The 72,089-nt window shown below is 33.8% G+C and overlaps 3 protein-coding genes and 1 pseudogene across 6 annotated transcripts; 2 read left to right on the top strand and 2 right to left on the bottom strand.

The window, feature by feature from the left end:
- The first annotated feature begins 13,241 nt into the window (after positions 1–13,241).
- On the top strand, positions 13,242–26,464 carry LOC120082933 (Hydrolase-like protein family). Of its 2 annotated transcripts, none has more exons than XM_090316324.1 (11): positions 13,242–13,725; positions 14,966–15,113; positions 15,380–15,447; positions 22,973–23,043; positions 23,171–23,410; positions 24,678–24,841; positions 24,947–25,002; positions 25,108–25,160; positions 25,663–25,831; positions 25,930–26,027; positions 26,104–26,464. In XM_090316324.1, exons 1-11 carry the CDS (start codon positions 13,566–13,568, stop codon positions 26,209–26,211), a joined length of 1,335 nt encoding a protein of 444 aa, XP_090172450.1. In that variant the 5' UTR covers positions 13,242–13,565; the 3' UTR covers positions 26,212–26,464. The 2 variants fall into 2 exon arrangements, with proteins under 2 accessions (XP_090172450.1, XP_038894286.2); XM_039038358.2 differs by having other exon boundaries at positions 13,316–13,725; positions 14,947–15,113.
- A 2,128-nt stretch (positions 26,465–28,592) lies between these two features.
- Positions 28,593–31,624, top strand: LOC120083364 (olee1-like protein pseudogene; annotated as a pseudogene). Its single transcript, XR_016531547.1, has 2 exons — positions 28,593–28,752; positions 30,028–31,624. The product of XR_016531547.1 is annotated as an olee1-like protein pseudogene (transcript).
- LOC120083363 (Dof-type zinc finger DNA-binding family protein) lies at positions 30,830–31,778 on the bottom strand. The gene has a single exon (XM_039039094.2). The coding sequence runs from the start codon at positions 31,554–31,556 to the stop codon at positions 31,029–31,031; it is 528 nt and encodes a 175-aa protein (XP_038895022.1). The 5' UTR covers positions 31,557–31,778; the 3' UTR covers positions 30,830–31,028.
- Positions 31,779–56,194: 24,416 nt separating this feature from the next.
- Positions 56,195–63,825, bottom strand: WAVE2 (SCAR family protein). Of its 2 annotated transcripts, none has more exons than XM_039038103.2 (9): positions 63,353–63,825; positions 61,969–62,132; positions 61,258–61,381; positions 61,038–61,167; positions 60,732–60,799; positions 57,484–60,658; positions 57,279–57,383; positions 56,636–56,743; positions 56,195–56,553 (listed from the first exon to the last, which is right to left on the bottom strand). In XM_039038103.2, the coding sequence occupies exons 1-9, from the start codon at positions 63,505–63,507 to the stop codon at positions 56,503–56,505; spliced, it is 4,080 nt and encodes a 1,359-aa protein (XP_038894031.1). In that variant the 5' UTR covers positions 63,508–63,825; the 3' UTR covers positions 56,195–56,502. The 2 variants fall into 2 exon arrangements, with proteins under 2 accessions (XP_038894031.1, XP_038894032.1); XM_039038104.2 differs by having other exon boundaries at positions 61,258–61,392; positions 63,353–63,762.
- Positions 63,826–72,089: the final 8,264 nt, after the last annotated feature.

Raw genomic sequence — 72,089 nt, 5'->3', positions numbered from 1 at the left:
GTGCCTTTAATTTGTCGTGTTACCTTCTTACGATGGATGAACATCTTCAATTTTTCGTGTTGCCCCAAGTAGAGATGAACATCTTCAAATTTACGTGCGGCTCTCAACAGAGATGACCATCTTCAATTTGGAGCGTCATTCTATAATAGAGATGAACAACATCAATCTTAAAGTATCATACTTAGATGTTTGTGGTACCCTTGAAGAAAGGAATCAAGTCATGACGTAGTTCAAGAGAATGTTTTTTTTTTTCATGTGACTGAACTTAAATTTCTTTAAGTTTCCTACGTACTCTTTATAATGACCGGGATCAAGTCATAACGTAGTTCATACAAAAAAAATTTTTAAGGTCGTTCACCTTTTAAGCTCATGTAAGCCAGGAGCAACATGCAGTTTAGTCTCTTGCGATGAGGAGCTTTTACATTTAAACTTCAAAAGCTCTTATTTTATCATGACTTTGATCATCCTCTTCATTTGTAGGATTTGTCAATATGATGAGCTTTGATTTCACCATCAAGGAACCTTCTATATATATATATATCAACAGACAACTTTCTCTTCATGTGTGAGGGAACACAACTGTGAATCTCCTCGTCGTTTTTTTTTTCTTCATGAAATGGTATTACCTTCAAGGTTTTCATCTTTCTTTTATGTTGATCGCTTGTCATCTTAAGACAATAAAAAAACAAATGTTGAAGGTCGATCTTTCTTTGATGTGAAAATACTTAGCCTCTTGAAATCTGAAGTTCGAGTTGCAATAGACGTTGGACATTAGCTTTCTTCTTCTATCGTGGTCATACTCGATATTTGGAATACTAAAGATCGAGTAGTTGAAGCCTTGATACGATCGAAGATAGAAATTCTTTGCTCAATTTCTTTTGAATCATCGACTTCTTTAGTAATTATATGATTATTGTCGACTTTCGCTATGCTGACAGCGTGACATGCAATAACTTCTGGTACTTCATCTGGATGATTATCGAGGAAATTTCTTGAGAGAAATTCTGCCAAAGTTACCGATCGTCGAAGTTGAGGGAAGTCCTTGTCTTCTTCTTTAGCAGACTTAAGGTTCCATGCCATTTTTTTTTATCTTTCTTTTTATGAGTCTTGTTTTTTCTTCTATAGCTTCGATAAAAGCGCGACTCTTTTTAGGTGGAATTTGGTTGTCTTCTCTTTCGACGAGTCACGAGGATCCACTCTTTCTCATTATTTTCAACAGGCTTATCTTTCTTCTGGGAGTTTAACAATTAAATCTCTTGTTGGAACCAAACAACTATAGGCTTTAAGGTTCTAAACTGGTGTTGGGGTTGATGTCCTTAATCTCTTGTATTCTCCAGTTTGTAAATATTGTATGAACAAATTGTTATTAATAAAATAAATGTTATTTTGTGAGCATACACTCAATCCAATAATTTGGCGACATAATAAGCCTACCATCTTGGGGACAAGACCGAGTGAGGAGTTGGGAACATAATTACACAAGATGGAATTGACTCCTTCCTGACTTCAGGGTAAGTAGATAAGTGTTCCCTTAAGTGATGTTTCCAGATCTTGAGCAAAGGATCCTACCCTCTCACTGGCTCGATAGGGGTTTCTGTTTGATGGTTGGACCTCAAACAGGATGTTCATTAAAGGAACACTAATACTTAAGGATGTAGAGGTAACCTATGGGTAAAACAATAATTTGACCCAGTTGGTGTTACAAACACTCGTGAGGGATTAACTTACTGTTATTGGTCAATATCCGTGGACACAAAAATACATTTGCAGTGAGAATAGTGCAACTGTGGGTCTATAATGGATTGTATCAATAATTAACGTATATTGATTAAATTGGTTAATGACTTTAGTCAATTAATCTCATATTGTTGAAGCTTCTGATCTGTAGGTCCATTAGGTCCCATCGGTAGCTCATAAAGGGTATGAGGTAATTAAAGTAATTTGAGTCAAATTTACTAAGGGAAAGAATATAATGTATGGTGCTACATTATAATATAAAGTTTATATTTTAATTAAAACTTATAATATAAATTTATTTTAAACTTGATTTAGAATTAATTCACGGGAGAATTAAATATTTGAATGAGTTCAACTATAAATTTAATATGAATATAATTCATATTAAAACTATAGGTTAAAATTATTAGATGCACATTAAAACTAATTGAATGTGATTCAATGATAAGGTTAAATTAAATATGTGATATTTAATTTAATGATTAATTAATTGATTGATTTGATTTGATTTACTTAAATTTGATTTAAATTAATTAAATTAAAACTATAGGTTATGAGAGAGGAATGTATTAGAATATGATTATAATGCACATTTAATTAAATATGAGATATTTAATTATTATTAATTAATTTGATTAATTAATAATTATTTAATTAAATTTGATTTAATTTATTAATTAAATATATAATGAATTTAAATAAATAAAATATATTAATTATAACAAACTCCAACCGTGGGGAGTTATATGGGAGTGGGAGAGAGAACTTCTTAAAAACTTCATCCTCTCTCTTTAAGTAGTTACTCTCACCATCACAGAAGAAAAAAAATACGAAGAAATTTTTTTCCTCTCTTTTTCTGGTCTTTTGAGATTTTTCTAAAAATTCCCTCCAAGGATCCCACCTCCCTTCTACCTAACTAGCCCAAGGAGATTACTAGTGAAACCATTTTGGTGGTGTTCACATGTTCTACAGTAGAGGAATCAAGGTCGTAAATCTAAAAAGTTGGTGAAGTTCTCAAGAGTCATCAATGAGAGTAAGAGTTTCTAGATTTTTATTTCCTTGGTTAATTTGTTATTAAAATCTCATAATGGTCTGATTTTTTTCTGCTCCGCTTGAGATTTCAACCCAATAATATCAATAGCAACATTATACGCAAAAATGTTGTCAATAATTACATGAGTTCGATTCCGTATTTTTCCTATCATGACATAGTTTATTGAAATCTCATTATTTATCTTTAGGTATTTCACCTTACTCACTAGTCATATCAAGAATTTCTTTATAGGTATTTACATCCTCAATCAAGTCTTTTTTACCATCAATTATTTTTCTTTTTCAAGGATTTTTATCTTTGGAATCAACTGGTCTACCACATGCTTCTGGCATGTTTCAGACTCATTAATGACAACTTGCTCTGTTGAGATATCAATTGTTTCGACAGAACAATTGTAGTTGGTATTAGAGATGTCCACAGGGCAGGGTGGGGACGGAGAAGCCCTCCCCGTCCCCACTTCCATCCCCTATTTCATTCCTCGTCCCCGTGAATTTCCCCGCAAGGAACAGGGTGGGGATTCCCTCGGGGATCGGGTTCTCTGCAGGAAAATTTTTTCCACAATCATTTTTTTCTAATAATTTTTTTATTTAAATCAAATATATATTTTTAACAATTCTTTAAACATATCCAATACAACTTTTATTTAAATAAAATATTATCAATTTTGGTAATAAAAACAACAATACACATTCAATTTAAAAAGATATAATTAAAATGCTAAATTCTCATAATTTTTATAAATTAAAATTCAACAATTAGAACATCCTATCTTAAATATTACAACATCTAAAGAATTAAAATAATAAAATCTTAAACTTAAATAATTAAAACCTCCATAATTATCCTAACAAAGTCTACAATATATATATATATATATATATATATATATATATATTATAAACTTATAATTTATATATAAAAGTCGGGGCGGGGCGGGGTCAGAGTCGGGATCGGAGTCGGAGAATATATTCTCTGTCCCTGGCCCAAATTGCAAGCAGGAAAAAAAAAATTCCCCACTCCCTCCCCCATTTTCCATGTATTTAGGGATTCCCCGCCTCGTTCGGGATAAGTCCCCCAAGGCCCCGCCCCATGGGTTTTCTAGACATCTCTAGTTGGTATATGTAACTTAGTTACTTTATTTGCATCTATAAATGCATTGGATGACTAGTTTGCTATATTTTGCAAATGAATTATCTTTTAAACTTCAAGTTCACATTGATCTGTACGGGGATTTAAATGAGACAATAACGATGCATTCCATGTAATTTATTTTTCTAACTTCTTAATTCCTCCCCTAATGTTGGAAAATTTGTGTCATTAAAATGTTAATCAGCAAGTCGTGCAGTAAATACATCACCTGTCAGGGGTTCAAGATATTTAATAATTGATGAGGAATCGTATCCAATATATATTCTTAACTTTCTTTGAGGACCCATCTTAATACATTATAGTGGATCAATTGGAACATATACTGCACATCAAAAAATTTTCAGATGGGAATTGACTCATGACCATAAGCTAATTGTAATGGTGAGTAGATATGGTAAGATACTGGCCTAATGCGTACAAGTGATGTTGCATGCAAAATAGTATGTCCCCATACAGATATAGAAAGTTTAGCTCTCATAAGCAATGGCCCAACAATTAACTGCAAACGTTTTATGAATGATTTTAAACTATTTTGTATATGAACATGAGCTACAAGATGTTCAACATTTATCCCAATTGACATACAATAATTATCAAAAGCTTGGAATGTAAATTCACCAGCATTATCAAGATGGATGATCTTAATTGTATAATCAAGAAATTGTGATCTTAACTTAATTATTTGAGCAAGTAATCTTGTAAATGCAAGATTTTGACTTGATAATAAGCACACGTGTGACCATCTGCTGGATGCATTTATTAATACCATAAAATATCCAAGTGGTCCACATATTAAGCACTTGGTGGGTTAATAGGTTCACATATTAATTTGCCTTGAGAGCAAGTATCACATAATAATTTATTAGATTGAAGAATCTTCTGGATCTTCAATGGATGTCCATTTGAATTCGCAATAATTATTCTCATCATTATAGATCCTGGATGACCCAATCGGTCATGCCAAATTGTAAATATATCTGGATTCGTGAACTTCAAGTTCATTATTGCATATGTTTCAATTACTCGTATATGAGTACAATATAATTCAGAAGATAAAGCAAGTAACTCTTCCAATATACATTTTTCATATGAGACAGTGGTGATGGAAATTATGGAACACATATGTGTGATGCATGTCTTAGGTTAAGTGTTTGTTCTCATGCGTCGGAATGGAAAGTATACGTTAATCTCTTATGCAATGACCATGCGCTCCTATCACAAGTTTTCTTGCGCTCTCGCTAAGTATAACGAGATCGAAAGTTTCTCGAGTGATTAGAGGTCAAACTCAGGGACTTGTAGCTAAATGTTATGCGGTAGTGTGTTTGCGGCGAAGAATAAAAGAATTTGAGGTTGAAAGGCTACACACTACTCCTACTCCTAACTAATAGATTAAGCGGTGGAAGAATGATTGAGAGGTAGAGACACGACAACTGTTAACGTGTAGTAAAATGCATGGAAAAATAGATGAAAAGGCGAGGATGTCTTCACTATAACACTAAGCTTGATCGCAAGGGTAACCCCAGCCAACACAAGCTATGCGATCATGCTATACACATTTGACGTGGACACATGCAATGTATATGTGATAGTGTCGAGAAGCCTATTTCTAAACCTCTACATTCCCACTCACGTGGTCTCACACATAAGCAAGATGACTGCATACCACCATATCCTACTTAAAGGGTGCATACGCTGTGTAGTAGCAAATAGAGCTTATTCCTAAGTTCCCCATTCTTACTTATGTGATCTAATCCGCTCTCCCGAGTCTTAGATTTGGTTTTTAGACTACTCTCTCAAGTATGCCTAAATGATGAATGATGCGCTCATAAGACAAGGTAATCACATAAACCTGGTTGACGTAAGATTATTCCTATCTCTAGTGAACACTTGCTTACATTGCTTAATGTGATCAACTACTTACCCTCCCGGGCAGTTGGTTGCTGCTGATTCTACTCATAGACAAGCATTGCGTCCGCTTATAGGCAAGCATTGTTACAGCTTCACACTAAGAAAATAAGGTTTTCTCACAACACTCGCGCAACGCACACCTCCTGGTGGTTTGCTACATGCTTCATATTCCTATGTCGCATGATTAAGTATGCGATACTCTAGCAATCTTACTCAGTGATGCAATGAAAGTAAAAGATGCTAAGTAAATGAAGATGGAGATGGAATCGAAGGAAAATATAAAAATGCATTGATCCCAAAATGTATTAATCTCTTAAAGCATAATGTAACACAATATAGAGATAGAAGGAAATGGAGGGCCAGATGGAAGCAATGTCTTGCTTCCATCAGATGTGTATCAAGGCTGTCGGTGGTGCCATGAATGGGCGATGGAGTAGACTCTCTCGAGCTCTAACTCCGGCGAAGGATCTGGTCATCACTCGAAATGCTTGTGGGGATGAAAAACTCTCAAAACTATCTTCTCACGCTTTGGTCTGGATCATAAGGATCCACCCGAGGGTAGAAACTTGGATAATTTAAAGTTCTGCTCAACGACTTCTATTTATAGAGCTTGATCGCCGACAACATTTATGGACCTACTCAAATCTGGAGGTTTTGCGATGCCATCTTCATGCTCAAAGTCACAAAGTCAAGCCTACTGCCAAAGATTCATTGATGCTTCATCAAACTCAAATGCGGAAGATTCGCCGATATTTCAAACTTAAATGCGAAGGATTCGCCGATACTTCAAGCTCAAGTACAGAGGATTGGCCGATGCTTTGTCAAGCTCAGATGTCGATGATTTATCGATGCTTTATCAAACTCAAATGTGAAGCATTGGCTGATGTTTCATCAAACTCAAATGCAAAGAATTTTTCGATGCTTTGTCAAACTCAAGTGCGAAGGTCTCGTCGATGCTTCTCCATCTTTAAGTTCAAAGGCTCCGTCGATACTCCGCCATCTTTAAGTTCAGAGGCTTCGTTGATGCCTCTCCATCTTTAAGTTCAAGATTGGCATGCATGGCCCCACTTCCATCTTCAAGTTCAAGGTCGGTGTGCATGACTTCACTCCATCTTCAAGTTCAAGGTCGGTGTGCATGGCTCGGCTCCATCTTCAATGACTCGGTCTACAAAATCATGACGTAGCTTCGCTTCATCTCCAAAGTCTGGCGTGGTTCGCTTCATCTCCAAACTGATGACACGGCTTCACTTCATCTTCAAAGTCATGGCGTGACTTCATTTCATCTCCAAATTGATAGCGTGGCTTCGCTTCATCTCCAAAATATTGGCGTAGTTTCGCTTTATCTCCAAAGTCTGGTGTGGTTCGCTTAATCTCTAAAGTTGTGGCGTGGCTTCGCTTCATCTCCAAACTAATGGCGCGACTTCGCTTCATCTTCAAAGTCGTGGTGCAGTTTCGTTTCCTCCCAAAATGTTGGCGCGGCTTCGCTTCATCTCCAAAGTCGTGGTACGATTTCGTTTCCTCTCTAAAATGTTGGCGCGACTTCGCTTCATCTCCAAAGTCGTGGCGTGGCTTCGTTTCATCTCTGAACTGATGGCGCAATTTCACTTCATCTCCAAACTGATGACGCGACTTCACTTCATCTTCAAATTCGTGGTGTGGTTTCGTTTCCTCTCCAAAATATTGGTACAACTTCACCTCTTCTCCAAAATTGGTGTAGTTTCGCTTCTCTCCAAAAATGTGGGTGTGGTTCCACCTTATATGCGAGATCAAGTTTGGTTTGCCTAGCTCTACCTCATATACGAGGATGACTCTGGTCCATTCGGCTCCACCTCATATGCGAGGACAACTCTGGTCCATCCGGCTCTGCCTTGTACACGAGATCGACTCTGCCAACCTGACTTCGCTCAAAAGCTTGATGGCACATTCTTCTCATCTTCAAGGTTTGATGGCATATCCGCCTCATCTTCAATACTCAATGGCATAACATAACGAGGTAGACCTTATCGGGATCCTCCCTAGGATGAAGGGAGAGTTGTAAGCCTTGTAGGGCCCCTTCTATGACGATCAGGATATGCTAACGGTGCTACAAGGTAGACCTTATCGAGATCCTCCTTAGGGTGAAAGCATGAGAGAGTTGTAAACCTTGCAGACCCCTCCCATGATGATTAGGATATGTGAACGGTGCTACAAGGTAGACCTTATTGGGATACTCCTTAGGGTGAAAGCATGAGAGAGTTGTAAGCCTTGCAGGGCCTCTCCTATGAAGATCAGGATACACAAATGACACTATAAAGCAGACCTTTGAATCCTTCCTAGGATGATCGAATGGGAGAGTTGTAAGCCTTTGCGAGGCCCCTCCCATGACGATCAAGATGCATAAATGATGCTACAAAGTAGACCTTTCCAGGATGGTGATCAGATGGTGATCAAATGGGAGAGTTGTAAGCCTTGTAGGGCCCTTCCTATGACGATCAGGATACACGAACAACGCTATAAAGCATATCTTTGAATCCTCCCTAGGGTGATCGAATGGGAGAGTTGTAAGCCTTTGTAAGGCCCCTCACATGACGATCAGGATGCATAAATGATGCTACAGGTAGACCTTTCCGTGATGGTAATCAGATGGTGATCAAATGAGAAAGTTGTAAGCCTTTGCGGGGCCCCTCCCATGACGATCAGGATGCACAAGCACGAGAGGCGATACAATAGTTCCAAGGTCATCCCTTTGTATACCAAAGAGGCGGTCATGTATCGAGGAATTGCTGCAAAAATAATAATAAATAAAACATCACCTCCTACAAAAAAAATTAAAAGAAGAAGAAAGAAGAAGAAAAAGAAACAAAACAAAACAAAAAAAAATAAAAAAAATAAAAGGGAAAATAAAAGAGAAACATGTGAAAAAAAGAAAAGAAAAGAGGAAAAAAAGAAAAAAAGGAAAAAAAGGAAAAAAAGTACAAGAGAAGAAGAAAAAAAAAGATTTTTTTTTTTTTTTTTTTAACTATTGGTAGTTTCATCCATTGACTCAACTTGCCTCATCAAATTGAAGATCTTTTTGTCATGGAAAGCAACGAGAAGTAGCGAAAACAAATCAATTAAAAAGGACAGTAGAAGAAAAGTCTCAATGAAAATAGAAATCCAAATGAGGAAAAGCTCTCATAAAAAGTTCAGGTGCTTCCATCAATTCGCCATCGAATGGATCTAACAGAAACTCTGCAACCATACAAATTCATCGAATCAGAAGCTTTTCTATTGGATATGATCTCTTTGAAGACTTACCTCTATTTATAGATGAGGAAGTGGTTATGTAAAGAAATATATATAAAAGAAATCATAACTGTTGGAAGATTTATCTCAAATTCAATTAAGATCCTTTCAATTATTTGGGGTAGTTAACAAAATTGGTTGAAATCCATGTTTGACTAAGTTAAAGGATACAACAAACAATAATCTGAATACCTAAATTTTACTTGAAATTGTCAAGTTTTATCAAGATTCAAATTAAGTCAAAATTTTAGCTCAAAATTTTAGTATATTTCAAATTTTACATTGGTGAGAGTTGGATGCGAACCAAATTATTGAATTTGAATTCAAGTTATAGTCAAAATCAAATTTTCTGAAGACAAAATTTGGTATATTCCAAAGTTTATGTCAAATCCAAATTGGAATAAAAAAACTATTCGGGTACCAATAAAATTTTATCCAATGTTGAAAATTTATATAACTTAAGTGTTGCCTTAAATGAAAATATAGGCACATTTCGAGCTTCACCAAATGAAGGTTGAAGTAAAGAGAAAGACGAACTCGAAATTATACTCCAAATCAAAATTGAAGCTAAGAGAAAGGCAAAGTCAAAATTATACTTCAAATTTGCATGAAGAATTGAGATTATTCCGAACTAAAAAAAAAGTTGTTAAAATTTGGGATACTACTCAAAATTCAATTTGCAATTAAAGTGGAATATAAATTCTACTTTAGTTCAAATTAAAGTTTACTTGGGAACAAGAAAGTCAAGGACTAAAATTCATCTTTTGTTTACTTGGCGAACGTGTGTCAAGCAAACAAAATTTCAAATCAAAATTTTGAGCTAAATTCTCATATTTTAATCACGATGATGCATTAAATTAAAAGAGTCAAAATCATAATTTGATTCCAAATTATTTTTTTGAGATTCACACACCGTATAGACGTGCATAAATCTCGAAAAGGAGGCATTTGTTGAAGAAGAAATTTCGGCGAATCATGAGTCGCCACATCATCAATGAAAGCCCGAGCCTATTGGAAAAATTATAAGTTGGATTGGACCAAGTAATTAAGGTCGCTCGGGCCCAACCCAATTCAAACCCGTGGTGAAATTTTGGGCTAAATTAAAGACTAAGCTTAAGCTCAGTATTTTGGCCCAACAACAAATAGGTCCAAGCCCAATTTTAGCTCAAACCCAATTTTGGCCTAGTAAAGTAATTAGGCTCAAGCCCATATAAGGCCCATGAGAAACCTCTATAAATAAAGACATTATCTTTCATTTGGGAGGAGGTTGAAAGAATTGAAGGCAAAAGCTCTCTAAAGATCTAAAGTCTGAAGCTCAAAGATCTGAAGAACATAACTCCTCCAAAGCGTTGAAGATCAGAAGTCACTAAAGCTCTGAAGATTAGAAGACATATCAAAGCTCTGAAGATCAGAAGACATATTAAGGCTCTGAAGATTTAAGCTCCCAAGATCCAAGACTCGGGCTCTCAAGTGCTGAAGACCAAAGCTTTTCAAGCTTCGAAGACTGAAGTTCTCAAATTCTGAAGAACTAAAGATCTGAAATATTTGAAGCTTTGAAGATTAGAAGATGTCAACAAATTGACCGTATCTTCACAACCTACAAGTTGAAGATTCAATCTCCTCAAACCTAAGGGTCAAGCCCAAGCCCACCTGTGAACTCTATAAATAGAGAAGTTGTTCTCATTTGGAGAGGTTATCAATTCTATACTCCAGAGAGCTTATAGAGAATTCTTTACAATCAGAAGACTCCTTGACTCATGAAGCTTACCACATATGAAGACTGAAGTCCTTTGAAGATACAAGCATCCTGAAGACTGAAGTCCTTTGAAGATGCAAGCATTTTGAAGACTGAAGTTCTTTGAAGATTCAAGCATTCTGAAGACTGAAGTCCTTTGAAGATACAAACAATTCTACATTTAGAGAGTCCAAAGAGAATTCATCAACAAGCAGAAGACTCCCAAGACTCCTAAAGCATCACTCTTAGAAGATAGAAAACCCTTAAAGACTAAAGTCCTTCCGAGATACAAGTATACTTCCAAGACTTCAACTCCACGATCATCACGCGCTTCGCTTCCTCAAATCAAGCGTACGCATTCAACTGAGAGAGAATCAGAGGATCAAGTACTAGAGATCGAACCACATTGCATCAAATCAACTTCAACATCAACACCAATTTAAGTTCAACTCCACGAAACAAGTTTCTCCGGAAGCCTCGTGCGAACACTAATCCTCCAAGAGGATCAACATGCCCAAAGGCCGATCATCCAAGAAAAACAACAAGTCCAAAGATCGATTCTCCAAGAAGATCAACAAACCTAAAGGTCGATCATCCAAGAAGATCATCAAGCCCAAAGGCCGATTATCCAAGAAGATCAACAAGCCCAAAGGCCGATCACCCAAGAAGATCAACAAGCCCAAAGACCGATCACCCAATAAGATCAACTAGCTTAAAGTTTATAGTTTATTTTGAAAGCATCAAAATACTGTGTATTAGAGATTGTACTCACTTTCCACAAAATTAATACAAATACAAAGTTTAAGTTCCACGAAATAAAATTTTCTTGAAATCTCGTGAGAACAATCATATTTTTATGACATCCAGGTGTATTTTGGCATCAAACACTAATGACAAATAGTTATTATCATTAATATCAAATGCTACAAATTCTAATTTTATAATATCTTCATAGTAACACTATTACAAAATATTATTTTTATATTAGAAATTTAATATATATTAAATATGTAAAACAATATTTAATTTATTAATTATAATGAAGAAGAAAAACTGACATACCTTTCGGACCTACCTTTAGCGAGAAAAACGATAGGAGCTCGTGCTGATAACGTGTTGTGAACTTGAGGAGTACAATGAGAACACAAATACTAATAAAATATAATATTAAAATAAATATAGTGTAATATAATAATAAAATAAATAAATATTAAAATAAATTAAACATAATATATAAATAAACAAAATAAAATAAATTAGCAAAATATAAAACAAGAAATTTATCTAAATTCTCCACTTTCTCCAATTTTCAAGAAATTTGCCCAATGTGTATCTTCCAAAATCCACCAAATACTATTATTTATAGGCAATTGGTCAGGTGAATTACACACACAAATATAATGTGTAATATTGAGACACATGGATAATACTTTAGGAAATACAAACATGATACATGGTCAATAAATATTAAGCATGAGCATCTAATAGACATCTATTATCATAATATTTATAATAGATCGTATATTAATTTCAGTTATAAGATATATTCTTACTGCATTATTTATGATCATGTCCCCATCTAATTTCTCAAGATTTGAAATCTATTGTTAGGAACGCAACTGTGCAAGTTAGATCATTAAAAGAACCTTAAAAAAAAAAAAAAAAGAAGAGAGAAAGGAGAAATATCAAAATTTACCTATTAATTTGAATGCAGCTTACACTAAAATATATATGATATTGGAATGTAAGTGTTTTCTAAGGTATGATACCCGCCACCTTAAGCTCAAATAATTGTTGTAATTTTTAGGTTAAAATAATATTTTGGTCTCTATGTTTTTTTAAGTTTCGTTATATTTGAGTTTATTTATTTTCAATTTTTTAATATTAATTCATGTAATTTTAATAAATTTTAACTTTAGTTATTCAAAATTAAGTTTTTTTTTTTAAAAAAATTGATTGAATAATAATTATAATTTTCATAAAATAAAAGATACTATTTGTATATGTTTTTACAATTTATAAAGGGAATGCTAATAGAGACCAAGATTTCGTTTGTTAACTATTTAGGGAGTGTTTGAGGTAAAAATTATCCTAAAACTATAATAATCATCTCATTTTGTAGTCTCTAATTAGCTATAATTAACACTATTTCAAAACTCTCATTTACTATTTGATATAGTTTTTATTATTTAACATTCACCAATTTTTTTATTCTTTACTAAAATAATCTACACCGTAGTATAAACTATTATAACTCAGCTATAGTAACTACTATAATAATCAATTTTTTGCCGCCTCAAAAAAGAAATCTCTCCACAATTATTGCATGTGTATGAATTCCGTATAAAGCTAACCATACAATACGGTGTATATATAAAATACACGACGGCGTTCGGTTGGTTGTGTTTGATTTTCATTTGATTGATTTTCCATTCCTTGGGAGTTGTACAGGTGTAAGGTTTTTGACCATAATCAATGGAGGTCCTTCCAAGAACAGGCGACTGATTCGGCCGAGATTTTCCTAGCTCTCTCTCTCTCTCTCATTCTCCCCACCTATTTTGCAGGGCATGGGCTTTTGCCTTAATCATCGAAATCGAAGAGGATAACGAAAGTTATGGCTTCTTGTTGACTCCACTTGGACAACAATCTCACTCCTCTCTTTCTTCTGCCTTTGCTTCCTCTGCTAATTCTCCCTTTCTTGTTATTGTAAATATATATATGGCATTCGCGCCTTTCATTCACGCGCGCTGTTGTTACAACCCCATTTTTGGTGCTCAAAGAACCGGTTCTTCTCATGGACCTGTAGGAACGTCGTCGTTTTCCTCTTCCTCTTCCTCTTCCTCCTGCACTCCCTCGTCTCCCTGTTCTTCCTCTTCTGGTACTTCTCGCCTTCTCCTTCTTCGCTATTCCTGTTTTTATGTCTGCTGTTTTGTCGATTTAATTTTTGGATTCAAGAATTTGAATCTTTGCTGTTGATGGGTCGGAATGGAAAGATAAAAGGGAATTGGGTTTTGTTTTGTTTTGTTTTTGTTTTTCCTTCCTGAATTGGCTTAATCTTAATGGGTTTTCTGATACTGTTATAGCTGGAATCATCCAAATTACGTATACTGTATAAATTCGCGAACTCTTCGTTCTGGATTATCAATCTTCTGTGTTTAATCGTGGATTCTGATTAGAAAACTGTACTTTGCAAAGGTAGGCTTCTTATTGTCAAGGTGATGTAATGCAAACCTAACTTTGGTGGATGAGGAGATATGCCTCTATCCTTGCACTTGAATGCATGTGGTTGTATTAGATAAGCAATCAATGGTTTATAACCCAAAGTAACCGTGTGGTTTCGATAATTTGTGGTGTCTGTGTTTCCTCATCGTTAAACTTTTTCGTATTCATTAATGGGCAAGTGAAGTTTTTATTTCTATGACGAATATAAATGCACCGCTATGACTTCGATAGTCATATAGGCTTATTTGTACTTGCTGATAGTTCATTTGCCTTATTTTATTCTAGTGGGAAGCACATTTCAATTCAAGGTTACACCACACTACAAATTTCCTTTTTAGGAAGGCTCTGCTAGGATCTTGAGTACAGGTTCATTAATCTTTTTCATGATTTGGAAGTATCTGCTTTTCGAACGGATAATGCAACTTATCTGGATATTAAAAGTTCTGTTTTTGAGAAGAATTAGGTAAACTTGAAAAGTTTCAAATGGATCCGATCGAACTGGACATTGAAAGAGGGGTGCAAAGATACCCAGGAGGTTTACCTAGAAGCAGCCACCCGCTCAAAGAAAATATTTTGTTGCGAAAGAATAAATCCTATATGTATATTTTTAAATTTTTATTTAGGGAGGTCTGTTGAACTGGATTATAACAAACTTTTTGGGAATTTGTACGAAAAACTTTATTAAATTTTATTTAAAAAAATTGACTCCAAAGAGCTCAAGTTTGTAACCTACAGCAGTTAGACTTTGTTTGAAATTTATCCGTGCTTAATTATTTGTTTTGGATGCTAGATTTTTTTTTTCCCTAATCTGTCTTTTTTCTTTCAGTTTGAGCTGGTTTCAAACTTTTCTCTTTTACATCTCATTGATGGATATCAGCACATCTTATGAATTGCAGACTCAAATCACAGTTGGAGATTACCTGGCTTTGGACCTCAAGCTATGAGTACTTCAACCCTCGGAACATTCTCGTCATCAAGTAGCATTGGAAATGTGAAAAACGAGCCTGATCATCTTCTTGTCCTTGTTCATGGAATCATGGCTAGGTATTTCCATTGATTAAATGTTATGATTACTAATACCAGATTAAATAGTAAGAAAAACAATTTAAAAGAAATCATATTTCTTATTTTCCATGATAACGTACGTGCATACATTTGGCTGAAATTTTGTGCTTTTGAGGAAAAAAATAAAAGGGAAGGCATTTGGATTATTAGTGCAAAGGTCAAATTCAATAATAATACTAATAAAATATAGTATTAATATTTGTTTAGCTATCAGCTAGAGTCTCCCTGATTAATGCATTATGCAGCCCAAGTGATTGGACTTACTTTGAAGCAGAGTTAAAAAGACGTCTTGGACGAAACTATTTAATATATGGTACGTTCTTTTTTCCGCTTAGTGAATGTCACTATCCAATGTATTGTAAGCACGTACATATCATAATATTTTTAAAATTCAGGTGCATCAACATGAAGTGCAATATTTACGACTTTGGAATTATTGTCAGAAAGTAATAGATAAATTTGGAGAGGTTGTTCTTGAGATTTTGGATAATATTTGTTCTGTTGCTTCCATATGGAGCTCAGGCTCTAAGTTCTTTTGTAACAATTCTCCTTTTGTAACCTTCAATTTGGGAGCAGTTTTCTTACTCCTTTCAAATTAGGATCCCTGTTTGTATTTTCCTCTATCAAACGTTGTTTCATATACAAGAAATATATTATTACTCTATGTTTTACCCAATCGGTCTTTATTAATAGGATGCAAATTTTAGGCCCTATTTTGAGTTGTGGATGAGTGGAGAATGAGGAAGAGAAAAGCTTTATCATATGAATTCGGAGAAAAGCCACCTTAAGGTTGATTGGAACTTTTGAGTTCAAAGCACGTTGACATTGGCTGTGTTCCTTGAGCAAATGTAGGGGCCAACTGTTTGGTTGTTTGATCAGTAAAAGTCTAATGTTGAAGCTCTTTAAAGGATTTGTGAGGGTAGATAAGAATCACTTTCTTACCTCAAATTTGTTAGGAATGTTATATAATTTGCTTAAATCTCCTTGAAATCTCTCCTGGGGGCTTAAAGTTTTTTTTAGATAAGATCCTGGAGGCTTAAAGTTGACCTGTCTAAAACAATGTTGATTGGCTCAATATTCAAGCCGATGCTAGACTAGATGTATCTCTCAATTGTGCCGAAGTATTTTTGCTTTCCGACTACCTTGTGTTTCCCATGGTGGTAACCTTCTCTTTGCACAAATTTGGGAATTATTGAATAGGACTGTCAACCACTAAAATGGAAAAGGCTCTGATTTCCCATGGAAAGAGATTAACTCTGTGGTAGGTTCTTCCCAATGGTCAAACTCAATATTTATTTCTGTTAAATGTTTTAGTTAAATGTGTTCGTAGGCTTGATAAAGTGCATGTATGAGCTCCATCTTCTGTGAAGGTGTTGGTTAATGGCTGGTGCTAGTGCAACCTTGTGCAGTGGAAGTTGGTTTTCACTACCTTTTGTTTCTAAGGGCTTTGTTTTGGTTATATTGGGAGCAACAGCAGGACGCTTCTCTGTTAGTGTAAGGTTCTCTTGGAACTTGGTTCTCTTGCTTGAAAATTTGGTTTTGGGGGTGATGAAATATAAAAGAGAAAAGAAGAAAAGAGAGACCAACACACAGCTTACGTGGAAATCCTAGAATAGGGAGAAAAACCACAATACGGATCTTTTTCTTATTATTGAATTGATATACAAAATACAAGGGAACATAGCGAATAAATAGACAGTAGGGAGCCCTAGGGATGAAGAAAATTACAAAAGTACCCTTAGGTTAAAACCCTACTTTCAACACTCCCCCTCAAGTTGGGGCATAAATATCAATAAGGCCCAACTTGCTGATACAATAATCAAAGTTTGGCCTAAGTAACCCCTTGGTGAGCACATTTGTCACTTGTTGATTTGAGGGAATATAGGGGATGCAAATGCTTCCACTATCCAGTCTCTCTTTGATGAAGTGTCTGTCAATTTCTACATGTTTGGTTCTGTCATGTTGGACTGGATTGTTTGCGATGCTTATTGCTGCTTTATTATCACAAAACAATTTCATTGGAAGCTCACTATCCTTGTGAAGATCAAACGACACCTTCTTCAGCCAGATTTCTTCACGGATCACTAAGCTCATTGCCCTGTATTCAGCCTCAGCGCTACTCCTGGCAACAACTCCCTGTTTCTTACTTCGCCAGTTGACAAGGTTACCCCAGACAAAGGTGCAGTATCCAGAGGTTGACTTTCTATCAATAACAGAGTCTGCCCTTTTTCCGGACTTTCTGAACATCAGGCCCTTACCAAGAGTCCCCTTCAAGTACCGAAGGATACGTTCAACCACAGTCATATGCTCCTCATAGGGAGCCTGCATAAATTGACTTACCATGCTCACAACATATGAAATATCTGGTCTTGTATGGGACAGGTAGATCAACTTCCCAACCAACCTTTGATATCTTTCCTTGTTAATAGGAATTTTATTGTTTGTATCACCAAGTTTTGCATTATATTCCACGGGTGTGTCAGTTGGTTTACAACCAGTCATGCTTGTTTCTTTGAGTAAGTCCAGTATATATTTCCGTTGCGACACTGAAATTCCTTCTCTTGATCGGGTCACTTCCATTCCAAGGAAGTATCTCAGCTTACCGAGGTCTTTAATCTCAAACTTTTCGGCCATTTTTGTTTTAAGCCTCATAACTTCACCTTCATCGTCGCCAGACAGAACAATATCATCAACATGCTCTATAAGGATTGCAATCTTCCCTGAGCCTGACCTTTTCGTAAACAATGTATGATCTGAGTGCCCTTGTTTATATCCCTATGCTTTAACAAATGTGGTGAATCTGTCAAACTAGGCCCTTAGAGATTGTTCCAACCTGTATAACGACTTTCTCAGCCTGCATACCCTGTACTTGAACTGACTCTCGAACCCAGAAGGGGGGCTCATATAGACTTCCTCTTCAAATTCTCCATTCAGGAATGCATTCTTAACATCTAACTGGTGAAGCGACCAACTTTTATTCACTGCAATGGAAAACAATACTTGAATAGTGTTGAATTTGGCCATGGGAGAGAATGTTTCAGAGTAATCAACTCCGAAGGTCTGAGTGAAGCCTTTAGCCATAACCCTAGATGCAAAGATCCACAGTCTGGCCTTATACCGATCAATCGTTCCATCTGATTTGTACTTTCCGGTGTACACCCATTTGCATCCAACCGTCCTGTGCCCTTCAGACAAAAACACCTGTTCCCAAGTTCCATTTTTCTCAAGAGCTCTCATTTCTTCCATAACAGCCGTTTTCCATTCAGGACTCTCCATTGCTTCACGAATGCTGCTTGGAATCATGACAGCGTCCAAGTTGGTAGTGAGAGCTTTAAATTCAGGTGACAGATTACTATATGTCATGTAGCTGTGCATAGAATACTTCGTGCTTGAACGAGTACCTTTCCTCGGCGCTATAGGAAGATCGAGAGAGGCATCACGATTTTCCAACTCTCCAGGTTTCTCAGCATGATTGGTCATCTGTATATCAGGAATTTCAGCGATACCCTTCACTTCCTCACCAATTGCTGGCATATTTTCCCTACTGCTATCATTCTCAGCTGTCTCCTCATCTGTCACACTTTCGGTATTGCCACCTCCTTCGTCCTTATCCTCTTTGCATTTGTCAGTCTCCATACATATATCAACATCATTAGTTTCAGGAATACACGTACCTGGACCTGATGCAGGATTTGACTCATGGACCGGAGTCGGCTGTTCAACAGGTGGCGCTGCTTCCTTTCTGAGATTCTTCCTATAATAGGTTATCCATGGAACCTGGTTGGTAGGAAGGACCAGATAGACATTTTCAGAGCTAGGAGAAGGAATAGGGGCTGATTCTAAGGGAACAACATAGGAGGACCAGTTAGTCTCTTCACTCAAGCTCTCCCTCTGAAGAGGATTAACGGGAAAGAAGGGCTGATCCTCAAGGAAGGTAATATCATTGGAGACAAAATACTTACGAGAAGACGGATGATAACACTTATACCTACGTTGGTGGAGAGAATACCCAACAAAGACACATTTCTGAGCACGTGGAGTGAATTTTGTGCGATTTGGGCCATGGGAATGGACAAACGCGATGCAGCCAAAGACTCGGAGGGGAACATCGGAAATCAAGCGAGTAGTCGGATAAGATTCTTTGAATAGGTCCAAGGGATTATGAAAGTTAAGGACACGAGAGGGCATGCGGTTAATGAGGTAGGCGACAGTAAGAATGACATCCCCCCACAGATAGGACGGAAGAGTGGTAGACAACATTAAGGACCGGGCGACTTCCACCAGATGACCATTTTTACACTTGGCTACTCCATTCTGTTGGGGGTATAAGCACACGAGCTTTGGTGGACAATCCCCTTAGACACAAGAAAGTCTTGGAAAGAGGTGTTAAAGAACTCTCGCCCATTATCACTCCTCAAAATTCCAATCTTTGCATGGAACTGAGTTTCAACAGTTGTATAGAATTGTTGAAGACGGAAGACACCTCTGGCTTATCAGTAAGTAAGAAGGTCCAAGTAAGGCGAGTGTGGTCGTCTATAAAGGTGACGAACAAACGTTTGTCAGTGGAAGTAGTAGTAGGTGAGGGGCCTCAGACGTCACTATGAATTAGGGAGAAAGGACTAGACGACTTATAAGGTTGAGAATGAAAAGTAACACGATTTTGTTTGGCACGAATACACACATCACAATTTAAAGAGGCTATATTATCATTGCGGAATAAATGCAAAAACAAATATTTCATATATTGAAAGTTTGGATGTCCTAAACGATAATGCCATAATATAAAGTCATTTTCGGAAGTAGAAAAATTTAAAGACATAAAACCAGTTCTATGATCCTCCCTAGAAGAAGTATCGCCAGAAAGGAAGTAAAGCCCCCTATCGTGTCGGGCAGTGTCATTCGTCATCCCTGACTTTAGATCCTGAAACAAAATAGAGTCTGGTGAGAAAATCGCCTTGCAATTCAGATCTCTCGTAATTTTACTGATAGATAAAAGATTATATGAGATTTTAGGCACATGCAGAGTTCATGTAGTATTAAACCGTCAAATGGGGAGGCATGGCCTTTCCTTACAACTGGGGCAAAGGACCCGTCTGCAATTATAATACGTTCATTCCCCGCACTCAGACAGTATGAAATAAACAGATCTGAAGAATTGGTAAGATGATCTGTGGCCCCTGAATCTACAATCTAGGGTTTCTTGCCATTAATGCTAATAAGGCCAAAAGAGGGAAATGTACCTGATTGTGCAATAGCACTCACCCCGACTGCACTCAAATTGTTCTTATTGTCAGTTGAGGACTGATACGGTGTATTTTCATTAACTGAGTCACTTACGAGGGCGCAACCATAGTTTGATTTGTATTGAGATTGTCGTCGCCTACTGTTTGGGAGTCTCCCGTGCAACTTCCAGCACTGGTCCTTCGTATGCCATGGCTTCTTACAATGCTCACAAGCAGGAGTGGGCTTTTTATCACCATCGGCACTAGGTGCCTTTGTAACAAAGGCTGCTGCATCAGTGGAAACAACAAGAAGATTATTCATAGCATGCAATCGATCCTCTTCCAGTCGTATCTCTGAACAAACTTCTCTAAGGGAGGAGGTAGGTCGTTGACCCAATATGTGACTCCGAACACTATCAAATTTGGGGTCCAATCCCGCTAGGAAAATATACACCGGTCGGCTTCTTCAAGTTTCAGGTATTGAACCCCATCTTGCACACAATTCTAGACAATCTCTCGGCATAGGTCCATCTCTTGCCAAAATACTGACAGTTTATTAAAGTAGGATGTGACATCCATGGTATCCCTTGTTTGCTCTCATGGACCTGCTTGTGTAGTGTGTAAAGCCGAGATGCATTCTGTCGCTTTGAGTGCAGGTCTCGTGCTGCCTCCCAGATATCTCTGGCAGTTGCTGCATACAGTAATGGACGGCCAATCTGTGACTCCATACTATTGATGAGAATAGAACGTAATAGTGAATCTTCCCCTTTCCAGATTCGTTCTTAAGGATCGCGTGGGATAGGTTTTGGAATCTCTCCTGTCAGATACCTGAATTTGTGTCGTCCCTCTAAGGCCATTCTGATCGATTGGGACCAAGAGAAATAATTTTGGCTATTTAATTTTTCTCCCACTAGAAATCTTGCAGAATTTCCCATTAAGCCAAATAAGTAAGTTGCATTGGGCAAAATAGAGAATGAATACCGGATTCTCTATGGTGACAGGTTGAGGATTTGTGCTAGGAGTCGTTTCTAAGTCTGAAATTTGCAGTTAGAGGTACGCCAACCGTCGTTGGACATCATCAAGGCATTGGGCCGAGCCACCATGATTGGGCGCGGCTGGGAAAGATGCTCCGAAGGACGGCTGGACATGGGAAGAACCAGTCGTGAATGTTAGACTCGAGCCGCTGGCTGGGTGAGTCACGAACGGAGGCTGAATAGGATCACCTGCTCGGTTCGGCGCACAGGAAGGCAACGACTGGACTGGGGCTGGAGTGATCGGCACGATCGGCGCGGACGAAGGGCTTGGTAGCAACCCACCGGCTCGGCTTGGCGCTATCGAGCGTCTCTGATCGTCAAAAGTAGCTTCAATCTGGAATGAAGCTGACGGCGCTCCCTCGTGCGGCGGCTGGAACCTCTCGAAAGTAGCTTCGATTTGGAACGAAGCTGACGGTACTCCCTCGCACGGCGGCTGGAACCTCTCGGCAGGTCTGAACCGCTCCTCTATCGGCGGCAGTTGGACGACAATGGTGGTTGGGATCAGCTGCGATAGGGCGGCTTGGAGATACTCCTTTACAACCGCTTGAATGGCAGCCTTCGTGTCAACACTTGGAGCTTCGTCAATTCCCATGGGGGCTACTGAAGAAGTCTGTGGTTGGTTCTCGTCGATGACGGCTAGGGTTTCGTCGCAATGCTTTGATACCATGATGAAATATAAAAGAGAAAAGAAGAAAAGAGAGACCACCACACAGCTTACGTGGAAACCCTAGAATAGGGAGAAAAACCACGATACAAATCTTTTTCTTATTATTGAATTGATACACAGAATACAAGGGAACAGGACGAATAAATAGATAGTAGAGAGTCCTATGGATGAAAAAAATTACAAAAGTACCCTTAGGTTAAAACCCTACTTTCAACGGGGGGAATTTGATTTAACCACATTTTTTTTTTTACTTCAACGGGTAGTAGGAAGGTTCCTTGCCTACCAATTTGCTAAATGTAAGCCACATGTCAATTCTTGCTCCTATCTAATTATCGTTACTGTTTTTCTAAAACTTCATTATTCCCAAAAGTCTGTTGTATGTACAATGAATTAGGGCTCTAAATAGGCCCATCAATAGATAACCAGTTAAAGAACAGTTGATGCTCAACGTAGAATAAAGAATAAACAAGCCCAAAATAAAACCCTAGGGGTGAGTATTGAACTTCCGGAACATAAATGTTTCATTCTCATTATTCTTGATTATGTTCTTTGACAGTATAGTCTAAATCCATGAAGGAGTGTTAGTTGCTGGTTCTTTGTATTAGGGTGTTTTATACATCTGCACACAAACCTCTCTCCAGCAATATTAATCCTGCATCATGATAATAAATAAAATAATTAATACAGTTGGTTTTCTACGAAAACTAGTAATGATACATTTTCTCCCTCCCACCAACGACCATCAAAAGAAATAAAGAAGAGGCAACTTGACACATTCATAACAAATCATGACATGGCTATTTTCAAAATAAAACTTCCATATTTATCCTCCATCTTCAACTTCTTGCCTTTGTATGCATGAAAATGGAGTTAGGATGTTTATCTTATGTTTTAGTTACCTTCATATATTTGCAGCAAGTTCGTCAAATACTTTTACTAAAACTTTCACTGGAATTGATGGAGCGGGAAAACGGTTAGCTGATGAGGTAAGTTGTAATCCATTCAGATATGTATTTCTTGAAACAGTTTCTGATTTAGATTTAATGTATACTAGCTCATTGAAAGGTACATGTAATTTCATTAATATTCTACAATCATCTGTATGACAATCAGGTCTTGCAAGTGGTGCATAAAACAGAGAGCTTAAAAAGGATATCTTTTTTGGCTCATTCACTTGGTGGTTTGTTTGCGAGATATGCTATTGCTGTACTTTACAATAACTTAAATCCGTTGTATAGTAGCATACCAAATGATCCTTCCAATACTTCGAAAAAAGGTGTGGTTGCAGGACTAGAGCCAATCAGTTTCATTACCTTAGCAACTCCTCATTTGGGAGTGAGAGGTAAAAAGCAGGTTTGTCTTTGAGAGAGTATTACTTGTCTATATCTCACTGAATGAAAATTTGGTAGTTATAAATGTAGATGCTGGGCCTGTTTTTGCTTGTTATGCTTAGGCGTGTGAGTTTTAAGCTCGTTGGACAACTATCTAGTATTGGTTATTGGTTTGAAAATTATGGTGACCACCTAAACTACCTAGGACATTAGATATTCCTGGAGTTTCCTAATCGCAAATGTTATAGAGTCAGGCACCTATTTCTTGGGTTGGTGGTGTCAAGTATGCAAAAATGAGTACAGGAACCTATGCTTGTTATAAAAGGGAAAAAAACTTCATTAATCTTAGCCTCCTCTAATTAATCCTTAAGCTGGAATAAGTTATGATACATTCTTAATGCAAATTAGAACATTGTTCATGGGCCAACTAATTCATCACACAAATTTCAACTATAACATAATACTCAAAACTTCGTAGCCTGATAAAACAGCAAAAGTTCAACAGATATTGATTTTAGTGTTGAATGCCGTTATTTTAGTTCACTCTAATTTTGTAGAACAAAACCACAAAAAGGGTTCATGCCTCTTTAACAAGTGTATTTCGATAATGTACGCTAGGAGGGTACTGTTAGAAATATGTTATGTCGCTATGGGCTGACCTACAATTCCAACTTGAAAATATTTGCACATGGATTCTAGTGGAAAAGCGTAATTACGAGTGTAAATGATTCTAGTGGTGCATGCAGTATGAATAATTGCAACTTTACCATGGATACAATTTACTAAAGTGAAGGCATAATACCTGTTGAGTTTAGTGAAAGGGGGGATGAGAGAGAAACCTTTTGGGTTAATAATAAGACTACTAGACTTCCAAAAGTTAACTCAAGAACAATAAAAGCACAGTCTGTCTTATAGCATGCTTCATTTGGCAATGGAGTTTTCTTTTCATTGATGGATCCTATCCTCATATATTTCCAATTTTCTATCATAGAATAAAATGCTACCTACGTGTAACATTATGAGTCAGATTTCAACATTCAAATACTTAGGATGAGTGTGAGTCTATGTCTTCTTGTATACATTCTTCTATCTTTTTTGTTGGCCCAAACCAAAGAGTCTCCCCCCTGAAATTTTAGCTGGAAAACCAGTCTTTTGGCTTACAATCGGTTTCTACTTCTTTATGCTTGCAATAAGGAAATACAATTATTAAGGAAGATAGTTTAACCATTGTAATTGGATTTATAATCCAATATTTGACGGTCTGCAAGTTAACATTCTCTTTTTCATAGCTTCCTTTTCTTCTGGGAGTTCCCCTCCTAGAGAAACTGGCTGCACCAATAGCCCCTATTGTTGTGGGTCGAACGGGTAGTCAGCTATTCCTTACCGATGGAAAACCTGATAAACCACCACTTCTATTAAGAATGGCATCCGATTGTGGAGAAGGGAAATTCATGTAAGTTAGAGTCATTGTACAGTTTTTGGAGGCCCCTTGTTCACGCCTTGTTTTTGGTTGGGAGATGTCACTTAATGCTTACTCTGATGTTTTTTCCCTTTGCAGATCTGCCCTTGGTTCTTTCCGGTCCCGCATTCTTTATGCCAATGTAGCTTATGATCGTATTCACTGCATGCCTTGTACCTTTTTCTTTTTCCTGTCATTTTGTTGATCCTTTCTTGTTTGCCTCATTAACCCTCGTATTTCCCTTTTTAAACACTGAATAGATATGGTTGGTTGGCGCACTTCGTCTATAAGGAGGGAAAATGAACTTATCAAGGTGATGATTCATTTGGTTTCCATATGTTTCCATTTTATCATCATTGAAAGCAATCATTCATAAGAACATAGAGAGAGGAGAAATTTTGAAGGAGATTGGGTAGAGAATAGATATTGTTGAGTCATTGACACCAGGCAATTCCTAGGTCAGAAGAACATTTTGTTTGGCCTTCTTGAATGTGTGTGTGCACGTGATGTAGGTAGGAGTAATTTACAGATTGGTAGCTTCATTTCTGTTGATTTAATTCGAACTAGCATCCTAATATGTATTCAACTTTCTTGAATGACATGACATATCATCAGTCGTTGAGTTCCTTTTTCATTTCTTTCATTTCTTTCATTTCTTTCCCCTAACTTCTCTCCATTTTTATTATATCATAGGCTGTATAGTATATAGGATTTAGAAGGTGTAGGATGCTCGTTTGGAAGGTGTATGAGTATACAAATGTTGCAAGTATGTGATTAGTATACATTATTATTCTGACATCTAAAATTCTTGGAAGCCCCCTCGCCGATCATTGGATGGTTACAAGCATGTTGTAGACGTGGAATATTATCCTCCCGTTTCCTCTGCTGGTCCTCATTTTCCCCCTGAAGCAGCTCAAGCAAAGGAGGCCGCACAAAAATCACCAACCACACAGAATACAGTGGATTATCATGAAATCATGGAAGGTATGAAGCCCCAACTCCAGCAGGAGGTTAAACGTGATTATTAGATGATTGTTTCCTTGCTCGATGTCAAAGGAGTGATGGCCTCATTTTCTTTCCAGAGGAGATGATTCGTGGCTTGCAACAATTGGGATGGAAAAAAGTTGATGTCAGCTTTCATTCCTCGTTTTGGCCATTCTTTGCACATAACAACATCCACGTTTGTCTCTCATCGCTCTCGTTTTCCCCCCATTTGGAGTTCTACTTCTGTTAATATGAATGTGTTGTGAACTCAGGTGAAAAACGAATGGCTTTACAACGCTGGTGCTGGCGTGGTGGCTCATGTTGCAGACACCCTCAAGCAACAAGAACCGTCATCATTTGTCCCTGCGGCGAGCTTATAGCAGTTAGATATATGACTATATCTCAGTCACAGTAGAATTTAATCATGTTGAAGAATCAGTAGGTTGCAAAGATGAGATAATATCACAGATTGTTTTGTACTGTCATAGTTTAGTATATTGTAGCTTGGATGTAAGCTTTGCATAGCTCAGCCACATGTAAAAAAGCTTAATTAAGGATAAATTAAGGGTGGGTAATTCTACATTTGCTTCTCTACAATGATGATGCTGAATGAAAAGCAACATTGATCATTAAGATGATTAACTAGCTATAAACTAGAACTTGTTATGGTAATTTTTCTTGATGATTGGTCGATTTATTCTAGCAATGAAGAATTTGTTCTTGTTCCAGGTCTTTTTGACTTGTTCTAGTTATTGATATTTAATAATGAGAGATATATATTAGGATAGGTATCTCAATTCTCTTGCACGGCAGTCAATTGGTTGAAGTGTTCACGCACCAGTCAAGAAGTAATCGGCAAGAATGCTCTTGAAAATTTTTAATGTAAATTTTTGTTTTTATTATTATTAATTTTTGTTTTTTGTTTTTGGATTTCTTAATAAATAATAAATAATTTGTTTTATAATTGTTGAAATAATTTCAAGTTTAGTAATATATCACTATCTATCAATATTCAGTGATAAATTAAAATAGATTTCTATCAGTAGAGATCTCGATATATAAATACTAATAGATATTTTTTTTATTTGAAAATAACTCTAAATAATAATAGAGAATATAAAGACCATCATTAGGGATCATGTTTATCTTTAATTTTTAAATAATTTTGAGACCAAGCCAATAGGGAGAGGATAAAAGAATCCTTGCGTGTAGGTTTTATTCTTAATATTTTTTGTTTATGAATTTTATTTTAATTCTTACGAAAGTCTTTATAATCATTAATAATAATTAATTAAATCTTGTTTCGTAATTATTTTATTTTCTATTTTTGGTTTATTTATTTTTCATTTTTTAAGTGATTTGCATCTTTATCAAGTATAATGATTGAATTCTCAGTCAAATTTTAAAAATAAAAATAACATTTTAGAAATTATTATTTTTTAGTTTTCAAATCTTGACTTGGTTTTTTAAACTATTGGTAAAAAGTAAATAATTAAAGAAGAAACTTGGAGGTGGAAGTAGCGTAGGCTTAATTTTAAAAAACAAAAACAAAAAAAGGGTTACCAAACTGAGCCTTAACGATTATTGTATTTCTGGAAGAAGAAAATTTATTTCATTTTAATCTTTTTTAGTAATCGGATGAGGAAGATTTAATCTTGTAGTTCAAGTTTCATCCAATTGAATTCTAAAATCAATAGCTTTGAGTAAAAATGAAACCTTAATTTTGCTATTTTTAAATTAGGTATTTGAGTTGATTTTGTATTTTTTTAAGCTGAATTCAAAGTGCGTTGATTTTGTGTATTTTTAGTTCCTCAATTCAAATTTGTGTATGGTGTTTCATTTAAATAATGGTAAAAATTGACATACTCGCTGATGTGATGTGGCTTCTTCTATTGTTCTATCTTAGTATTTTGTTACTATTTAATCACTATAATATATATTCATGAGACTATAAAAATTACAAAGTAGTAAGTATATCGAACAAAAATTTGACAATTAATTCAACAGTATTTTTTACTAATTTCTTTCACTTTTTCATCCGAACGTAATCCTCATCAAGGATGTTAATCCTAATTAGTGGGATTAACATTGTTTAAAATTTAGGGCCATACACATAAACATGAAAGTTCATAAGCTAAACATGTAAAATAAGTACTTATCATTTTGTCTAAAAACGTCCAAGCTATCATTAACTTGATGGTTAGCATCTTCAAACTTCTAAGTAGAGAAACCGATGATTCAATTAGATAAATAAACCGATGCAAGTTAGGAAGGAAAAAGAATAAAGAATTAAAGTAAAAGTTAGTCCATCTCTTTATGCTAATCCTAATAAGTGGGAAGAATATAGAGACAAAAAAAAAAAAAAAAGTAATGAGATATTTAAAGCTACACTTGTTTTCAGCAAATTCTTCTTGATTTTTGTTTTTAAATATTTTTGTATGATTAGAGTAGGATTTAGACATTCTATGACAACTTTGAAAAATCAAATTTAGGGCATGGTGGAAAAAAAAGTGAAATTTTAGGGCATGGACAATTCACAGGACTACCTCAAGTTTTTGAGAAAAATAAGGACAAGTTTTTATTTATTTATTTTCTTTTCCTTAAAAAACATTGGTGTGGTGTATATGAAACCAAAACAAACTTGCACCAAAAATGATGTTCCCTTAGCTCCTATAAAAATTGAAACAATGAACCTCTAATGTTTGTGCAAAGCCCTTGGACCATTTGGGAAAGAAGAAAGCAAAAAAAAGGAGAATTTAAAATGTCTAAGTGTGATTTCATTCTTGCCTTATGTTTTGTTTGCATCTTCTCCCTCTTTACCTTTGGTTATAGTGAAGCTGATCGATTCTTCGTGGAGGGAAAAGTTTATTGTGATACATGCAGAGCTAAATTTGTCACTAAAATCAGCGAATACATGGAGGGTAACCTTTCATTTTTCACATCAATCTTATGTTATTTAAGTTAAAATGGTTTGTTTGGTCGGTCCTCTATAAACACAACATCTCGACTTCTTATAAACAGATTCTTGACCATAATTTAAGAAACAAACATGATCTTGTTTTTGCACCAAACTTCTTCCATCTGTCATATTTAGAAACACAAACGAAAGAAAGCCAACAAGGTGATTATAAGATATATCCTTATTTGACCAAACATTATTTGGAACATCCAATCCTAGGAACATTGGTGTAATATGTACAACTATGCTTAATATTTTACTCCAAAACGATATTAGTAAATGTATGACTGTGAAAGCAAGCATCTCATTCTCTTCACTGGTATTATGTTCAGTCTTTTGATGACAAATATCACGGTTTCAACAATACTCATAAAAAAGTTCACAATACTCAAATCCATTACTAGTTTTAATACACTCCAACTTTTCACGAATTTATTTTTCTACAAGGACATGAAATTGGTTTATACACCTCGAATAACCTTATCTTTAGTCTTCAAGATATACATCCACATTTTTCTTGATTGATCGTCCATAAAACGTCACAAAATATGACAAACCTCCAAATACTATTGCTTTCATAAGATAATATACACATATTAGAATGTATCAAGTCAAGTATATTTTGTTTCATCTAATGTTGGAACGCCTTAAAAAAACTCCTGTTTTGTTAATTGCTTTCTTGCCAAACAATAAAGTCACCATTTTTAGAGATGTATTCTTTAAACTATGAAGATGAAACAAAATGTACTATAATTATTATTTTTAATCTTCCGTCTTTGAAATTTATATTTATTAGCTGAAATTATTTAGTTTGTAAAGAAATTTAGTTTAAAAGTTTTGAAAACATTTTTGTAAAGTAAATAATAAAACAATATACTAATAGATGGTAGTAATATTTATAAGCTTAATTTTTTTGAAAAATTAAATCACAAAAAATCTCCGTTAATTAGATCATTTTAGATAAACATTTTGGTTATTATTTTTTATTTGTTTTTGAAAAGTGTGTTTATTTTCTTAGCATAGTTCTGAATCTTTTGATCTTATATCGTTAGAAAACATACAAATTCTTAGTCATCTTCACAAATATAACAAGGAAAATCAATAGCAAATTAAATAGTTTTGTAAGGTTAATTTTAAAAACTAAAAATGAAAAACGAAAGGATTATGTATTAAATAGTAATTAAACGAGACTAATTAAATGTAAACGCCATATAGGTTTTTGTTGAATTTTGATGGTTGTTGAATATAACAAAGAACAAAGGTGGTTTTTTTTTGGAGAATAATGCAGGTGCAGAGGTGAAGTTGGAATGCAGAAACCAATCAACCGAAAGAGTAACATACAGCATGCACACCACGACCGACGAGACCGGAACCTACCGGATGCCGGTGGACGGAGACCATGAACAAGATATTTGCGAAGTGTTTCTTATTAAAAGCGGCAGAAGCGACTGCGACGAGATCGTTCGTGAAGGCTTCGTCAAACAAACAGCAGAAGTTGACCTTACTAGAAACAATGGCATCTCCTCTCCCGTTCGCCAGGCCAACCCTCTCGGCTTCCTCATTAAGAAACCTCTTTCCCAGTGTACCGAAGTCCTTCGAGAACTCGGCTTCACATCCATCGGAGCTCTCGTCTAATTAATATTGATTTTCACTTTAATTCATGTTACTCTATTTACGATAGTGCAACCAGCCAACTTTTAAATTGATTGGTAATTTGAGATTCTGGAGTTGGGTTGGTTTCCTTGAGATGGGATGGGGAAGAATTATTGCTATTTTTCAATTGGATAGCTTGCAATAATTAAGCATCTTAATGTACTTTAACAAAATAAATAAATAAAGCATCTTAATGTTTATTAACTTAAATTAATAGGGTCTTATCTCATCAATTATATGAAGCATGTTTGTGACCATTTTAGAAAGTAATTATTGAAATAATGGTCATATAACACTTTTTTTCTTTTATTTGGTGTTAGAAATTCAAATTCTCCTATCTCAAATTCGTTCTACTAAAAGAAAAATAGAAGATGATAATCATTGTATTTGATTCTTAAAAAAGCTAATTAGTCTTTTACCTCAAAATTCTATGAACAAAAGTCTATTATTTGTACAAATTAAACTAACACCATGAAAACACGTTTCTTTTTTTTTTTCTTTTTTTTTTTCTTTTTCCATTTTTTTCTCTCAATCACATAAAAATTCTCAACACCAAAAGAAGAAGAAAAGGAGGAAGAATAATAATCAACAAGTTTGACCATCTTGGCAATCCCTCCTCCTCTTTACCGGTAACATTTGCCGGAAACCGCCTTGTGTGGCGGCAGCAGCGACGACATGCCACTCCTCGACCATCCCTTCCAACTCAAACGGTTGAACCGCAACCATCCCTGAAGAATCAAAGACACAATTTTCGGGCAAGCCAGCAAAGGTCCGACAAGGGGGCTTGGTTTTGCGACGGCCGGCTCCAACGGGGACGTTGCGAAGGGCCCCGCCGGCGGTCCAATACCTCTGGCAGCCCTTACAGAAATGCCTTGGCTGGTTAACATTGTAATTATTGAAGTAACAAAATTTGGTATCCATGCTTTTGCATCTTGGGCAAGGGATGATCTTCTCAGGCCTTTTTTCAAGTGATTGCTGATCTGATTTATTGGGCTCTTCTTCTTCTTCTTCATCTTCTTCTTCTTTGATGATTTGCCTGTTATTTTGCAACATGATTGTTGTCCCAAACAGCTTAATTCCACCTTCATTATTATTCTCTCTCTCCCCCATCATCACAGGGAAAGAGAAACAGAGATCAGAAAACAGAGAGAATTATTGGTTTTTGGGGTTTTTCAGATTTCAAGGGAGGAATTGGGAGATATGGGGATTTATATAGGATTGATGGGGAGAAAACTATAACAAATGGTAACTGAAAAATGAAAGAAACATAAGCCGCCAATAAGAGAGGTTGGTGGGATGGGAAAATAAAAGCTGAAGATGAGCTTTTTGTACACATCATTACTTCACTACATCATCATTATCATCTTCTTCCACTACTTTTTTTCTTTTTTTTTTTTTTTTTTAAATTATAATTAAAAAGACCCATACTTAATTTATTTTATTGTCTAAGTCTCGTTGGATAATAATTTGGTTTTTTATTTTAAAAAATTTAAATCTATAAACACTTAATTTATTGTTTTGTAATTTATTTTTTTCAATATCTTAAAAAATTAAAGTAAAATTTGAAAACTAAAAAAAAAGTTTCTTAAAATTTGTTTTTATTTTTAGAATTTGACTAATAAATACTTTTCTATACTAGCTCTCTAGCTTGCTTGGCTCATATATGAGACAACATCTCCTATCTATAGGGCATGGGATCCTTGGATCTCAAGGAATAGAATTTTTTTAGACTTTTCTTAGATCTAACTAATTCTAGATAATTCTATGAGATTATGTTTATCTAAAGGAATTCTAGAATTCCTTGGAGCCCAAAGAAACCCTATGATATTTCTAGATCTTTTCTTTGAGATATATATTTACATATTTCAACATAATTCTAGAAAAGTCTATTATACATACTTCAATAGAAGCTTCTAGAATAATTAGTATTGCTTCTATTTCAATATCCCGCTCAATAATAACTATTTTGGCTATTTCCATCATCTCGAATTATTGTTGGAACTTTGCATGCTTAGATGCTCTTAGCCTTCTGGCACCATGTCCCAACGTCTATGTCTTCTCAATGCGTCCACTTCTTCTTCCATGGCCTTTCTCCATTGGATATTTTGTGACGCTTCTTCGTATGTCGTTGGTTCTTCAAATGTTTCTAATGTTGTATTTGCGTACCTGGAATTTGGTATTCTTTGTCTGGTTGGTCTTCGAAATTGTAGTTCTCGATCATGTGCACCACCATGCCAAGGACATAGTAGTTGCTCTTTTTTGTCTTCGTCATTTTTTTCTTCTCCTTCCATTGGAGCTTGTTGCACTTGGTTTATCTCTTCTTTTGATCCTTCTATGAGAATCTTCTTATTCTTAGGTGTATTTTCTGATTCGAGTACCTGCTATAACAATGTTTCATCAACTGTAACATTTCTTGATGTATAGCATTGTTCACCAACAGAATCAATGTACTCTTTCCTTGAGTGCTTTTGGTTATCCACATAGGTGTCCTCTAGTAACATGATAAAAGATGGAGTCCATTCCTTGTCCCTCCATCAATAGCGTACCATAGACGTTGAGATCTTGGTATACCTTGATACCATGAGGTCCAAACACAACGAAGTTGTCGGATGATGTTAATTGAGATACTGATACTAAATTCTTCTTCATTCTAGGCTAATTATTTTTTCGATGATGTTTTACCTAGATTAATTTAATTTAGAAAAATACGATTAATTATTTTACTAAGTGATTGTTTAAAATTTGCCCAAAAGTAACACTAACTTTGGATAGTTAAACAACTTTGATTAATGTTCATTAAACACTTTAATAAACTTTAATCAATGATTGCATGCTTGTAGCAAATCTATCTAATTCACTTTTTCAGGTCAGTTCCCAGATAGGGGTATTCTATTTCCGTCAACTTAAATACCCAGCCTAGACAGAACTAGCCTTAGACAAAAAGTCCTTTTATAGATACATTTGCTACAAATTTAATCTTTTAATTAAAACCAATTTAATCATATTAAACTGATTAAAAGATTAAACTTGTTTCTAATCTCATTAGAAATGTGATCTTAGGTCTATGTGAATCATATTTTAAAACCATTTTAAAAAATGATTTTAACCTAAGGTTTGCATGCAATTCTGAATTATTGATTTTAATTTCTAATTTAATTTCATTATAACCTTTATAAAATAAATTAAAACCAATCATTGCATGTGGAAGCATACTTAGGTAAACTATAACAATTATAAAATAACCTAAAGTAATTTCATGCTTCATGCAATCCAATTTCATTACTTAACATACATAACACTTATATAATAAAGTAATGAAATAATTAATAACATACATTCATCCATACATTCAAATTATATATTATAACGCTTATAATATAAATGATGCATGACTATGTTATTAATGCACGCAAACATATATTATAACATTTATATTCTATAATGCATGTGCATGCTATAAAATTAAATCATGCAACTATATATTATAACATTTATAATATAAATAATGCATGTAAAATGCATAATCTATGGTAGGATTTTATTATATGGCATACATTATGACATATATAAATAAAATTAAATCATACATCAAATGCATAATTTAACCAATAATTATTGGAAAATTAAATCATACATCAAATGCATAATTTAACCAATAATTATTGGACCGGAATTGAACTCCTGAACAATTAATTAAATTAATATAACACTTATATTAATTTAGTTAATTAAAAACAACTAACTATTACATAGTTAATAGCCAACCGGTTAAAAACAGGTGAATCGGGCCTTGTACCGCTCGAACCAGACCGTCCAGCACCCGAACTGCCCTTGAACCTCTCGAACCAAGTGAACCGGATGCGAATCAGAGGAGCCACAAACCAAACCGTGCACGAATCGAAAAAAATTTTCGTCTCGGAGCGTGCAACTTTGTGACCTAGTGTTGCAACGGTACAAAATTCTTCTGTTCGTCATTCACAGTGTTGCAATGTTAGGGCACGATATTGCAACGCTACTGTACAGTTGCGAAAGCGGGGATCGTTCCCAATTTTTAATTTTACAAAACCAAAGATTATGCAAATTAATTTTACTGCATAGAGAAATACGTACCCTTGAAGAACCCAAATATCTTCTTCACGAAATCCCTCGAACCGATCACAAACATGACACTACCAATCAGACCAATCAGAGCCTTCTGTATCCTCTTTTGGGTAGAGAATTCTCAGGAGGTGTGAGCTCTAAGTTTTGGAAGAGGGAGAGTAAATTTAGAGAGGAGTGTCTAGGAAAAAATGCAGAGAGATCTCACAGAACACACACTCTCCAGAGAGTGTGTAAAACATAACTGTGAAGAGGATTAAAATCACGTAACAACTTCCCACTCCCTTCCATGATCGGATGAGAGAATTAACTTCCCTCCCTTTAATTTAAATTAGGCCTAGGATTCGGAATCCAGATGGCCCCGGCATTCCCCTGAGGTCACCCAACATAAGATTGACCCAAATTAAGCACGTTTAACCTTAGAGTTCTTATGATTGAGCCACCAAAAAGGAAGGTGCACCTTATTGGTATAGGTAGTAACTTTCAATTCTTTTAACCCTTTCTTAACCATACTTTCATGTCCTCAGGATCCCTCTCATTCGAATGTGATATCGGTTCATTCATGTACTTCTCTTGGACTCGGGTCGTTACATATAATGACTAATTTATTATATAAATAAATAAATATATATATATGTAACTAAATGTTATATCATATATAACACTTAGCCTATAGTTTTTATATTGTATCAAAAACAATATAATCGATAGTTTTTAATTTTCTCATCAATGCATGGTATTTAATATAAATCACATTTATACTAAATTCAATTATATGAATATCATCCATATAATTAATATTTGAATCATATTCAAATTTAATTTCTCTCTAAATAAACTTTATACTATAATATATCAAATACATTATATTAATTATATCATATATAATTCATTTAGATTAATTATATCACATATAATTAATTTCTGCAATTAATTTGAACAATTCAAATTAATCCAAAATTAATTCTCGATAATCCCCATTGAGCTACAGAAGGGACTTTTTGGACTTGTAGATTGAAGCTTCAATGGTACTTGAATAATTAATTAAACTCTCTTAATTAAATTATTCAACATCCATAAATTGTTGGTCACTCCACTAAAAATCGACAGCTGCACTCTTCGCACTACATATATATTTATATCCATTGGATATAACCAGTCAAAGGTGCAACGATTCACAACTTGCTCGTAAATATAACTTGACTAAAATTACCGTTTTGTCCCTGTAGTTACAGCTAACTTCTTAAGTACCACCAATCCTTTTAATGAACAATAAGTCATAGTCCAACTATGATCAAACCCCTCCTGGACCAAGAGAGGATGTGGCGCCACATTGTTCAAGTCCTGGAATCAGCCCTTAAGGAACCAATTTATCTACTTACCAAGACGTTAGGGAATGAGTGAATTCCATCTTGTGTTGTTGTGTTCCTAACTCCCCAATCAGACGAATCCCCAAAATGGTAGGTTTATTGAGTCGACGTTTTGGCCACTCTCACCTATACAAATCAAAGGACCGCCTTCCTAGGCAGGAGTTCATAATTCACTCAGGATTCAGATCATGTCACTTATGATTATCTTGGTAAAATGTAGGTCTCTATTATTAACGGTGTTATATAATGAGACTAGTCATTTCGTGGTCCAGTTTTATGCAAACTCCTTTGTATAAAATACCCACTCACATGTCTCCACATGAATGATCAAGATCATATCATTTGTAGCACTTTACAACAATTGTAACATCTACAAAGTAGGTCGTATTTATAGTGTCACAAGGATAAAGTACCCAGCCTTATCCATATACTACAAACCATTTAGGTTATCACTTAAACATGATCCATCTGTATGTCTCTATATATGTTTAAACTACAGAAGGTAACCTTGGATGTTAGTTTATTGGTTTGTGGGTTAATACTACTAAATGTCGAATAAAACATCTCATATTTATTAAATAAATAAAATTGTTGTACATTACAATTACAAACTACAGGATCCACGAGATTTAGGGCATCAACCCTAACAATCCAAACTTGTCCTCTGTTAATTAGCATGTTGTAAATTTCACTATTAATGCATATTTTTTTTGTATGTAAATTTCTGATTTTGAGAAAAAACTAAAATTGGGACGATCCCGCTTCTGCTACGAATCTCGAGATTCCTTCAATTGGTATCAGAGCTAGGTTCATGGTCCTAATTTTATTTTTCTCCAAATTTAATTTATAGTTTTGGTGGTTGTGCATTATGTAATTTTTCATATGATGAATGATTTGTTGAATGTGTTACAATCTTGGATGTTTCGTGATTGGATTGTATAGTTTTATTGCTTTTCTTTACAAATTGGTTTGTTAGGGTTTGGTATTCTGGGCATATAATTGCAATAGAGTCCGTGTTTTCATTGTTCTGTGTCGTTCGTGATTTTTTCGATGAAGTTATGGTGAAAACGAGGCCCAAATCGGAGCAAAACTGAAGCAACTTATGTCTATACAGTAGGCGACTGTACAACAACGTTGCAATCCTATGCCCTAGCATTGCAACACTGCGAAGAGGCGAATGGAAAGTTCTTTCTGTATCGTTGCAACGCCCCGAGATGGAAATAATGGATTGATTCGCGCGCGGTTCAATTTGTGGCTCAACTGGTTCGCTTGGTTCGAGCGGTTCGTGGGAAGTTCAGGTGCTAGATGGTCCGATTCGTGCAGTTTAAGACCCGATTCACCTGTATTGAACTGATTTTATTTTTTTAATGTATAATTAGTTTTAATTAATTAAATTAATATAAATATTATATTAAAATAATTAATTCCTTAGGAGTCCAATCTCGTTCCAATAATTGTTGTTTAAATTATGCATTTGATGTATGGTTTATTATTATTTATATATGTCATAATGTATGACATATAGTAAAATCCCACCATAGGTTACACATTTTCTGCATCATTTATATTATAGATGTTATAATATATAGTTGCATGATTTAATTTTATTGCATGCACATGCATCGTATAATATAAATGTTATAATATATGTTTGCATGTATTAATAACATTATCATGCGTTATTTATATTATAAAAGTTATAATATATAGTTGGATGTATGTATGTTATTAGTTATTTCATTACTTTAGTATATATATAATTGTTATGTATGTTTAGTAATGAAATTGAGATTGCATGAAGCATGAAATTACTTTAGGTTATAATTTACCTCAATACAGTTTCACATGCACTGATTAGTTTTAATTTATTTTATAATTGTTATAATTAAATAAAATTAGAAATTAAAATCAATAATTCAAAGTTGCATGCAAACTTAGGTTCAAATCATTTTAAAAATAGTTTTAAAATATGATTCACTTAGACCTAAGATCACAAAATTTCTAATGAGATTAGTAATTAATTTAATCTTTTAACAGTTTAATAGGATTAAATTGGTTTTAATTAAAAGATTAAATTTGTAGCAAACATATTTATAAGGGACCTTTTGTCTAAGGCTAGTTCTGTCTAGGTTAGGATATTTAAGTTGACGGAAACGGAATACCCTACCTGGGAACTGATCTGAAAAAGTGAATTAGATAGATTTGCTGCAAGCATGCAATTGTTGATTAAAGTTTGTTAAAGTATTTAATAAACATTAATCAAACTTGTTTAACTATCCAAAGTAAGTGTTACTTTTGGACAGATATAAATAATCACGTAGTAAAAATAAATAGTCATATTTTTCTAAGTTAAATAACCCTAAGTAAAACACTCAGTGGGAGAAAAATGGGTATATGATACTTCATTTTTTCTTTTCACATTTCTCCCTTAAATTTCACACCGTGAGACCTATACTCGGCCTCAAGGCACCTTTGCTTGTGTTAACACATCCACGGTCTCTCTCATTAGTTTGTAGTAAATTTTCATACTCGACCTATGGAGGCTGAGTACGTAGCGACTTGTGAAGCTGCTAAGGAAGCTGTATGGTTCAGGAAATTTCTGATTGATCTGAAAGTGGTTCCAGACATTTCTAAGCCCATCACCCTTTATTGTGATAATAGTGGTGTTGTGGCTAATTTCTGAGAGCCTAGGAGTCACATGCGTGGGAAGCACATAGAGCAGAAGTATCATCTCATTCAGGAAATTGTGCATAGAGGGGACGTGATTGTCACCCAGATAACTTCAGAGTACAATGTTGTTGATCTATTTACAAAGGCCATCAGGGCTAAGGTGTTTGAAGGTCACCTGTAGAGTATAGGTCTACGGGACAAGCCACATTTAGTCTTAGAGCAAGTGGGAGATTTTGTACTGGGCGCGTTTTATGCCTTAGTTTATTGTTTTGTGTGTACTTTTATATTAGTATGACTTTTGTATTGTACACTCCACTAGATTTAGGACAAGTGGAAGATTATTGGGGTTGATGTCCTAAATCTCGTGGGTTCTGTAGTTTGTAATTTTAATGTACAAATTTTTTTATTTATTTAATAAAATATCAGATATTTTATTCGACATTTAGTAGCATTAACCCACAAACCAATAAACTAACAACCAAGGTTATCTTTTGTAGCTTAAACATGTATATAGAGACATACAGGTGGATCATGTTTAAGTGATAACCTAAATGGTCTGTAGTAGATGGATAAGGTTGGGTATCTTATCTTGGTGACACTACGAATACGACCCACTTTATAGATGTTACAATTATTGTAAAGTACTACAAATGATTTGATCCTAATCAATCATGTAAAGACATATGAGCGGAAGTATTCTATATAAAAGAGTTTGTATAAGATAGGACTACGAAATGAATAGTCTCATTATATAACACCGTTAATGATAGAGACTTACATTTCACCAAGATGACCATAGGTGACATGACCTGAATCCTGAGTGAGTTGTGAATTCCTACATATGAAGGCGGTTCTTTGATTCATATGGGTGAGAGTGGCCAGATTGTCGACTCAATAAATCTACCCTTGTGAGGACTTGTCTAATTGGGTAGCTGAAAACACAGCTACAGAAGACAGAATTCACTCCTTCCCTAATATCGGGATAAGTAGATACATTGCTCTCTTAAAAGTTGATTCCAAGGCAAGGCTTGAACAATGTGATGCCACACTCTCTCTTGGCTTTAGAGAGGTTTGGTCATGGTTGGACTATGACTTACTATTCATTAGAGGGATCAATGGTACTTCAGGAGTTAGATGTAACTACAGGGACAAAACGGTAATTTTGACCTAGCTGTACTTACGAGCAATTTGTGAAGGGTCATTGTACCGTTGAATGTTATGTCCAATAGATACAGAAATATATCTGTAGTGCAAAGAGTATAACTGTCGATCTTTAGCGAGTGACCGACAGTTAATATATATTAAATAATTTAATTAAAAGAGTTTAATTCATTATTCAAGTACCATTAGAGCTTCAATCTACAGGTCCATAAGGTCCCCTCTGTAGATCAACAGGGGTTATTGAGAATTAATTTTGAATTAATTTGAATTGTTCAAATTAATTGAGAAAATTAATTATATGTGTGATAGTTGGTAGAAATACAAGGTATTGTGGCCTTTTATTTAGAATTACGAGGGCTAAAAAGTAGAATATGTGGTGATTATACTAAGAATTCATGTGAAAAGTGAGCTTGCGTCGATCAGTATGGAAAATTTCTGCTAACCCAATATTATGCGTCAAAATGTCTATTTTTGTAGCTATTCCAAGAATTGATCGCATGCGGTGAATCCCAGACCATCGTAAGGGTGATCGCATATGTTCATCTCATGGGTGTTGCGGCTATTGATTGCATGCGTTCACCGCATGGATGTTGTGACTACAAAGAAATAACCATGATAGAGGGTGATTGCAAGGTTGGTGGAATGCAATGGTACTTCGACAAAAATGAGCAAGAACGCATACCTTGAGAGTACCGAAAAGATGATGTTGACATTTCACCTACTGCGCCGTTAGTGGCAGAGCTCTATAAATAGAGCTGTAGAGCCCAAATTCAAAGTATCTGAGCTTCTGCCTTGAGGCAGATCCTTGTGATCACAGATGAGAGCGTGGGAAGACATTCTTTGAGAGTTTTTCATTCCTTCAACCCATTTCGAGTGACGACTGGAGCTTTGCCGGAGATAGATCTCGAGAGAGACTACTCTACCGCCCTTCCATGACACCACCGGTAGCTTTGACACATATCTGATAGAAGCAAGAGATTGCCTACATCTAGCCCTCTATCTATCTTCTTATCTCTGTATTGTATTATATTTTGGCTTAAGACATTAATACATTTTGTAATCAATGCATCTCTTTATTTCCTTCGACACCATCTTCATTATCTTCTTTATCATCCCTTACTTTCATTGCAACGAACTAAGTAAAGATTGCAAGAGTTATCACATACTCAATCATGCGGCATAGACATATGAAGCATGTAGCAAACTACCGAGAGGTGTGCATTGCAATGCTTGTCTATGACCTGATAAGCAGCGACTAGCTGCCCGAGAGGGTAAGTAGTGGAACTGACTAAGCAAAGTAAGCAGTGTTCCTAGAGATAGGAATAATCTTATGTTCAATACAACCATGCTTTATGTGAGCATCTTGTCTTATGTATGCATCATTCACCCTTTGGACGTACTCAAGAGAGTAGTCTAAAGATAGAATCTAGGCTTGAAAGAGTCGGATTAGAATCTAGGCTTGAGAGAGTCGGATTAGAACACATAAGCAAGAATAAAAACTTAGACATAAGTTATATCTGCTATTTACATGTCGCATGCACCCTAGAAATAGGAATGGTTGTATGCGGTCATCTTGTCTTGTGCATGCATAAGCAAGAATAGAAACTTAGAAATAAGTTCTCTCGACGGTTTTCGCCTATGCATCGCATGTGTATATTTGTGTATAGCATAATCGCATAACTTGTGCTATCTGGGATTACCCTTGCGATCAAACTTAATGATGCGATGAATTTATCTCCGCCATTTTATCTATTTTTGCATGCATCTTATTATGCATTAATAGTTGTCGCGTCTCTACTTATTCTCATAGTCATACTTCCATTGCTCAATCTGTTTAGTTAGGAGTAGGAGTAACGCATAGTCTTTTAACTTCATTATTCTTTTATTCATTGTCGCAAGCACATTACTTCGCAACATTTAGTTACAAGTCCTCGAGTTCGACCTTGGATCACCCCGAGAAACTTGTGATCTCGTTATACTTGGCGAGAGAGCAAGAAAACTTGTGGGAGGAACGCATGGTCATCGCATATATTCTTAAACGCATATTGCATATTTCTTAGTCCAACGCATGACCATCGACGCATGGAGATCAACGTATATCATAAGATGCACGCATATTTACTCTCCATTTTCCACCCATCAATGTGATATAATTATTATAATGTATTTGATACATTATACTATAAAGTTTATTTTGAGAGGAATTATATATCTGAATATGATTCAAATATTAATTAGGTGAATTGGGTTCATATAATTAATTTTAGTATAAATGTGATTTATATTAAATGATATGCATTATTATGAGAAATATAAACTACAGGTTATATTATATTTGATACAATATTAAAACTATATGGTATGTGTTATATTTTACATAGCATATAGTTATATATATATATATATATATATATGTATGTATATATATATAACTATATATAATTATTTAAATTAAATTTATTTTAATTTAAATTTTAAATTTCAAAATTAAAAGGAGGAAGTTACAACTCTCTCCCTTTAATTTTCTCTCATCAGTTGATTCAGTTTTTTGGAGTTTTTTCATCATCTTCTTCACAGAAGATTGACAGATAGCTCTCCCCAACGTGTGCTTCTTTTTCCCTGAGAAAATTTCCTCTCAAATTCTCTATCTTTCTCAAAAAGTTCTCAAAGCCCACATACTCCTAAGCATTCTCTTCCCCTACAGAGAATACAGAGGAAACATTTGTGGTGGTGTCATCATTGACGACCTCTTGGTTTGTGGTAGATCAATTTGGAAAGGAGGATTTCGTGAAGAAAGTTTTGATTTCTTCAAGGGTAAACATGATCTAAACTTTTCTTCTGTTAATTAGCATGTTGTAAGTTTCACTATTAATGCATAATTTTTCTATATTGTAAATTTCTGATTCTGAGAAAAATATAAAATTGAGACGATCCCGCTTCCGCTACGGACCTCGAGGTTCCTTCAGAGTCAATACTTCATTTTCTACCACATTGGATGTGAATTGGGGGTTGGAATCTGTTGTTTCAAAGCATACCTTTGCATCTCACTCTTCTTCACTGATGCTCTCAGCCTGGAATGTGACCGTGTTGCTTTCTGCTGCCTTTTTCTTTCAACGAAAATCTCTGGCATAGTGGGCTATCTTTCCACAGTTGTAACATTCACCATTTTTTCTATGTTTGTGATTTTGGTTAGTTTTACTTGCTCCCCCTACTTGAGAAGGTTTTGAAGTTTCTTCATCTCCTTTTGACCCTACTTTCTTTTGATATTTTGATTGACTTTTTTTTTTGGTCATTAAAGAGCACTTCTTTGTTATTGCTCTTTATTGTGACCTTCGACATTTGCTTAGCCAATGCTTCTTGACTGGTAAGCATATTTTCTAAGTCAATTAGAGGAAATTGGAGTGCCTAACCTTGAATAATAATGATAAAGCTTCTATATTCTGGTTTAAGTCCACGAATAATAATTCTTCTCATCCTTGATTATGAAATAGTGGAAGTAGGATCTAATTTAGAGATTTCATGACATAGAGTTTTTACCTTGGTGAAGTATTGTTTGATAATCATTTCCCTTTGAGCAACTGACAAGAGCTCGTTCTCTAGAAACTGGAATCGCATCATTTTTCTTTCAAAAAAAGTGAGGTGAATGTGCCCCATGTTACCTTTGGTGTCTCCACTGTATTAATGTGCTCCAACATTTCTTCATCAGTTGTAGTTTTAATTACAAACATGGTCTTACCTGTCTTGATATTCCATCTCTTCAAAGTAGCAACATCCTCAAGTGGACTGACTTTAGTGCCTCCTACAACATCCTACAAGTCTTGGCCTTGGAGATATGACTTCATGTATGTGGACCATGTTTTGTAGTTTTGAATGTTGAGCTTCTTGATTCCTCCAACAACTTGAAGGTCCCACATTATCTTGTAGTGATGAATGCACTCCATGAGTAACTGTGTCCCAGACGACAAGCTTCACAGTCCTAGATTGTACTCGATCTTCAGAAGCTCCATCATAGCAAGTTATTCTAGCTTGGCTTTAATACCACTTGTTGAAGAAATTTGCACGAAAGGAAAAGAGACAATCTTGGAGGAAATAAACTTTTATTTAAGAAAGAACAAAGATAGATACTTTTGAGAGATTACTATTTTACTCTTAATACACTCACTTACTTTTCTATACTAACTCTCTAGCTTTGCTTCGCTCACATATGAGGCCACATCTCCTATTTATAGGCATGAGATCCTTGGACCTCAAGGAATAGGATTTTTCTAGACTTTTCTTAGATCTAACTAATTCTAGATAATTCTATGAGATTGTCCTTATCTAAAGAAATTCTAGAATTCCTTGGAGCCTAAAGAAACCCCAAGATATTTCTAGATCTTTTCTTGAGATATATATTTACATATTTCAACATAATTTTAGAAAAATTTATTATACATACTTCAATAAAAGCTTCTAAAATAATTAGTGTTGCTTCTATTTCAACATCCTACTTAGGACATAAAACCCACCCATCGACAAAATTCATTTCTTCTATATAGCATGCTGGCCACATGACCAAATATGCATGGCATCACATAATAATAATTTGATAACTTTTGGCAAACAAATTTAACTTATGTTTCTTGGAGGGACTTGATTGAGAATTTTCAATACCTTAAAAAGGTAAAATTGGGAATTTTAAATTAAAGATTAAAGATTAAATTGAAAAACTCTAAAATATTAGAGATCATTTCATATATTTAGCCCATTATAACGAATAAAAGCATGTAGCATGACAATAGCTATGTATACCTTTTTAGGTCCTAACAATTATGTGTTCATATTCTAGTCCATTCACAAAAGGAAATATGGAGAAAGAGAATTAAACCATTCAGAGGATGAACATTTCTCATTGAATAAATAGTTAAGAGGTCAAGAATTCAATCCATGATGGCCACCTACCTAGGAATTAATGTCTTACGAACTTTCTTGACACCCAAATATTATAGGGTCAGGTGGATTGTCCCGTCAGTTGGAATTAAGAGAAAATAGGGGAGGCTGCAGCTTCAATGGTTTTCTTCTATTTCTGTGTTATTTCACACCACAATACAGAGACCTATTTATGGCATACTTATACAGCTTTACCCTTAGGGTTTTAGGCAACGAAAGAGGAAAAAATTAGGAATAATTTTCCTAACTAATAGTGGACAGGTGTCCATATAATACAGGTTGGTATAATTGATTTAAAAACAGAATTGATTGGCTGGTTCCTTTTTCTTCCTTTTATATATCCAATCCAATTGTTTTTTCTGACTTGGCACTGCATTGCTTAGGTGGTTGACTTCTTTTTTCTAATTGGTCCTTGTTGGTTTCTTTTAATCTAACACCCCCCCTCCTCAAACTCATGGGGAGGTTAATGACACCGAGTTTGTTTCGAAGGAGGTGGAATTGAGATTGTATCAACGGCTTTGTCAGGTAGTCAGTAATATGATCCGATGATGGAATGTACCGTACTTCAAGTTGGCCATTGATGACAGTCACGAACAAAGTGTACATCAAGCTCATTGTGTTTCGTTTGAGCATGAAATACCGGGTTTGAGGCTAGAGCTCCAGCACTTATCTTGTCACACCATATAATTGGTTTTTAGGTTATTTGAATTTGTAGTTCATTCATCAGTTGTTTAAGCCAAATGATCTCAGTTGTGGCATGAGCAAGTGCTCGATATTCAGCTCTGTGCTGGATCTTGCAACTATTGTTTGCTTCTTAGAAGATCAGTAGACTAGATTGTTGTCGACATACACACAATATGCTGCAATAAATTTTGTGTCATCAATGTTGGAAGTCCAATCAACATCCGGGTATGCTGTAAGTTATAAATTAGTGCTAGGTTGAAAAAGAAGACCATGATATCTGGTGGCATTGATGTATCGGAGTACCTGCTTAGTTGCTTGTCAATGAATATCTGTAGAAGCCTTCAAGAATTGACTCAAGTGATTAACTATGTATACGATATCTAGTCTTGTATGTGTTAGGTATTGAAGGGCTCCGATGGTGCTTCTAAACAAGTAGGGATCAGATAGTGGTTGTTCATCAGTTATTGAAAGATGTTTACCTACTGTGCAGGGTGAGGCTGCCAGTTTAAGATCAGTGAGACCAAGTTTGTGGAGTAAATCTTCCATATACTTTGCTTGATTTAGGATGAAGCCTGACTTGAGATAGTGGACTTGGATGCTTAAGAAATAGGTGAGACAGCCTAGGTTCTTCAATGCAAACCTGTTGTCAAATAGGTTGATGAGCTGGGATATGAGTTGAGGATTGCTACCATTTATTATCAGATTATCTACATAAACCAACATAAATATAACAGCCTCCCGAGTGTGAAATATGAACAATGAATTGTTAGCCTTTGATGGTTTGAATCCCCAGTTGACTAAGGCACTACCTAATGTGTTGCTCCAAGGCCGAGGGGCTTGTTTTAAGCCATAGATTGCTTTGTTTAGCTTGCACACATACTCAGGATGTTCGGTGCTAATATACCCAGTAGGCTGCTTCATATATACTTCTTCTTGTAGGTTTCCATTTAGGAAGGTGTTATTGAAATCCAGTTGACGGATCTCCCATCCTTTCGAAACAGTAATGCTAAGCACAACTCTGATAGTGAAAGCCTTAACTATAGGAGTAAACGTCTCAAAGAAATCTATCCCTTAATGTTGATGAAACCCTTTGCTACTAAACACGCTTTGTATCTGTCAATTGAGCCATCAGGGTGTTTCTTTAACCAGAATATCCACTAGTTACCTAGAACATTGTATGAGTCAGAGGGTGGTACGAGATGCCATGTGTTTTTTTAAACTAATGCTTGATACTCATTGTCCATCGCTGCTTTCTCTTGAGGTGTACTAAGCACCTCTTTGACTCTGGTTGGTTCAGTGACAGTCCAATCAATTTTAGCAGTCGTGAGCAGGATTTTGGGCTTGAAAATACCAACCTTTGCTCTGGTAATCATCGGATGTGTCGGTTGGAGTGAGACTGTGTGCTGCTGTTGCTCAGTAGGAATGGTGGGCTGCTGAATGGATGCAAGTAAGGGTGAATGGTTTGTTTGTGGAGAGCCAACAATGTTCTGAGATGGTGAGATGGGCATGTGAGAGGGAATATTGATAGGAGAGGGAGTTAGAGAGCTGTAAGGTTGTTGTATAAGAGATATGGTTTGTGGTGCATTAGTTGAGGGGTTGAGTGATGGCTCTAACATAGTAGGATGATTAGCAGAGCTTGGTGAAGTACTTTGAGGAGGATTGATATTAGATATAATAAAATTTGTTTTTAATGGCTCATAGAGGGCTTGGACAAGTGGGGTAGACATTTGGATAGATAGTGATGGAGGGAGAGCTTGTGAATAGTCACTGATCACCGGAAAACTAGTAGAAAATGGAAATTCAGTTTCATTAAAGACATCATTTCTAGATATGTATACTTTATCCGATTTTGCTAAGCATTGATGTCCCTTGTGGAGTACACTTGGTCCCAAGTACATACATTTTTCAGAGTGATATTGAAACTTGTGATGTTGATATGGTCGAATGCAGGGGAAACAAGCACACCCAAACGTTCTTAGTTTGGTTATATTCAGCACCTTTTTAAATAATATCTGAGTTGAAGACTGCCCATTTACTACAGGAGTGGGTAATCCATTGATCAGAAGGTTGGCATTGACAAACGCATCCCACCAGTACTGATAAGGAATAGAGGCTTATGCTAGAAGTGTGAGTCCCATTTCAACTAAGTGTCAATGCTTTCTTTTTGCTCTTCCATTTTGAGCTGAAGTGTATGGACAGGAGTACCAACTTAGGATCCTTAATGAGGAGTACAACTGATGAATCTTTTTGAATTCACTGCCATTGTCAGATTGAAACATTTTAACAGTGGCATCAAACTGATTTTTAATCACATGAATGAAGTGCTGAAAAGCTACAAGTGTATTGGATTTTTGCTTAAGAGGGTAAGTCCACAAAAACCTGCTATGATCATCTAAATAGGAGATGTAGTAACGAAAACCTGCTGTAGATTGTATTGGGGTTGGTCCCCATACATCAGAATGAATTAAGTCAAAATTAGCCTTGGCCCTTGATTCAAATTGTGAAAAGGGGAGAGAGTGTGATTTGGCCAACTGACATGAGTCACAGAATAAGGGTTTTTCATTAACTTTGATGGACTATTTACACTGATCTAATATTGACTTCAAAACTTTGGGGGAGGGATGACATAATCTTCTATGCCACAGATTCATTGACTCAATAATATTTACACTGACATTAGATAGTAAAAGTGCTTTTGAGCCATTATTTTTGTCCAAAGGTCTGAGGGTTTCTGATCTTCTATGCTTTGAGACATCATATGGTCGTACATTTGTTTCTCTAAGCTGATAGAGGCCATCCTTAAGTGTGTCTTTCACCAGAGTGTTGCCTGAATGCTTGTTCTTTATCAAACAACAAGTTCCATGAAATTCCACAAAGATATCATTATCTTGAGTTAGTTTAGAGATGCTTACTAGGTTCTTTGCAATAGATGGAACATAAAAAATATCTTCCAAACTAAGTACACATTGTCTAGATTTTAAACTTGAGTTACCTACAATAGAAATGTATAGTTTATCACCATTACCAACTGTACAAGATTAGTACCTGAATACTCAGTTGGATTGGCAATGTGAGTTGGATCTGCTGTGACATGATTAGTAGCACCACTATCAGCATACCAGTTGACATCAGTTGAACTCTCAGGTGTAGCAGTGAATAGATTGTTGGAGTAGGATGTCATGAAGGCTGATGGAGTGTTGTTGGGTGGTTGCTGATAGCCAGACCCCCTGCCTTGACTAACATTGGGTACATATTCCCTATTGTATCGCTGATAACACACATCAGTTGCATGACCATATTTGGAATAGACTTGACACGTTGGGCGATTGCCCCAGCCTTGATCCCTGCCTCGATTGCCTCCTCCATTATTGGAGTAATTAGGTTTTGAGTTTCTGTGCTGGAACTTCACATTACTTTGATTAATATTGGGGGTCGTAGGTTTGACATTGCCATTACCTTTGTTAAAGGCTACATTCACTGATGGATTCCCTGCAGAAGCAACAAAGGACTTGGCCGAGTTTTGATGCTTTAATCGTTTCTCAAAAGAGAGGAGCTCGGATTGCACATCCAACCAGGATATGTCAGGTTTACTTTGAATCACAACTGCAACTGGATTATATTTTTCATTTGAACCAAGTAAACTTGATAGATTAAGTTACGAGGTGATATCGGACTTCCTGCTTGAGCCAAGTTGTCTGAGTGTAGTTTCATGAGCTTCAGATATTCGAACATGGCTGAGTTCCCTTTGCATGTTTTTTGAAACACTTGACGAAGGTAATCCTCCTCAGCTCGTGATTGAACACCAAAGAGGACATGGATGACATCCCATAGAGCTTTGGCATTTTCAAACCCCATGAGCTGCACGGCAACTTCTGGTGCCATTGAGTTATATAGTCATCCTAACAGTAGCTGGTCAATTGTGATCCAGGCCTCATAGAAAGGATTCAACTTTTGCTCACCTGTGGAGCTTGATGCACCTTCGGAAAGATCGGAGATAATTGTTCCTGTCTCATGTACAAATAGACCTAATGGGGAGGGAAATGAACATAGGAGGGCAGATTTTTGTACCTGAGAGGTGTCCTTCTAGTCGATACCCTCGAAGAATCGGTAACACTAAAGTTTTCCATAACATAAAATTCCCTCGTTCGAGCTTTGTGCTGGTGATTTGATTGAGAAGTTGGTTCAACGGTTGCATGCTGAACTTCGCTATTCTGGAATGTGAGGCGTTGGCCATTAAAAAGCTCTGATACCAAGTTGGAATTAAGAGAAAATAGGGGAGGCAGCAGCTTCAATGGTTTTCTTCTATTTCTATGTTATTTCACACCACAATATAGAGGCATATTTATGGCATACTTATACAGCTTTACCCTTAGGGTTTTAGGCAACGAAAGAGGAAAAAATTGGGAATAATTTTCCTAACTAATAGTGGATAGGTATCTATATAATACAGGTTGATATAATTGATTTAAAAACAGAATTGATTGGTTGTTTCCTTTATTTTCCTTTTATATATCCAATCCAATTGGATTTTCTGACTTGGCACTACCTTGATTAGGTGGTTGGCTTCTTTTTTCTGATTACCTTGTTGGTTTCTTTTATTCTAACATCGTCAGATTAGTCGAGGTGCGCGTAAGTTAGCCTAAGCACTCACAAATATATATAAAAAAAAAAATCATATTTCTAAGTTATTAGTTAGTTTTACACTGTAAGATGAAAAATATGATAAAAGTATATTTGGATTTTTCTAGCTTTTCTTAGAGATCAAACTATCGAACTTTTGACTTTTAATACGGTAATTGATGTCTTGAGCTATGGTCGGATTTTTATAGCAAATATTGTGAAAGATTCACGTGCATAAAATAATTGGAAGTAGAAGCAACTATTGGGTGAGATAAAGGTTGTTTTACGTAGACACATGAAATGAAATTGCTTTGCAGCAATTTTCTTTTTCACAAGAAAAACTGAAGAAAAAGTGATATAAAAGGATTATGCTTTTATCTAACTTTATGTTTCAATTTCAGATCTTTCCTTTTTCTTTTCTTATTTGCTTTATGGTTTCTCTCTTTTATCTTCAAATTGCAATCAGTTTACAAAGTGAAAAATGCATATAACATTATATATACGTGGACAATGTCTTTTCATATAACAAATATTCCAATACACTCGTTTTTTAAATAAAAAAAAAAACAAAAAAATTAATTTCTTATTTAAATTCTCAAATATAAAGAAGATATTTTCCAAACAAAATAAATTGATAAAAATGTCTCAAATTAATCGAGAAGAGTATTTTATATTTCTCTAATAATATATATAAATCCTTATTAATTAGCCTTCTTCCCCCATAATACAAACATTGAAATTCTTTATATTTATGGCACATATAAAGAATTAGTTGCTCATTAAATTAAGTTGATTTTTTTCTTATGCACGAACAAATCGATTGTCTTTTTAGTTAAAAAAAAAAAAACAAATAGGAAGTTGGAGGTTAAATCACTTACCTCCTTGATCGATGACATTTCAAATCTTGTTAATCCTAGAGATTAAAATATCATTTACTTTGAGTTATATTTTATTCTGGTTCAATTGTCGAATTTTAGTTTTTATATTTTTAGTAAATATTAAGATTAGTCCTCGAAGTTAACTTATTGTTGATTTTTTTCCTAAAGAAAATAAGTATCTATGAGCATTATGTTGAGTTTTGATAAAATACTAGAAGTGCAGTTGTGTCTCACATTAGAAACGTTCAATAAAGTGATGAGTTCCAAATACTATAAAAGGATCCTATGTCATTGATTTCGTTTAGGTGTGCTAATTCTAGTTAAATTTTCTTTTATATTCTCTAATTTGAGAGTGAAATTAAACTGTGTGAATAGTTTAAAAGTTTTGAGAAATTGTTCTTGTAATTAGGGTCAGGAGAGATATTTGTGATTGTAATAATTTTGCATATAGTAAAAAAAATTTGGTCGGTAGTTTTCTTCCATTTGAAAAGTATAGGATCGAAATGATATTTTAATCATAAAAAAATTAAGAATTTTATTGTTGTAGTCAAATGAGAGAGAGGATTCAACTAAGAATAAAAAAAAATCCACCTTTCTCCCTCAACTCTCCAACCCAAAAGAAAAAGAAATTATTTTTTTTTAGAAAAAAAGAAAAAGACAATTAATATGAATAAAGTTGAAGTAAAATGATTTTGTCGTGTAATATGTGAACTGGATCTCGTGGAAATGGGAATTAAGATTTCTAGAGATTATTAATTATTTTCCTTTCCAAACAATCACATTGCTCTTATAATAATTATTTTATTTTATTAATAAAATCAAGTTGTTTGAAAAATAATACCAAATATGCTTACCAATAATAAATAATTATAAAACGAGGGGACAGATGCCCTTGAAAAGTTTATAGATGACTGTTGGTTGCGTTATAGCTAGGGAATATATATATTTTTCATTATTGCATCAAATATATTTGGTTCCAATATTCTATTTTTAATTTATAAATTTTTATTATTTCTTGGCACATGGAATTGCACAGGGTTGATCTTATTATTGACTTCTCAAATTAAAGAGTTTGATTCAATTAACTTAATTTTGTTTTACCCTTTTTTTTTTTTTTGGAGAAATACATTGAAATTAAGGAAATAATATTTGAATTACCCCTAAAATTTGAGAGAAACAATTTGTAGAAAATAAATTCAGGGGAAAATAGAATTTTCTAAAATAATAAACATAAGGTATATTTTCAAAATTAAAAGATAAAAATAAAATTTTAAAATAAACTCTTAAAAACATCTTTTACCACACCCCAATAATTTTCTAGTTATTGAAAAATCATGTTAGACATTTGATAATTCACTCTATATTTTTCTAAAGTTGTTTAGGGTGGTTTTACGGTTATCACAAATATTGTCTCAACGGTTATCACAAACGATATTATCTTTGCAATATATTTTATTTCTTTATCTGAAAAAATTGAACAGATTTTTTTTTTTTTTTTTGATATTTTTCTTGTTTAAGGTACAATTCATCTTTTTCCCAAATGGGGACTTTATTCCCTTTCTTGGTCACTATTTTTAAAAGGAGGAACTTGTGATCATTTAGGGTTGCCAATTTTATTGATTATTTGAGTTTATTGTTCTGTGGCCAAATTAAGTAACATTGAGTTTTTTTGTTCTTTGCTCACTATATTCCCATAGAGAGTTTAAGACACTACCATTGAGAAGGGATTTTCGACTTCATTCTCGAGAAGGAGTTCTTCATCTTAGAGAGGATCTAAGATTCATCCATGAAGGGAGTTTATTGAAAAAAATGAAAGATAATATTACTAGAGAGTGATCTCGCACACTGTCGGAAGCCGAAGTGTTCTACACTAATATTAATACACGTAGGGGGAGTATAAGTTCTCTCTTGAGAGGGAGTCTCACATCTAGGGGGAGCTTAGGTGATTTGTGAGTTGAGTTTTACGTGAGTCATTATAGTAGTCATTATATTGCAGTTAAGTACTACGTTGTAATTGTTTGATCTTTAATATTAATGGATTATCTTTCTTAGGCACTCTACGCCCCTAAACGTAGGTGGTTCTTACCAAATTGGGTTACCAATTTTTATATGTTCCTTATTGGTTCCTTGTTTTATTTATCTAGTTGTTATAGTGCATACTTGTACTCCTTGTTTAACATCTGTGTTCTGAGTGACGAGTCATCTTATCTCTTTTTTAAATCAAATACAATTTAGTGAAAATTGTTAAAAACACTATATAATACTTAATCACTCTAAATTAATTTAATATTTAATTTACACTTTTGAATGCAATTTTAATATTATTAAAATTGATTTTGAATGATAAAAAAATATATTTTAGAGATTTTCAAAAAGGATCTTTTTAAATATAAAAAAATATTTAAAAGATATTTACACTTTATAGTAAACCTTTACAAAAGTACAAGCATTTTTTTGAACTATTTACTAAGTGAATATTTTTTTTAATTTTTCTATTTATACAAATTTTCCTTTTTAAAAAAATGAAAAAAGTGATTTTAATTATTAAAAAAAATTATTAACACAAATTTAATATTCTATTTTTAGACATAAATAAGCATTGTACAATCAGAAACCACCACTTATGATTTAGGTTACAAATTTCATTTACTTTTAAAAAGGGGGGGAAGACTTTAATTGTGGGTCATAATCTAATATTTCAATATATATTATATATATTATAGATTCCAAAGTTATCCTAAAAGAGTTTGATTCAATAAACTTAAATTGGATATTGCCTTTCCTTTTTGCATCAAAAGTTCTACCTTTTGCCTTGGTTTCAATGCATGCATTTAGTGACTAACTTTGATGATTCTTATTTATTATTATTATTAAAATTAATGGGTTCATCAAAAGTAAGAGAATTAGGGTTATGGTCCAATGTAGCTTTTGATGGTATATAGAATTGCAAAGAAAAAAGATAATAAAAGAATGAGGGATTTGCTTTAATAAAGCAAGCTTTTTTTATATACTTAATATGAAAGCAACCCTCTTTTCTCAAACACCCTTTTTCCCACTTATATAATGTAGACAAAAGAGCATTTTAGTTCTCCTTTTCCTTGGAAAGGGATGCACTTTTTCTTTGGGATGCTTTCCAAAGACTTTTTCTTCCTTTTTTTCTCTCTTTTTCAATTTTAAAATGGAAGATTTAATCATTTCAAATATAATAACATATAAAGAAACATCTTTGATTTGGTATATGCTTTCTAAGTGCTAATTCTATTTTGATATCAACATACATATGCTTTACTATGTACTTCTTCATTACACTGTTGATAAAAATTTTAATATTTTGTCAAAATTATGTTTTGAAGATGCCCTCATACTACCCACAACAAAAGATTTAAACTTTGATTGAATTGTGCCCATATTAGTTTTTTTATGTGTAATTTTAAATTTTAAATTTTAAATATTTTTTTTTTTAAAAAAAAGGGTATTAATGAAAAGTAATATTGTTCTAATGTTTTTTTTTTAAAAAAAAAAAAACAAATTTAGTCTCTTTTAGTCTAATTTCTATAAATTTTAAGAGAATATTTATGTTATGTCTTATCATGAATGAACATTGTTAAGATTTATTAAAGGTATGTAGAATGAATCTCAAAATATTGAGAGCTACAAAATAACTTTATAAGCTTGAATCTTAATCTCACCTTTTGATAAAAAAGATGGAGTGCCCCCATCAAAAACTAAGAGATAATATCTTTATTATGAGAAATATTCAAATGAAAATTGGAAAATTGAATAATAAAAATGATGCCATGTTGGGTGGTGCTAGGTTTTTCAATGACCCCAAGTTGATTATTTTAAGCAAAAATGAAGCAACAAACTAAGTCTTCTTTTCCTTTTTTTTTTTTTTTTTCTTTTTCTTTCTTTAATATTCTTTAATTCACTGTTTATTCCAATCAATGCAGCAAGTTGGGAAGTTTCCCTATCATACTCTAAATATTAAAAACCCATAATAATTAATAATAATACTAATGATAATAATGATAATAATTTATTTTTTCAAACCAGAATTGTAGAAAGAGAGAAGAAGAAGATAGGCATTAGCCAAAGTCATATAGGTAGAGAGTAAGATGCTTGCTTTTTAGGAAAAACTTAGGTGCAGTTCTATATTGCACCCAATTAAAAATTGCCACATGGCAAGTTTTTTAAAAATAAAAAAATAAAAAAATTATTTTTTTTATTGTGATGGATAACATAGGTTGCACCTAAGTATTACACTGCCTTTTAATTATGCAACAAATTTTATAATAAAGCCTATATTTTCTTAGACTTAGCTATTGCCTTTTAACACAGCATCTTCCTTAGTAGGACCAATCAGCTATTGCTGTAACTTCCATGTGGATAGTAGCTGGCCTCTTATTGGTAAAAACCAATGCATTCCATTTTAATTTTTTTTAATTATTTGACATGTTGTGTAATAAATGAAAAGGAATCAGATTTGTTGTAAATAAGATTTTAACAATCATAAACATTATCTTCAGTCAATCATGAGATTTTAAATTACTCTCTCATCAGTTGAGTTTTTATAGAAGGTCAATAATCTAGAATCTAGAGTTAATTCTATTCATCTTTATAAATCTGTATTATATGATATTTCTCTCTATTAATCAAATTGTTCTTTCTTTCTATTCATAGATGTAACTAACATATTATTAGTAAGCTATGTAAATCTTTATATCGATCTTTATTCTTCACGCTTTCTAGCTTGAGAGTTATCCAAGTATTTGACTTGTATAGATAAAAGAAAAAGGGATTTGAATTAACAACCTATGCAAGATGTACTGTCACATGGAGTAGAAAATCAAAAAAATGAGCATAAATATAAGCAGTAATGGATCATATCTATGAATGGGATACAGTGGATCTCATTCCAAGTTGCAAGCCGAAAAGCCAGACTGGCGTGGGGGAAGGCTACCTCTGCACTTTGTCAAATAATGTTGAAATCTTCTTTAATAAGAAATTGCTCTTTCTTGGTCAATCAATTTGGCAATCGACGCAATCAAATTCTGTATTTTCTGTGATATTACAAAACAATGTAAGACTTGACCGGTTTCTTAAATATATATTTGTTTGAATGCTTCTTAAAAGACTTTAAAGGTACTTTATATTCTTTAATAGATCACTAGGGAAATTACCAAAGTACTTTACTTGCCCAATGCAACACTTTTCAACATTATTTCTTTATTTATTTTCCTGTTATGCTGATAGAAACGTTTACTTTTAAGGGGAAATAAAAGAACCATCTAATCTGAACAGAAATAAGTACTTATTGGGAAGACAACTCAAGGAGCAGAAGTAAAAGCTAAAAGAATAGAATTTACAAGCATTTTCAGCCTTTTTTTTCCTTTCTAATGCACCGTATTGCTTGCTGCAAGTATGTTGAATTGAAACTTATCTTTCCCAACACCTAATACTTGAATCCTCATTGTTTACATGGAATACACTTTATCCTAATTAGGCCAATAAGATACATGATAAACTCTACTACAACTTACAAAAGTAAATAAGCTTATTCACAAAGCCATACTATGTATTTTATTACAATTGCGACTACTAGCACCTTTGTGAGAATTGCTTCTCAGGGAAAAATAGGTGAATCTATGATCAGGCATCGCTCCATGAATCGTCGTCTTCGCCATTGTCACTACCAACAGCCTGAGAAATTTCTCAATAGTTACAATGAGTTTTTTATGCATAATGATATACTGTAGAGTAGGAAAACATGAAAATGAAGAACCTGGCGAATTGCATTGGCCTTCTCCAAAATTGCTGTGACTTTGACGTGGGCAGCAGGTCCTGCTGGAGTACTGGGCTTCTCAGTCACTGTGCGTCGTAGGTTGAAGGACTGGAGAACATGGTCGAAAATAGTTAATAACAATAACTATATCACTTTGATCTGATTTGATCAAAGGAAACCATAATATGTACTTTGAAGTTCATGGTGTTTAACTAAGTATATTTCCTGAAGAATTTTGGCAAGAAAATGATGATAAAAGAATCTTCGAGGGCATCTTTCAAAATTCAGCAGAGGCAAATGTCTAGTTAATATAGATAGAATACTGAAATGCATCACAAACATGATACTTGATAGCCTACATCAGTTCATGCATATGATCTCCAAATGCAAAACGGTAGCTAGTGTCTGCATGTTAGGCCTTTCCTTGCCAATAACATACAGCAGGCAATAGCTAAGAGGAAGTGACTTCACAAACCAAGCTGAATGCTTGGCGGGTTTGATTTGCACAGCTTTATGCAATGAATAAAACCGACCATGCATTATATACCCCAGATTTATATCCATTAAGATAATTCAACATCCAGCCAAACAAAATCAATAAAGGGAAACTAATTTTCAACAGAGACGCAAGGAAGTAGCTTACTTTTGCTCTAATTTGTTGCAGGAAATCTTCCCTAGCATCCGTCACTTTGCCATTTCTTATGTGGTTCAATTGTTTCTGGCCATCCGCTACCACTTGTTCCGGCTCCTACATTCAATAATAAATGCATAAGCATTTATGATTTCCCGCATCTTAAATCATTCTGGTTTTGTTTATTGTCAAACAAAACCACTATACTACTATTTACCTTGCCATTTGGCTTGGTTGCATTGGGTGCATGTGTTATTTGCTGCGAGACAATTGGTTCCACTTGTTTTGGATGAACTGATAAATCCTTCAGGTCATCAGACACGTCTAAGGATGTTTTTGAAATGCACCATTGTGCAGGAGGAAGAGGTGGCGGAGTTGGAGTTGGACTATCTAAACATTGCGACTTAAGAAGATTTGCCGCATCAATATCATTATGCCTTGTTTGATAGGCACGATCGCTTGAGTCTAGTTCTTGAGCAAAAGAATCGACTCTTCCACTTATTACAGGGTTCACAATGTCAAAACATGGAAGATCAAGTAATGGACCAGAAAGAGATTCATCCATTCCCTTCCTAACGTTCAAATTTCCACTTTCATCGTCCATAGTTATGCCACTTTTTGTTATTCCCTCGAGCCCAAATGATGTAGGTAAAGAATCCATCTGTGACATGTGGCACAAATCATACGAGTTCTTGCCTGTGGTTTCTGGAGTGTCATCTGACTCCCACAGGTCAGAATTTGACTTAGAGTGATCACTAAGACAATCATCTGACATACATGGAGATGATCTACAGAATGTGTCATCATCAGACTCAGAGCCAATTTCATGCACAGAAATAGACTCCTCCGGGGCCAACTGAAATGATGGAAATATGTCCTTCATGTTTCCACGGCCTTCACTGCCATCAGGAAATCTCAGTTTCAATTTTGAAACTTCAAAACCACAAACAGGATGAAAAGAGATTTTCATGTGATCAAGTGGGGGTGAAGGAGGACATGAATCTATGGAAGAATCACAACCTAAGTGCTCTTTGGAAGTCCTTTCATACATTGTTTGTAAAACAGTATCTTGGTAGGCATTTCTCTTCCCTGGACCATCTGTATCCATAGATGTAGTCTCAAACCTTTCGTCGTGTATTAGCGTCAGTTTTCTATGAAAGCCATTTACAAGCAATTGATGGGTCGGTCCAGAATTTTTATTAGAGTTTTCATCTTTCTCCAAATTGGTTTGAGTACGCATTCCATTGGCATTAGGTACAGCTGGAGATGCAATTCCAGCTGCTATCACATTTCTTTTTACCACATCATTCATATGAGCATAACTAGATCCATCACTTGAACGATCAACACTAAAACTTTCATTCTTGACATTTAGACTACCTCTTGACAATTCCTGAGATGGAGTACAATTCGATATTCTACTCAATGTATCATATTTCTGATCATCATGGTGCAATGACGACATATTAGAAGTTGAATCTTTTGCATTACTAATAAAATCCTTGGGCAAATTATTCAATTTCATTTCCTGTGCATTACCATTAATCACATATGCCTGATCAGAAGGGCCACGTTTCTCACCTTTACTTGAGTCCTCACAAGCAGCATTTGGTACAGCCCAAGAAGGAGGTTTTGATGGCTGAAGTCCTAGCAAGCCACCATTAGTCCAGAACTTATCTGAAAGATTGCTGGAGAAAGAAGCTTTTTCAGATTCATGCACCCTGTTCAACAATTTAACTCCCGACTGATCCTCTAAACTAGAATTGGAGTCTGGAGGGAAGGAATCAGTGGTATTAGATTCCAATGTGGAACTTTCCTTGCCATGCAAATCAGTTATTAGGGGACAGTCAGGACTAGAAACCTTCATGGTGTTTTCAAGCCTTTGATCATGATAAAAATTATCTGACGAAACTAAATTTGGTAGACCGGAAACAATACCTTTGTCCAAGGACTTTTGAGACTCATTACTCGGGTTAAGAATTGGAATATCAGGACCTAAACTAGATTCAAGGAGGTCCTGCATTGGATCTACTACTTCACACTTTATATCGGACGAGCATGGCTCTACTTCTCGTTTTGTCTGGCAATCAAGGTCAGTTTCAGATTCTGACTCAATTGTGTTGAGTGCATCCATATAATTGTCTGTTTCACTTTCGATTTCATCAAACACATTCCCGTCATAAATTGATTCTAATGGGTGGCCATTATTACCTAGCATGCTCATTTGTTCATCATTTATAAGGTAAAAGCCTTCCGTTTCATGTGGATCCAGAGTAGATTTAGGTATAGGAACTTTATGTTCTTGATCTTTAACTTTATCATGCTGTTGATTCCTCGGCTCCACCATCTCCGCTTTTTCTCTACCATCCTGTTGACTTCCCTGCTCCACCATTTCCACCTTTTCTAAACCACCCTGCTGAGTCCTTGGCTGCACGATTTCTGCCATGTTTCTAACATCACGTTGAGTCCTAGGCAGCAAAATTTCTGCCATCTCTCTAACAACCTGTTCATCCTTTGGCTGCACTATTTCTGCCCTTTCTCCAACATCCTTTTGAGTCCTTGGCTGCACAATTTCTGTAGTTTTTCTAACACACTGTTGGGGCCTTGGCTGCTCAATTTCTTCCACTTCTCTTAGCTGCACAATTTCAGCTGTTTCTCCAACATCCTGCTGAGTCCTTTGCTGCACTATTTCTGCCACTTCTCCAACATCCCGTTCAGTCCATGGCTGCTCTATTTCTTCCATTTTTTGAACATCCTTTTGAGTCCTTGGCTGCACAATTTCAGCCATTCCTCTAACATCCTGTTGAGTCCTTAGTTTCACTATTTCTGCCATTTCTCTAACATTCTGTTTTGTCCTTGGCTGCACTATTTCTTCCATTTCTCTAACATCATGTTGGGACCTTGGGTGGACAAATACTGCCATTTCTCTAACATCCAGTGGAGTTCTTAGCGGCATTGTTTCTGCCATTTCTCTAACATCCTCTTGACCTCTAGACTGCACTCTTTCTGTCTTTTCTCTAACATCCTGCTGATTATTGGGCTTCAATATTTCTGCCTTTTCGTCCCATGTGACATGAGGGGAGAAACTCGAATCTATTTGATCTTCTAGTGCATACTGATATTTATCATCTACAATCCTACTTTGTTCATCTGGGAGAACTGAATCAATAGCATCACTAAACTGCATCAAACTTGAACTTGAAGATTCCCTAAATTCCTGTTCTTTAGTTTGCAAGGAAGAACCTAATTTCAAAAGACTTCCAGCATATCCTGACCCTGTTCCAGAATCAAAAGAATTTGAAGAGTCCCCAGCATCTGATTTCATTATCCGATCAGTTGTAGCAGTCTGAGAAAGGGATGCTCCTTCATTGGAAAAGGAGGTAAACTGCAAACTGCATATCAAGTTTTCAGTGATCAATTCAACTAAAGAAGAAACAACCAAAGCAAATCATTAGTTAGTAATACCTGTTATTAATATTGGAAACTGATGCACCACGTATCATTTCTCCATCGCGCACCAATGATCTTTTTCTCTGTGCATTGTTAATATATTGGTCAGAATGACTACTTTATAATAGCAAAACTGATGTATTAAAATGAAAAGGGCCAAGCATTAACACAATGACTCCACATTCTTGTTGCTAATGCGAACGGCTAGCTCTAGGCTGTTAAATCTATTCATGTAATAGGCAGTTAAAAACTTGAAAGCTAATCACTTATTTGAAAAGATGCATATACAACATATATAACTCCTCGACTTTCACTGCACACCTTAATCTTGTGAGCCTTCTTGTCACTCTGAACCTTCTCCAAGCTTATTTTTCCAAAGGTTGACGTTCTTTTGAAAAATGTTGGATCTGAATAACGCTTTAAACAAGATCCAGGACCTCCCGTATCAAATCTGGATGGAGAGAAGAACAGTACTATAAAGCTTGCCTTTTATTTTCATCAAGGAGATATATCTTAAACAAATTTAAAGCACTGATCATACTTATCAAGCAAATGAAGTTGTGGTGGATCACGACATTCTTCATAGGCGTCCATAATAAATCGTGGCAAATCATGATAGATGAAGTGATTTTGTTCAGTTCGAATTCGAGGATGCCACTCAGAACCTGCATAGCAACTGTTTAACATTATACAAATATGCAAATGTTGTCAAAATTTTATAGAAGACTAAACTATGTCACTCTAAAGCACACCTACCCAAACCCAGTTTACAATCAGGATCTTGGACCTTTTACTTTGAATAAAATAAATACAACCTTTCACCCTGTTAGCGAATCAGAAAATTGCTCCCTTCAAGCATTCTCTTTGCAGTAATATGGACAACAAATCTTTAGATATAGACATTCGTGTTTGTGTGTCTAGACCAAAAAATAATATGAATAGAACAGAGAAGAAAGGTTAGAAGTTAGGAAAGATAAATGGTCATATGTCTGGTGTCTGTGTTGTGGGGGAAATTTAGAACACTTCCTCTTTTCACTTTAACGAACAAGTAAATAACTGAAACAAAAGTTGCACACTACTGTTCACACAAATCCAAAGGTACAGAACAAACAGTTGTCTATATAAACAGACAAGGGTATCTCTAATCAGGTCCAGAGTACTTACAAATGACAAGCCGACAGCACCTTAAAAATTGAAACAAATTAAGTTTAAGTCTAAGTTATCAATAATTTAGGTGGCAATTGAGTCATACCAGCTGTGTAAGCAAAATGAATGTGACTTGTTTGAGCTAGCATTGTCTTTTCAAGGGAAGGAAGAGCAGCTTCAATCTGTTTGACACGAACCATCACTTTGTGACTTCTAGAAGCTGTTGTCATAACCTGTTCCTGCAACCCATGAAAAACCTCCCCCGCAAATCTACAACATACAATGATATAATCCCAGTCAGCTTAAATGTTGTTTAACAACATACTTGCATAGCACAAAGGAGCAAGCAAGTGAAAGCCTTTTTCAAAGACCCTATATACATATCAAATAATCACCTCTCAGAAAACTAACAGGCTTACTCGTGTTTTTCCTAAAGTAATTGTAATGGTCTAGCACCACTTTGATGTGAAATTATACAAGTAAATTAAACATTGCTCGTTAGTTAATCCTTTAATGCTTTTAAAAAAGAGGAAGGGAAAAGCAACAACAACAATTACAGAGCCAGGGTACACGATTATACATTAAAGATCAGGCACCATTAGGATTTAAGAAAATCATTCCTTCACCTTTCCCAAGGCACAACAAACAAACTAGAAAGCAGAGAAATAAGAAACTCTCAATAATACAAATTCTACTCGGTGTCACAACCTTAGCAGGTCAAGAAGAAAACTGCAGAACAAGCAGTTCGTTGAGTAAATAAGTGGGACATAGATTATATAGTGTTCCACTATAAACAAACTGCTAGTCCTTTGGTTTACTTTCAGACCCAAGTTAAGAAATAAGACCAACTTTCCCATCATTGTAACTACCAAGTAGGTAATTCTAACAAATTATAATGACTGTTCTCGCCAAGAACCCATAAGAATTATTCATAACCATTTCATCAGAATTTTCTTAGAGTTTATTTTAGAAGAAACTGCCAGCATGTGCTAAGCTCAACATTTAAAAGATTTATACTTCCGCTGAGAGGTCATAAGTACAAATTCTTCCACCCCACATGCGATGTAATATTTTTTTAAAAAAAAAAAAAAAAAAAAAAACAAATACGTAGTTAGAAGACTAAATACTGAGTCGTTGACTATGTCATACTCTAATTGAACTTCGAAGAAACTCATGGAGAATGGAGATGAATAAATCATTTAAAAAAATAATAATAAGGATACAAAATTAGAATCCCAAACAAAAAAATCTAATTGGATTGTAATCTATTGCTTCCCACAGTTGTTTTTCTTAAGTAAGATACAAAAATGAAGTTCCCATTCAAAACCGAAGAAGCATATGAGTACTTAACTCCACAAATTCCCCCAAACTTGAAATTAAATTAAAGAGCGCATAACCCTTGATACAGTAGGAGAACATAAGAAATACGAAAAGACCTAATTCAAAACCGGGAAGGCAGGAAATAGAGCAGAAGAAACAAAGAAACGTACTCAGCAAGATCACCCAACTGCCTCAAGATCCCGACGAGGCCAGCAACGGCGACACCGTCAAGGACGGGTTTCGGATCTTCATTGTTGGAGTCCACGTAGAGGTCGGGCTTCCCAAGCCCGAACTCGTTCTTCACCTGGACTCTGACCAGCGGCATCTTCCCTCTAATTTCAGATGGGTAGTCTCTGCATTTGAGGAAATGAATGTGCGGATGGGGAAGAAAAGAAAGGAAGGTGAAATTGAAGCTGAGAATGAAAGGGATAAGGGAAAATGGAGAGAAAGGAAAGGTTGAACAGAGAGAGTTGGTGGTGGGGAGAGGATTGGAGCTGCTTAACTGCCGCTGAGACGGAGCTTTTCTGAGCTTTGTAGGACATTGCCAACTCCTGAAGCCATTCCTTTTCAAATATTAAATAAATACAAATTATTTATTTCCTTTCATATATCATTAATTCTCCCAAAAAAAAAAAAAAAAAAACAATTTTCCGTTCAATGTCGGAACTTAAAATACCAAAAATCCACAATTGTCTTCAGAAAATGACGCCGGTGTCCCATATGGCGTGGCAGGCTTAGATTGGATATATTTATGTACACCTCCGCTTAGCTGGACTAATAAGTGCTCCAAAAAGATACTTTTTTTTAGTATTTACATTATCACAGATCGATAAATATCACTCTCATTTATTGTCTTCCCATCAATTAAATTTGATACAGTTCAAAACTTTATTCGTTAAATTCCCAGTTTAGTTTAAGAACTTTTAAGTATATATCTTGTGATTTTTTTTTTAACTTTAAAAATTGTTTAATAAATTTATAAACAACTTAATGGTATTTAGGCGATTCTTCAATAACCTAGTTTCATCCATCTCTAAGAACCAAAAATTGATAGTATAGAAAAATTCACTTGTTATTGGTTAATTACACCTTAAATTCACTTGTTATCAGTTAACTACACCTTTTGATGTTAGGTCATGACTCACCTCAATGGATGAAATTTGTGGAGGAACCTTTAGGTTTATAAGGAATTGAATTTCATCAATGTTTGTGTTACTTAAGCGTCACTTCCACTTCGTCTACTGTTACTCGTTCGTCTATGTTCCAATTCTGCAAGTAATAATAGAAAATTTTCTCTCTTCTTACCTTACTCGATGTAAATAGTAGGGGAGGTGTTAAAAGGTAATTTGACAAATTTGAACTAGTAAAAAAAATCTTATATATCATGGTTTAACATAAGTTAGTAAAAAGGACATTTTTCCTTTTCTTGAAATTGTTTGCAAGCTTTCTCATACCACTAGAATATGACTTATGACTTATGAGGTTAGCTTAACCTAAAACAACAATTGCATATTTTTAATCTATGGTTAGAAATGAGGCTTACAACTTAACACTTTTATCTATGAGCTTTACACTCCAACTAAATTAGATCAATAGGTGACTCGATTTTAATATATATATATATATATATAGGGGAATTTTAAAAAAAATAGATAAATAAGAAAAATTATTTATACAAAATAGCATTTTAATCTTCTTTAATAGACGTTGATAAAAGTCTATTAGTGTGTATAAGTGATAGAAAACGATAGATGATAGTAGTCTATCTCTGATAGATGTTAATAGAAGTCTATTGGTGTCAATTATTATTTTTTTCACTATTTCTAAAAACAGAAAAACATTTTTTTTATATGTAAAATTTTTTCATATATATAAATAATGGATCAATTTTGAGTCCTTCAATTTTGAATCAACTTTCAACTATACTCTAAACTTATCTAACAAATTTATGAATATTTTAAAAAGTTTAGAGGTTAATTACTTATTAAATACAAAATTAAAAAGTGAGAGACTTGCTATTAGACAAAAATATAAAATTTATCCATTTATTTGATGTGTGTTAAAAATCGAAGACCTAAGAAACATAATTTTGAAAATTTAACTAAATAAAACCAAATATAAATAACATAAAAATTTAAACATGTCTTTACTAATTATGATGTTGGCTCATTCTTTCACTTCAATAATTGTGAGGATGTAAGATCAAATTATTGAAGGTCAAAATAGTAACCATTGTCTTATTCACCCCGCTTTTGATTGGATTCACATATTGTCAATTTAAATCTTTAAAAAATGTAAATATATATATAGGGTGAGAATCAAGTTTTAAAAAGTTCAATCTAGAAATTTCAATTTTACGAAAATGTCATTAAAAATCGATAAAATATCGGTGACGATAGATATGTCATGAAAACACTATAAAGACAACAAAATTCTAAAAATATATTTAAATTAATATTAGGTACTTTACCTTTTTAAAATAAATTAACATGTTAATTATTTAATATTATAATTACATTATGACATTTTATTGTTTATTTTTATGTATGTTTGATGGAATTTTGTACCATTAAATAAAAATATCAATTTATACATGTTAGACGTTTGAGGATATGTTTGGATTAAATTTTTAAGTATTTAATTTTGAAAATAAATCATTTTAAAAAAAATATATATATATTTAATCATCACTAAAAATAGTATATTTTAACTAGATTTTATCAAAAGTATTAAAATAAAAATATAAAAAAATTTAATACAACGGTGAAAATAGCTACCGCAGAATATTATAAATTTCTGTTGAAAACCAGCGGAGGCCGTAAAAACGTGGCTCCCACTACTCTTTTCCGATCTTACAGTGGGGACCATCCTTTAGGATAAATTAGGAAAATCAAAATTGAATAACTTTTTGTTTTCTTTTAAATTTTGAGTTCTCGGGTCTCTTTCATATGCTAAATACTGACTATGATTGATTTAGGTGATTTAGGTGATATTTAATAGGGAAAATAAATAATATTACCAATAAAACTTTTGTTAATTAATTGGCAATTTGGAATGAAATAATAAAGAGGAAATTGACTGGTTGAGCAGTGAAGGGAATGGTAGCACTTAAAATTTCCACCTAATCTTGGACAAAAATACCTCATCTTCCCATCACATTACATGATTTTGATATCTTTCCAAAATCCCACATTTAATTTTTGTACTTAGTGTGAGGATTTACTTTTGCTTTGCTTGTGTAAAATTTTTAAATCTAAAATTTATTTTAGATATAAAAAATTACAAATGTTGTGTGTCATTGTAAAAGAAAGAGACTCTTATTCTATAACACGAAATCAAGACATGATTAGAGAACAAAAAAGCATTAAATCATGATAAGAATAGAAAGAACTAAAAACGATGTGTAGTTTTAATAACCATTTTTGTGTTCAACTTTCTTTTTCTTTAAACCAATATCGTTCGCTTTTTTTTTATGCCAATTGCATAAACTTTAGTTCAATTTTTATAAATAAAAAAAAATTGTTTTTCAATTTTAAATTCTTTAAAAAAAATCATTGTGAAACACTATTAAGCAAATCATTTCAATATTTTAAACCATTTGCATTTTTTTTTCTTTGAAAATAAGTTGAGCACATGTACGGTTTTCTAAAGATGGGAATGGAGAAGAGTGTAACATAAATAAATGCAATTCATATATCTGAATTTACTGCTTTATTTGACTTTTTCCACCTCCTATAAATATGAATATTTGCTTTTTGTCTCACCCGGTTCGTTTTACTTTTGTAAATCATTTCAATATTTTTAACCGTTTGAAATTTTAATAGAAAAAAAATTTGGGTGTTATGCACGTTTGCCCCCAATAAAAGTTTCTCATATGGTAAAATTTTATTTTTAAAAAATATAAATTATTTATATGTTTTTTACTATCTACTATGAGTAACCAATCCTACCTTTTTTAAAGTATACTGGTTAGAAAATACATGCAATATACGTGGTTCAATTTTTTTTTAACACAAAAGTTTAAATAATATAATTTTAGTTAACTTTAAATAATAAATGCCTATCGTTAAACATAAAAGCAATGGATATATTATGACTAAAAATATATGTGTTTTATTGTAAATGGTTGAACAAATATAATTTTTATAAATATTAAACATGGAGTTTAAAAATAGTTAAAGAGATAAAATGGAGAAAAAGTATATTTTCATTTATAAAAAACATTTTCATAAATATTTTTTATGATTAATATTTTTAGAGTTAAATATAAACAGTTGAATAAATATAATTTTTATAAATATTGGATATGAATTTTAGAATAATTAAAGAGATAAAATAGAAAAATATATTTTCCTTTATAAAAGGCATTTTTATAAATAATTTTTATGGTTAAAATATTAACAATAAACTTGTTTATTCAAATGAAAGGGATCAAAACAATAAAGAAATATAATTTTAAAATAATATAAATTATTGTTAAATTATTTTACATGTGTTTTTAAAATATAAGTTATCTGTAGGCAATTATTTTCTCTTAAAATAAAACAAAATAGAATTATTTATATATATAATCTTGGTTTGTTGGAAAAAAATTGAATGCTCGTAAGATATTATTAAATAAGTTATCTACACTTTTTTTTTTTTGGAGAAGAAACTCAAAATAGTTTTTTGAATTATGTTTACATTGCCTAAATGATTATATCTTCTTCAAGTTTAAAAAAAAATGGTTATTTACAAAATCTTGATTTGATTGCCCAAAACAAAGAAATGAACATCTATAAAATCTAAACATTTCAGTATATGAGGAAACAAATTAATAATAAACATCAACAAAACTCAAATTTTAGGGGGAAAAACTTCAAATAATTTTCTTTAGTTATATTTACCTACTTCATCTAAGTTACCTATAAATAGTTGTATCTTGTTTTTATCGAAAAAGATTGCATATGTTCATAAAATCTATCCGTATCACTTCATCCCACAAAATAAATTTCTAACTAACTTCTCTTCCTTAGATCACATTTAACTATTTCTTTCATGGAGAACAAAGACTTTTATTTTTCATTTTGGAGACTTTAAGCTTTCTAGTAAAATGAAGTTTGTGGTTAAGAAAAACAAAATATATGTATTTATTATGTAGAAATGTGCAAGAAAGAGAAGTATGTAGTTATTGTATGAAGAAATTTGTATATGTTAAATGATGTGGATAAATTGTTTTAAATTTCAGTTTACTAATTCTTTATTAATAAAAATTAATTAAAAAAACGAATGATATGAATACAATAAGAAGTGTCGAAAGATCTAATGATAAAAGGATGAATGTAAAATTAAATGGAAAAAAAATGAAAGATTAAAAAAAGTAAAGGTAAAAAAAAGCAAGAAATAATGTGAAGACAGATATAATGACAAAAAAGAAATATTAAATTGAATGAACAAAGAAAATAAAAGAAAAGTATGAAATGTACTTACAAGCTCAGGATGGGTGTGAGTGTGAAGTTAAGACATTATTGAAAAAATTAAGGGCAAAGAGGGAAATTAAAAATTTTCCATTCTTAAGTCAAATTTTAACAATATAAAAAGTATTTCGGAGAGTTGTTGGTGCTTTTTTTTCTTTTTAGTACAATCAATTAGAGGGATTGAACCTCCGACCTCTAGGGACGAAGCGCCTATCAATATCGCAAACTCACTTTGGTCACTAGTTCTTTCGTTTGAAATGTTAAATTTAAAATTTGCTCTTTAAATTAACATAATTGTGTATTTATTATATTTTAAATATTAAAAGAGATTTTTCATTTTATTCAAATAAGCATCTCGTTAATAAAACTAATAAATAGTGATTTAAAATGTTACCAATTTAAAATGAAACACATCACAATTAATACCGAAGATATATTTGAATAAATAGTCAAATTCTTAACCTTTTAAAATTTCATAAATTCTTATTTGGTCTCTCTAAATAATATCAACTATTTTAATCTAACAATATAAAACAATATTGCATTAATTAATTTTTTTAAAACTTTTTTCTACTAGAATAAAATTATAAATTTCACGTGCAACCCAACAATTTGATATTAAAAATATGTATATATATTTGACTTAAAATGCATGCTCACTCTCCCAAAGTAAATGGTATGCACATCCTTCAAAGTTTATAAAATGAACTTATAATCAAACACTTTTCTCAAAAAAATAAATAAAATAAAACAATTACTTGCAAGTTTGCAATTTTCCATTCATTTTTAGAATACAAGTATGTGAATATTGAGTCATTTAAAAAATTTACAAAATATATGTTAGGTAAAAGTTAAGAATATTCTTATGCCACTCAATATCTCAATTATAGGTCATATCACACATGAAAAGTGAACTTACCCATACCACATGGTCAATGGTCAACTTGAAAAAGAACTTTGGATTATATTCTTATATTTATGCAAAAAGCATGCTTGTTGTAATGATGAATAATATTATGATGGATGTAACTATAGTCGAGCATCATTGTTTCAATTAATTAATTTATTCAATCATGTTTATAAATAGCTCATGGAATTGAAAGTTTGAAAATGTACTTTTTTTTAATTAAATTAATTATTTGGAATAAAATTAGTGTAATGTAATATTAGAATACTACAATTTAATAATGAAATATCATCATTACTTAAACGTTATTTAATTACGTGCTCAACAATTTAAGATTCTTTCAAAAAAGAATTAAATTAGATATATAAATTCAATAACTTTTAATAGCATGTTTTAAAATCTAAAAAATATTTTTCTTAAAATATATCCAATAATTAATATTCTAAATTGATTAATCCATCATACTAACTTGTCTCAAATTTTAATCCGAATTGAGCTCATGAATAAAACTATAACTATGAATTTGACTATTAATTTTTTTAGGTACAATGGTAGAGACAAACAACAAAAGAACTTAAGAAACCGTCAAATCATCAAGCGATGTGATCTTCGAGCTAAAACGTTGAGAAATGAAATATTCGAATGTGGAAAACTAAATCATGAGCGACAGAGTTACTCTTGCAGTTGACTATAAGAAAGCCTTAAATAGATCTATAGAGATAGAGATCACAATAGAATCAACAAAGACTTGAAACTCATTCCGTATATCAAATTTTATCAACAAAGAGATTTCAAACAATAATGGAGTCAATTCCAGCCTAGAGAGGAGATAAACCTATTTCAAGAGTTTTGGATAAACTCTTTTATCGAGCAATTGCTATTTCAAAAGGAAATGTTGTTCCACAGGTGACACATTTCAGTACAATTAATATGCACAAAATCCTACAATTTGAAATAACAACAATATGCTCGATGCTTTAAACACGCAACATTGTAGTACCTACATATATATATATATATGTAAATATTGTCTTTTTAACCCTTAAATTTTGGTGTTCGGTATGAATGATGTATACTTCTCAACAACTATACATTTTTAAAGAAATCTTTCAATATACTTCAACCAATAAATCTTCCAACAAAATTGAAGTGAGAGTCTATGTAATTATACTAAGCTCTACAAAAATCCCAATATTTTACCTCCTTATTGTTAGGGATCTTGAGATATGTATTTCAAGGACATGTAAGGCCATATAATATGCCTACAAGAGAAAATGGTCCCTAGCTTAGCTGTAATTTCATTCAATAATAAAAGTATGTAAATTGAAAAAATTTGCTCCTTTTCCCAATCCATCAGAATATAGTATATGGTTTATAGGTTAACTTTAATTTCTAGGGTTATTCTCATCAACTTTTAGAATATTTAACGTTCCACTTTAAAAAGTGCAAATTTAAAATATTTTAATTTTATATATCTATTTGACACCAAAATGAAAACTCTATATCTATATACCGATACAAAATTTGAATATTATTTTTATTATGTCTGAACATTTAAAAAAAAATATCAAATACATCAATAATCTATTAAAACTTATTATTAAAAAGGTTAGAAACATATTAGAGTTAAGTTGATAATAATTTTAAATACGGTTAAGTTTTTTTTTTTTTTTTTTGGAAAAATTTTTGTTAGTGTAGTACTTTTAAGCAATAATAATAATTAAAATATGGATATCAATATTTGAATTTTAAGGCTATATTTATAAAATTTCGATATTCGTGGATATTTTTGTAAGTCACAAAATTTATCAAATTTACTTAGATTAATAATCAAGTTGTTTTTACCACCGAACTAAGTTAGGTATATTATTACTAGTATTACTATTCGAATTAGACTAATTAAATAGATAATATATTTTATATTTAACAAACATTTATAAAAGAAGCTGGAGATATTGATGGGTATTTAATAGGGTTATTTTCAAATATAGGAAAATGAATCAACTTTTTTATAAATATAGCAAAATGTAACTGTCACTGATAGATGTCTATCATTGTCTATCCATGTCTATCATCAATAGACAATGACATTTTGTTATATTGAAAAATATTTCAGACAATTTTATCATTTAAAATAATTACCCTATTTAATATCGATGTCGAAACCTTTTGATTTATGGATATATCTAACAGGTTGACAAATATTACATATATCTCACAAATTTATAATTAAATTGGTTCATATTTCGAGAATAATAATAATAATAATAGTTGGGCATCTGGTAGATTGAATGTAACATATAGTAGATGGGTTGACTTAGAAGTTAAAGAAAGTAAGTAAACAAATGAAACAAAATGTTTAGTTTAGTCTATAGTAAGTAGAGAAGCAAAATTAAAGTAGAATATGACATTTTGGAAGAAGAGAGTGGGTGGAGATTTATTATTTATGTATTTATTTTGTTTTGTTTTGATAATAATGTTGATGGGTGTATTTTGATTTAATAATGAAGCAATCTCAGTGGTTGGGATTCACCATGCATTAAT

Source organism: Benincasa hispida, chromosome 8, assembly GCF_027475165.1.
Source record: "Benincasa hispida cultivar pf3 chromosome 8, pf3_genome.v1.1, whole genome shotgun sequence".
Classification (NCBI taxonomy): domain Eukaryota; kingdom Viridiplantae; phylum Streptophyta; class Magnoliopsida; order Cucurbitales; family Cucurbitaceae; genus Benincasa; species Benincasa hispida.
This window is presented reverse-complemented; position numbering and strand designations above follow the sequence as displayed.

Coding starts and splice junctions, on each gene's coding strand:
- WAVE2 (XM_039038103.2), bottom strand. CDS start 63,507: ATGCCGCTGGTCAGAGTCCAGGTGAAGAACGAGTTCGGGCTTGGGAAG. Junction 62,133..63,352: donor CAGTTGGGTGATCTTGCTGA/GTACGTTTCTTT, acceptor TGTATGTTGTAG/ATTTGCGGGGGAGGTTTTTC. Junction 57,384..57,483: donor CAACCAAGCCAAATGGCAAG/GTAAATAGTAGT, acceptor TATTGAATGTAG/GAGCCGGAACAAGTGGTAGC.
- LOC120083363 (XM_039039094.2), bottom strand. CDS start 31,556: ATGATGGGGGAGAGAGAGAATAATAATGAAGGTGGAATTAAGCTGTTT.
- LOC120082933 (XM_090316324.1), top strand. CDS start 13,566: ATGGCATTCGCGCCTTTCATTCACGCGCGCTGTTGTTACAACCCCATT. Junction 25,003..25,107: donor TGCCAATGTAGCTTATGATC/GTATTCACTGCA, acceptor AACACTGAATAG/ATATGGTTGGTTGGCGCACT. Junction 26,028..26,103: donor TTGCACATAACAACATCCAC/GTTTGTCTCTCA, acceptor TTGTGAACTCAG/GTGAAAAACGAATGGCTTTA.